The sequence below is a fragment of the Struthio camelus genome, chromosome Z, assembly GCF_040807025.1.
Source record: "Struthio camelus isolate bStrCam1 chromosome Z, bStrCam1.hap1, whole genome shotgun sequence".
Taxonomy (NCBI): Eukaryota; Metazoa; Chordata; class Aves; order Struthioniformes; family Struthionidae; genus Struthio; species Struthio camelus.
In genome coordinates, this window is record NC_090982.1 from 46,886,137 (window position 1) to 46,953,699 (window position 67,563).

Below are 67,563 nucleotides of genomic sequence, written 5' to 3' on the forward strand. Positions count from 1 at the left end.
GGAGTAAGTGCCCCCGGGTGGTCGAGACGAGAAAGTGGTGCGAGGGCAGGTGTGTTGGCAGGGCCGCCCTTGCCTTGGCAGCCCCTTTGCAGAGCCCCTGCAATGGCGCCTCCAGGCTGTCCCTATTTCTCCAGCCTAACCCTAAGCCTAACCCTAACCCTAGAGGATTTTCCGGGGCCCGATGGTGGGAGTAAGTGCCCCCGGGTGGTCGAGACGAGAAAGTGGTGCGAGGGCAGGTGTGTTGGCAGGGCCGCCCTTGCCTTGGCAGCCCCTTTGCAGAGCCCCTGCAATGGCGCCTCCAGGCTGTCCCTATTTCTCCAGCCTAACCCTAAGCCTAACCCTAACCCTAGAGGATTTTTCGGGACCCGATGGTGGGAGTAAGCGCCCCCGGGTGGTCGAGACGAGAAAGTGGTGCGAGGGCAGGTGTGTTGGCAGGGCCGCCCTTGCCTTGGCAGCCCCTTTGCAGAGCCCCTGCAATGGCGCCTCCAGGCTGTCCCTATTTCTCAAGCCTAACCCTAACCCTAACCCTAACCCTAGAGGTTTTCCGGGACCCGATGGTGGGAGTAAGTGCCCCCGGGTGGTCGAGATGAGAAAGTGGTGCGAGGGCAGGTGTGTTGGCAGGGCCGCCCTTGCCTTGGCAGCCGCTTTGCAGAGCCCCTGCAATGGCGCCTCCAGGCTGTCCCGATTTCTCAAGCCTAACCCTAACCCTAACCCTAGAGGTTTTCCGGGACCCGATGGTGGGAGTAAGCGCCCCCGGGTGGTCGAGACGAAAAAGTGGTGCGAGGGCAGGTGTGTTGGCAGGGCCGCCCTTGCCTTGGCAGCCCCTTTGCAGAGCCCCTGCAATGGCGCCTCCAGGCTGTCCCTATTTCTCCAGCCTAACCCTAAGCCTAACCCTAACCCTAGAGGATTTTCCGGGGCCCGTTGGTGGGAGTAAGTGCCCCCGGGTGGTCGAGACGAGAAAGTGGTGCGAGGGCAGGTGTGTTGGCAGGGCCGCCCTTGCCTTGGCATCCCCTTTGCAGAGCCCCTGCAATGGCGCCTCCAGGCAGTCCCTATTTCTCCAGCCTAACCCTAACCCTAACCCTAACCCTAGAGGATTTCTGGGGCCCATTGATGGGAGTAAGTGCCCCCGGGTGGTCGAGACGAGAAAGTGGTGCGAGGGCAGGTGTGTTGGCAGGGCCGCCCTTGCCTTGGCAGCCCCTTTGCAGAGCCCCTGCAATGGCGCCTCCAGGCTGTCCCGATTTCTCCAGCCTAACCCTAACCCTAACCCTAACCCTAGAGGTTTTCCGGGACCCGATGGTGGGAGTAAGTGCCCCCGGGTGGTCGAGACGAGAAAGTGGTGCGAGGGCAGGTGTGTTGGCAGGGCCGCCCTTGCCTTGGCAGCCCCTTTGCAGAGCCCCTGCAATGGCGCCTCCAGGCTGTCCCTATTTCTCCAGCCTAACCCTAAGCCTAACCCTAACCCTAGAGGATTTTTCGGGACCCGATGGTGGGAGTAAGCGCCCCCGGGTGGTCGAGACGAGAAAGTGGTGCGAGGGCAGGTGTGTTGGCAGGGCCGCCCTTGCCTTGGCAGCCCCTTTGCAGAGCCCCTGCAATGGCGCCTCCAGGCTGTCCCTATTTCTCAAGCCTAACCCTAACCCTAACCCTAACCCTAGAGGTTTTCCGGGACCCGATGGTGGGAGTAAGTGCCCCCGGGTGGTCGAGATGAGAAAGTGGTGCGAGGGCAGGTGTGTTGGCAGGGCCGCCCTTGCCTTGGCAGCCGCTTTGCAGAGCCCCTGCAATGGCGCCTCCAGGCTGTCCCGATTTCTCAAGCCTAACCCTAACCCTAACCCTAGAGGTTTTCCGGGACCCGATGGTGGGAGTAAGCGCCCCCGGGTGGTCGAGACGAGAAAGTGGTGCGAGGGCAGGTGTGTTGGCAGGGCCGCCCTTGCCTTGGCAGCCCCTTTGCAGAGCCCCTGCAATGGCGCCTCCAGGCAGTCCCTATTTCTCCAGCCTAACCCTAAGCCTAACCCTAACCCTAGAGGATTTTCCGGGGCCCGTTGGTGGGAGTAAGTGCCCCCGGGTGGTCGAGATGAGAAAGTGGTGCGAGGGCAGGTGTGTTGGCAGGGCCGCCCTTGCCTTGGCAGCCCCTTTGCAGAGCCCCTGCAATGGCGCCTCCAGGCTGTCCCTATTTCTCCAGCCTAACCCTAACCCTAACCCTAACCCTAGAGGATTTTCCGGGGCCTGATGGTGGGAGTAAGTGCCCCCGGGTGGTCGAGACGAGAAAGTGGTGCGAGGGCAGGTGTGTTGGCAGGGCCGCCCTTGCCTTGGCAGCCCCTTTGCAGAGCCCCTGCAATGGCGCCTCCAGGCTGTCCCGATTTCTCCAGCCTAACCCTAAGCCTAACCCTAACCCTAGAGGATTTTCCGGGACCCCATGGTGGGAGTAAGTGGCCCCGGGTGGTCGAGACGAGAAAGTGGTGCGAGGGCAGGTGTGTTGGCAGGGCCACCCTTGCCTTGGCAGCCCCTTTGCAGAGCCCCTGCAATGGCGCCTCCAGGCTGTCCCTATTTCTCCAGCCTAACCCTAAGCCTAACCCTAACCTTAGAGGATTTTCCGGGACCCGATGGTGGGAGTAAGTGCCCCCGGGTGGTCGAGATGAGAAAGTGGTGCGAGGGCAGGTGTGTTGGCAGGGCCGCCCTTGCCTTGGCAGCCCCTTTGCAGAGCCCCTGCAATGGCGCCTCCAGGCTGTCCCGATTTCTCCAGCCTAACCCTAACCCTAACCCTAACCCTAGAGGATTTTCCGGGACCCGATGGTGGGAGTAAGTGCCCCCAGGTGGTCGAGACGAGAAAGTGGTGCGAGGGCAGGTGTGTTGGCAGGGCCGCCCTTGCCTTGGCAGCCCCTTTGCAGAGCCCCTGCAATGGCGCCTCCAGGCTGTCCCGATTTCTCAAGCCTAACCCTAACCCGAACCCTAACCCTAGAGGATTTTCCGGGACGCCATGGTGGGAGTAAGCGCCCCCGGGTGGTCGAGACGAGAAAGTGGTGCGAGGGCAGGTGTGTTGGCAGGGCCGCCCTTGCCTTGGCAGCCCCTTTGCAGAGCCCCTGCAATGGTGCCTCCAGGCTGTCCCTATTTCTCAAGCCTAACCCTAAGCCTAACCCTAACCCTAGAGGATTTTCCGGGACCCGATGGTGGGAGTAAGTGCCCCCGGGTGGTCGAGACGAGAAAGTGGTGCGAGGGCAGGTGTGTTTGCAGGGCCGCCCTTGCCTTGGCAGCCCCTTTGCAGAGCCCCTGCAATGGTGCCTCCAGGCTGTCCCGATTTCTCCAGCCTAACCCTAACCCTAACCCTAACCCTAGAGGATTTTCTGGGGCCCGATGGTGGGAGTAAGCGCCCCTGGGTGTTCGAGACGAGAAAGTGGTGCGAGGGCAGGTGTGTTGGCAGGGCCGCCCTTGCCTTGGCAGCCCCTTTGCAGAGCCCCTGCAATGGTGCCTCCAGGCTGTCCCGATTTCTCAAGCCTAACCCTAACCCTAACCCTAACCCTAACCCTAGAGGATTTTCCGGGGCCCGATGGTGGGAGTAAGCGCCCCCGGGTGGTCGAGACGAGAAAGTGGTGCGAGGGCAGGTGTGTTGGCAGGGCCGCCCTTGCCTTGGCAGCCCCTTTGCAGAGCCCCTGCAATGGCGCCTCCAGGCTGTCCCTATTTCTCCAGCCTAACCCTAAGCCTAACCCTAACCCTAGAGGATTTTCTGGGGCCCGATGGTGGGAGTAAGCGCCCCCGGGTGGTCGAGACGAGAAAGTGGTGCGAGGGCAGGTGTGTTGGCAGGGCCGCCCTTGCCTTGGCAGCCCCTTTGCAGAGCCCCTGCAATGGTGCCTCCAGGCTGTCCCGATTTCTCCAGCCTAACCCTAACCCTAACCCTAACCCTAGAGGATTTCCGGGACCCGATGGTGGGAGTAAGTGCCCCCGGGTGTTCGAGACGAGAAAGTGGTGCGAGGGCAGGTGTGTTGGCAGGGCCGCCCTTGCCTTGGCAGCCCCTTTGCAGAGCCCCTGCAATGGCGCCTCCAGGCTGTCCCTATTTCTCCAGCCTAACCCTAAGCCTAACCCTAACCCTAGAGGATTTTCCGGGACCCGATGGTGGGAGTAAGTGCCCCCGGGTGGTCGAGACGAGAAAGTGGTGCGAGGGCAGGTGTGTTGGCAGGGCCGCCCTTGCCTTGGCAGCCCCTTTGCAGAGCCCCTGCAATGGCGCCTCCAGGCAGTCCCTATTTCTCCAGCCTAACCCTAAGCCTAACCCTAACCCTAGAGGATTTTCCGGGGCGCGATGGTGGGAGTAAGCGCCCCCGGGTGGTCGAGACAAGAAAGTGGTGCGAGGGCAGGTGTGTTGGCAGGGCCGCCCTTGCCTTGGCAGCCCCTTTGCAGAGCCCCTGCAATGGCGCCTCCAGGCTGTCCCGATTTCTCCAGCCTAACCCTAAGCCTAACCCTAACCCTAGAGGATTTTTCGGGACCCGATGGTGGGAGTAAGTGGCCCCGGGTGGTCGAGACGAGAAAGTGGTGCGAGGGCAGGTGTGTTGGCAGGGCCGCCCTTGCCTTGGCAGCCCCTTTGCAGAGCCCTTGCAATGGCGCCTCCAGGCTGTCCCTATTTCTCCAGCCTAACCCTAAGCCTAACCCTAACCCTAGAGGTTTTCCGGGACCCGATGGTGGGAGTAAGTGCCCCCGGGTGGTCGAGACGAGAAAGTGGTGCGAGGGCAGGTGTGTTGGCAGGGCCGCCCTTGCCTTGGCAGCCCCTTTGCAGAGCCCCTGCAATGGCGCCTCCAGGCTGTCCCTATTTCTCCAGCCTAACCCTAACCCTAACCCTAACCCTAGAGGATTTTCCGGGACCTGATGGTGGGAGTAAGTGCCCCCGGGTGGTCGAGACGAGAAAGTGGTGCGAGGGCAGGTGTGTTGGCAGGGCCGCCCTTGCCTTGGCAGCCCCTTTGCAGAGCCCCTGCAATGGTGCCTCCAGGCTGTCCCTATTTCTCCAGCCTAACCCTAAGCCTAACCCTAACCCTAGAGGATTTTTCGGGACCCGATGGTGGGAGTAAGCGCCCCCGGGTGGTCGAGACGAGAAAGTGGTGCGAGGGCAGGTGTGTTGGCAGGGCCGCCCTTGCCTTGGCAGCCCCTTTGCAGAGCCCCTGCAATGGCGCCTCCAGGCTGTCCCTATTTCTCAAGCCTAACCCTAACCCTAACCCTAACCCTAGAGGTTTTCCGGGACCCGATGGTGGGAGTAAGTGCCCCCGGGTGGTCGAGATGAGAAAGTGGTGCGAGGGCAGGTGTGTTGGCAGGGCCGCCCTTGCCTTGGCAGCCGCTTTGCAGAGCCCCTGCAATGGCGCCTCCAGGCTGTCCCGATTTCTCAAGCCTAACCCTAACCCTAACCCTAGAGGTTTTCCGGGACCCGATGGTGGGAGTAAGCGCCCCCGGGTGGTCGAGACGAGAAAGTGGTGCGAGGGCAGGTGTGTTGGCAGGGCCGCCCTTGCCTTGGCAGCCCCTTTGCAGAGCCCCTGCAATGGCGCCTCCAGGCAGTCCCTATTTCTCCAGCCTAACCCTAAGCCTAACCCTAACCCTAGAGGATTTTCCGGGGCCCGTTGGTGGGAGTAAGTGCCCCCGGGTGGTCGAGATGAGAAAGTGGTGCGAGGGCAGGTGTGTTGGCAGGGCCGCCCTTGCCTTGGCAGCCCCTTTGCAGAGCCCCTGCAATGGCGCCTCCAGGCTGTCCCTATTTCTCCAGCCTAACCCTAAGCCTAACCCTAACCCTAGAGGATTTTCCGGGGCCTGATGGTGGGAGTAAGTGCCCCCGGGTGGTCGAGACGAGAAAGTGGTGCGAGGGCAGGTGTGTTGGCAGGGCCGCCCTTGCCTTGGCAGCCCCTTTGCAGAGCCCCTGCAATGGCGCCTCCAGGCTGTCCCGATTTCTCCAGCCTAACCCTAAGCCTAACCCTAACCCTAGAGGATTTTCCGGGACCCCATGGTGGGAGTAAGTGGCCCCGGGTGGTCGAGACGAGAAAGTGGTGCGAGGGCAGGTGTGTTGGCAGGGCCACCCTTGCCTTGGCAGCCCCTTTGCAGAGCCCCTGCAATGGCGCCTCCAGGCTGTCCCTATTTCTCCAGCCTAACCCTAAGCCTAACCCTAACCTTAGAGGATTTTCCGGGACCCGATGGTGGGAGTAAGTGCCCCCGGGTGGTCGAGATGAGAAAGTGGTGCGAGGGCAGGTGTGTTGGCAGGGCCGCCCTTGCCTTGGCAGCCCCTTTGCAGAGCCCCTGCAATGGCGCCTCCAGGCTGTCCCGATTTCTCCAGCCTAACCCTAACCCTAACCCTAACCCTAGAGGATTTTCCGGGACCCGATGGTGGGAGTAAGTGCCCCCAGGTGGTCGAGACGAGAAAGTGGTGCGAGGGCAGGTGTGTTGGCAGGGCCGCCCTTGCCTTGGCAGCCCCTTTGCAGAGCCCCTGCAATGGCGCCTCCAGGCTGTCCCGATTTCTCAAGCCTAACCCTAACCCGAACCCTAACCCTAGAGGATTTTCCGGGACGCCATGGTGGGAGTAAGCGCCCCCGGGTGGTCGAGACGAGAAAGTGGTGCGAGGGCAGGTGTGTTGGCAGGGCCGCCCTTGCCTTGGCAGCCCCTTTGCAGAGCCCCTGCAATGGTGCCTCCAGGCTGTCCCTATTTCTCAAGCCTAACCCTAAGCCTAACCCTAACCCTAGAGGATTTTCCGGGACCCGATGGTGGGAGTAAGTGCCCCCGGGTGGTCGAGACGAGAAAGTGGTGCGAGGGCAGGTGTGTTTGCAGGGCCGCCCTTGCCTTGGCAGCCCCTTTGCAGAGCCCCTGCAATGGTGCCTCCAGGCTGTCCCGATTTCTCCAGCCTAACCCTAACCCTAACCCTAACCCTAGAGGATTTTCTGGGGCCCGATGGTGGGAGTAAGCGCCCCTGGGTGTTCGAGACGAGAAAGTGGTGCGAGGGCAGGTGTGTTGGCAGGGCCGCCCTTGCCTTGGCAGCCCCTTTGCAGAGCCCCTGCAATGGTGCCTCCAGGCTGTCCCGATTTCTCAAGCCTAACCCTAACCCTAACCCTAACCCTAACCCTAGAGGATTTTCCGGGGCCCGATGGTGGGAGTAAGCGCCCCCGGGTGGTCGAGACGAGAAAGTGGTGCGAGGGCAGGTGTGTTGGCAGGGCCGCCCTTGCCTTGGCAGCCCCTTTGCAGAGCCCCTGCAATGGCGCCTCCAGGCTGTCCCTATTTCTCCAGCCTAACCCTAAGCCTAACCCTAACCCTAGAGGATTTTCTGGGGCCCGATGGTGGGAGTAAGCGCCCCCGGGTGGTCGAGACGAGAAAGTGGTGCGAGGGCAGGTGTGTTGGCAGGGCCGCCCTTGCCTTGGCAGCCCCTTTGCAGAGCCCCTGCAATGGTGCCTCCAGGCTGTCCCGATTTCTCCAGCCTAACCCTAACCCTAACCCTAACCCTAGAGGATTTCCGGGACCCGATGGTGGGAGTAAGTGCCCCCGGGTGTTCGAGACGAGAAAGTGGTGCGAGGGCAGGTGTGTTTGCAGGGCCGCCCTTGCCTTGGCAGCCCCTTTGCAGAGCCCCTGCAATGGCGCCTCCAGGCTGTCCCTATTTCTCCAGCCTAACCCTAAGCCTAACCCTAACCCTAGAGGATTTTCCGGGACCCGATGGTGGGAGTAAGTGCCCCCGGGTGGTCGAGACGAGAAAGTGGTGCGAGGGCAGGTGTGTTGGCAGGGCCGCCCTTGCCTTGGCAGCCCCTTTGCAGAGCCCCTGCAATGGCGCCTCCAGGCAGTCCCTATTTCTCCAGCCTAACCCTAACCCTAACCCTAACCCTAGAGGATTTTCCGGGGCGCGATGGTGGGAGTAAGCGCCCCCGGGTGGTCGAGACAAGAAAGTGGTGCGAGGGCAGGTGTGTTGGCAGGGCCGCCCTTGCCTTGGCAGCCCCTTTGCAGAGCCCCTGCAATGGCGCCTCCAGGCTGTCCCGATTTCTCCAGCCTAACCCTAAGCCTAACCCTAACCCTAGAGGATTTTTCGGGACCCGATGGTGGGAGTAAGTGGCCCCGGGTGGTCGAGACGAGAAAGTGGTGCGAGGGCAGGTGTGTTGGCAGGGCCGCCCTTGCCTTGGCAGCCCCTTTGCAGAGCCCCTGCAATGGCGCCTCCAGGCTGTCCCTATTTCTCCAGCCTAACCCTAAGCCTAACCCTAACCCTAGAGGTTTTCCGGGACCCGATGGTGGGAGTAAGTGCCCCCGGGTGGTCGAGACGAGAAAGTGGTGCGAGGGCAGGTGTGTTGGCAGGGCCGCCCTTGCCTTGGCAGCCCCTTTGCAGAGCCCCTGCAATGGCGCCTCCAGGCTGTCCCTATTTCTCCAGCCTAACCCTAACCCTAACCCTAACCCTAGAGGATTTTCCGGGACCTGATGGTGGGAGTAAGTGCCCCCGGGTGGTCGAGACGAGAAAGTGGTGCGAGGGCAGGTGTGTTGGCAGGGCCGCCCTTGCCTTGGCAGCCCCTTTGCAGAGCCCCTGCAATGGTGCCTCCAGGCTGTCCCTATTTCTCCAGCCTAACCCTAACCCTAACCGTAACCCTAGAGGATTTTCCGGGGCCCAATGGTGGGAGTAAGTGCCCCCGGGTGGTCGAGACGAGAAAGTGGTGCGAGGGCAGGTGTGTTGGCAGGGCCGCCCTTGCCTTGGCAGCCCCTTTGCAGAGCCCCTGCAATGGCGCCTCCAGGCTGTCCCAATTTCTCCAGCTTAACCCTAACCCTAACCCTAACCCTAGAGGATTTTCCGGGGCCCGATGGTGGGAGTAAGTGCCCCCGGGTGGTCGAGACGAGAAAGTGGTGCGAGGGCAGGTGTGTTGGCAGGGCCGCCCTTGCCTTGGCAGCCCCTTTGCAGAGCCCCTGCAATGGCGCCTCCAGGCTGTCCCTATTTCTCCAGCCTAACCCTAACCCTAACCCTAACCCTAGAGGATTTTCCAGGGCCCGATGGTGGGAGTAAGCGCCCCCGGGTGGTCGAGACGAGAAAGTGGTGCGAGGGCAGGTGTGTTGGCAGGGCCGCCCTTGCCTTGGCAGCCCCTTTGCAGAGCCCCTGCAATGGCGCCTCCAGGCTGTCCCGATTTCTCAAGCCTAACCCTAACCCTAAGCCTAACCCTAACCCTAGGGGTTTTCCGGGGCCCAATGATGGGAGTAAGTGCCCCCGGGTGGTCGAGACGAGAAAGTGGTGCGAGGGCAGGTGTGTTGGCAGGGCCGCCCTTGCCTTGGCAGCCCCTTTGCAGAACCCCTGCAATGGCGCCTCCAGGCTGTCCCTATTTCTCCAGCCTAACCCTAAGCCTAACCCTAACCCTAGAGGATTTTCCGGGGCCCGATGGTGGGAGTAAGTGCCCCCGGGTGGTCGAGACGAGAAAGTGGTGCGAGGGCAGGTGTGTTGGCAGGGCCGCCCTTGCCTTGGCAGCCCCTTTGCAGAGCCCCTGCAATGGCGCCTCCAGGCTGTCCCGATTTCTCCAGCCTAACCCTAAGCCTAACCCTAACCCTAGAGGTTTTCCGGGGCCCGATGGTGGGAGTAAGTGCCCCCGGGTGGTCGAGACGAGAAAGTGGTGCGAGGGCAGGTGTGTTGGCAGGGCCGCCCTTGCCTTGGCAGCCCCTTTGCAGAGCCCCTGCAATGGCGCCTCCAGGCAGTCCCTATTTCTCCAGCCTAACCCTAAGCCTAACCCTAACCCTAGAGGATTTTCCGGGACCCGATGGTGGGAGTAAGTGCCCCCGGGTGGTCGAGACGAGAAAGTGGTGCGAGGGCAGGTGTGTTGGCAGGGCCGCCCTTGCCTTGGCAGCCCCTTTGCAGAGCCCCTGCAATGGCGCCTCCAGGCTGTCCCTATTTCTCAAGCCTAACCCTAAGCCTAACCCTAACCCTAGAGGTTTTCCGGGACACGATGGTGGGAGTAAGTGCCCCCGGGTGGTCGAGACGAGAAAGTGGTGCGAGGGCAGGTGTGTTGGCAGGGCCGCCCTTGCCTTGGCAGCCCCTTTGCAGAGCCCCTGCAATGGCGCCTCCAGGCTGTCCCTATTTCTCCAGCCTAACCCTAACCCTAACCCTAACCCTAGAGGATTTTTCGGGACCCGATGGTGGGAGTAAGTGCCCCCGGGTGGTCGAGACGAGAAAGTGGTGCGAGGGCAGGTGTGTTGGCAGGGCCGCCCTTGCCTTGGCAGCCCCTTTGCAGAGCCCCTGCAATGGCGCCTCCAGGCTGTCCCTATTTCTCAAGCCTAACCCTAACCCTAACCCTAACCCTAGAGGTTTTCCGGGACCCGATGGTGGGAGTAAGTGCCCCCGGGTGGTCGAGACGAGAAAGTGGTGCGAGGGCAGGTGTGTTGGCAGGGCCGCCCTTGCCTTGGCAGCCCCTTTGCAGAGCCCCTGCAATGGCGCCTCCAGGCTGTCCCTATTTCTCCAGCCTAACCCTAAGCCTAACCCTAGAGGATTTCCGGGACCCGATGGTGGGAGTAAGCGCCCCCGGGTGGTCGAGACGAGAAAGTGGTGCGAGGGCAGGTGTGTTGGCAGGGCCGCCCTTGCCTTGGCAGCCCCTTTGCAGAGCCCCTGCAATGGCGCCTCCAGGCTGTCCCTATTTCTCCAGCCTAACCCTAACCCTAACCCTAACCCTAGAGGATTTTCCGGGGCCCGTTGGTGGGAGTAAGTGCCCCCGGGTGGTCGAGACGAGAAAGTGGTGCGAGGGCAGGTGTGTTGGCAGGGCCGCCCTTGCCTTGGCAGCCCCTTTGCAGAGCCCCTGCAATGGCGCCTCCAGGCTGTCCCTATTTCTCCAGCCTAACCCTAACCCTAACCCTAACCCTAGAGGATTTTCCGGGACCTGATGGTGGGAGTAAGTGCCCCCGGGTGGTCGAGACGAGAAAGTGGTGCGAGGGCAGGTGTGTTGGCAGGGCCGCCCTTGCCTTGGCATCCCCTTTGCAGAGCCCCTGCAATGGCGCCTCCAGGCAGTCCCGATTTCTCCAGCCTAACCCTAAGCCTAACCCTAACCCTAGAGGATTTTCCGGGACCCCATGGTGGGAGTAAGTGCCCCCGGGTGGTCGAGACGAGAAAGTGGTGCGAGGGCAGGTGTGTTGGCAGGGCCGCCCTTGCCTTGGCAGCCCCTTTGCAGAGCCCCTGCAATGGCGCCTCCAGGCTGTCCCTATTTCTCCAGCCTAACCCTAAGCCTAACCCTAACCCTAGAGGATTTTCCGGGACCCGATGGTGGGAGTAAGCGCCCCCGGGTGGTCGAGACGAGAAAGTGGTGCGAGGGCAGGTGTGTTGGCAGGGCCGCCCTTGCCTTGGCAGCCCCTTTGCAGAGCCCCTGCAATGGCGCCTCCAGGCTGTCCCGATTTCTCCAGCCTAACCCTAACCCTAACCTTAACCCTAGAGGATTTTCTGGGGCCCAATGGTGGGAGTAAGTGCCCCCGGGTGGTCGAGACGAGAAAGTGGTGCGAGGGCAGGTGTGTTGGCAGGGCCGCCCTTGCCTTGGCAGCCCCTTTGCAGAGCCCCTGCAATGGCGCCTCCAGGCTGTCCCTATTTCTCAAGCCTAACCCTAACCCTAACCCTAACCCTAGAGGATTTTCCGGGACGCCATGGTGGGAGTAAGCGCCCCCGGGTGGTCGAGACGAGAAAGTGGTGCGAGGGCAGGTGTGTTGGCAGGGCCGCCCTTGCCTTGGCAGCCCCTTTGCAGAGCCCCTGCAATGGTGCCTCCAGGCTGTCCCTATTTCTCAAGCCTAACCCTAAGCCTAACCCTAACCCTAGAGGATTTTCTGGGGCCCGATGGTGGGAGTAAGCGCCCCCGGGTGGTCGAGACGAGAAAGTGGTGCGAGGGCAGGTGTGTTGGCAGGGCCGCCCTTGCCTTGGCAGCCCCTTTGCAGAGCCCCTGCAATGGCGCCTCCAGGCTGTCCCGATTTCTCCAGCCTAACCCTAAGCCTAACCCTAACCCTAGAGGATTTCCGGGACCCGATGGTGGGAGTAAGTGCCCCCGGGTGGTCGAGACGAGAAAGTGGTGCGAGGGCAGGTGTGTTTGCAGGGCCGCCCTTGCCTTGGCAGCCGCTTTGCAGAGCCCCTGCAATGGTGCCTCCAGGCTGTCCCGATTTCTCCAGCCTAACCCTAACCCTAACCCTAACCCTAGAGGATTTTCCGGGACCTGATGGTGGGAGTAAGTGCCCCCGGGTGGTCGAGACGAGAAAGTGGTGCGAGGGCAGGTGTGTTGGCAGGGCCGCCCTTGCCTTGGCAGCCCCTTTGCAGAGCCCCTGCAATGGTGCCTCCAGGCTGTCCCGATTTCTCAAGCCTAACCCTAACCCTAACCCTAACCCTAACCCTAGAGGATTTTCCGGGACCCGATGGTGGGAGTAAGTGCCCCCGGGTGGTCGAGACGAGAAAGTGGTGCGAGGGCAGGTGTGTTGGCAGGGCCGCCCTTGCCTTGGCAGCCCCTTTGCAGAGCCCCTGCAATGGCGCCTCCAGGCAGTCCCGATTTCTCAAGCCTAACCCTAACCCTAACCCTAACCCTAGAGGATTTCTGGGGCCCATTGATGGGAGTAAGTGCCCCCGGGTGGTCGAGACGAGAAAGTGGTGCGAGGGCAGGTGTGTTGGCAGGGCCGCCCTTGCCTTGGCAGCCCCTTTGCAGAGCCCCTGCAATGGCGCCTCCAGGCTGTCCCTATTTCTCAAGCCTAACCCTAAGCCTAACCCTAACCCTAGGGGTTTTCCGGGGCCCAATGATGGGAGTAAGTGCCCCCAGGTGGTCGAGACGAGAAAGTGGTGCGAGGGCAGGTGTGTTGGCAGGGCCGCCCTTGCCTTGGCAGCCCCTTTGCAGAGCCCCTGCAATGGCGCCTCCAGGCTGTCCCTATTTCTCCAGCCTAACCCTAACCCTAACCCTAACCCTAGAGGATTTTCCGGGACCCGATGGTGGGAGTAAGTGCCCCCGGGTGGTCGAGACGAGAAAGTGGTGCGAGGGCAGGTGTGTTGGCAGGGCCGCCCTTGCCTTGGCAGCCCCTTTGCAGAGCCCCTGCAATGGCGCCTCCAGGCTGTCCCTATTTCTCAAGCCTAACCCTAAGCCTAACCCTAACCCTAGAGGTTTTCCGGGACCCGATGGTGGGAGTAAGTGCCCCCGGGTGGTCGAGATGAGAAAGTGGTGCGAGGGCAGGTGTGTTGGCAGGGCCGCCCTTGCCTTGGCAGCCCCTTTGCAGAGCCCCTGCAATGGCGCCTCCAGGCTGTCCCGATTTCTCAAGCCTAACCCTAACCCTAACCCTAGAGGTTTTCCGGGACCCGATGGTGGGAGTAAGTGCCCCCGGGTGGTCGAGACGAGAAAGTGGTGCGAGGGCAGGTGTGTTGGCAGGGCCGCCCTTGCCTTGGCAGCCCCTTTGCAGAGCCCCTGCAATGGCGCCTCCAGGCAGTCCCGATTTCTCCAGCCTAACCCTAAGCCTAACCCTAACCCTAGAGGATTTCCGGGACCCGATGGTGGGAGTAAGTGCCCCCGGGTGTTCGAGACGAGAAAGTGGTGCGAGGGCAGGTGTGTTTGCAGGGCCGCCCTTGCCTTGGCAGCCCCTTTGCAGAGCCCCTGCAATGGCGCCTCCAGGCTGTCCCTATTTCTCCAGCCTAACCCTAAGCCTAACCCTAACCCTAGAGGATTTTCCGGGACCCGATGGTGGGAGTAAGTGCCCCCGGGTGGTCGAGACGAGAAAGTGGTGCGAGGGCAGGTGTGTTGGCAGGGCCGCCCTTGCCTTGGCAGCCCCTTTGCAGAGCCCCTGCAATGGCGCCTCCAGGCAGTCCCTATTTCTCCAGCCTAACCCTAAGCCTAACCCTAACCCTAGAGGATTTTCCGGGGCGCGATGGTGGGAGTAAGCGCCCCCGGGTGGTCGAGACAAGAAAGTGGTGCGAGGGCAGGTGTGTTGGCAGGGCCGCCCTTGCCTTGGCAGCCCCTTTGCAGAGCCCCTGCAATGGCGCCTCCAGGCTGTCCCGATTTCTCCAGCCTAACCCTAAGCCTAACCCTAACCCTAGAGGATTTTTCGGGACCCGATGGTGGGAGTAAGTGGCCCCGGGTGGTCGAGACGAGAAAGTGGTGCGAGGGCAGGTGTGTTGGCAGGGCCGCCCTTGCCTTGGCAGCCCCTTTGCAGAGCCCCTGCAATGGCGCCTCCAGGCTGTCCCTATTTCTCCAGCCTAACCCTAAGCCTAACCCTAACCCTAGAGGTTTTCCGGGACCCGATGGTGGGAGTAAGTGCCCCCGGGTGGTCGAGACGAGAAAGTGGTGCGAGGGCAGGTGTGTTGGCAGGGCCGCCCTTGCCTTGGCAGCCCCTTTGCAGAGCCCCTGCAATGGCGCCTCCAGGCTGTCCCTATTTCTCCAGCCTAACCCTAACCCTAACCCTAACCCTAGAGGATTTTCCGGGACCTGATGGTGGGAGTAAGTGCCCCCGGGTGGTCGAGACGAGAAAGTGGTGCGAGGGCAGGTGTGTTGGCAGGGCCGCCCTTGCCTTGGCAGCCCCTTTGCAGAGCCCCTGCAATGGTGCCTCCAGGCTGTCCCTATTTCTCCAGCCTAACCCTAACCCTAACCGTAACCCTAGAGGATTTTCCGGGGCCCAATGGTGGGAGTAAGTGCCCCCGGGTGGTCGAGACGAGAAAGTGGTGCGAGGGCAGGTGTGTTGGCAGGGCCGCCCTTGCCTTGGCAGCCCCTTTGCAGAGCCCCTGCAATGGCGCCTCCAGGCTGTCCCAATTTCTCCAGCTTAACCCTAACCCTAACCCTAACCCTAGAGGATTTTCCGGGGCCCGATGGTGGGAGTAAGTGCCCCCGGGTGGTCGAGACGAGAAAGTGGTGCGAGGGCAGGTGTGTTGGCAGGGCCGCCCTTGCCTTGGCAGCCCCTTTGCAGAGCCCCTGCAATGGCGCCTCCAGGCTGTCCCTATTTCTCCAGCCTAACCCTAACCCTAACCCTAACCCTAGAGGATTTTCCAGGGCCCGATGGTGGGAGTAAGCACCCCCGGGTGGTCGAGACGAGAAAGTGGTGCGAGGGCAGGTGTGTTGGCAGGGCCGCCCTTGCCTTGGCAGCCCCTTTGCAGAGCCCCTGCAATGGCGCCTCCAGGCTGTCCCGATTTCTCCAGCCTAACCCTAACCCTAACCCTAACCCTAACCCTAGGGGTTTTCCGGGGCCCAATGATGGGAGTAAGTGCCCCCGGGTGGTCGAGACGAGAAAGTGGTGCGAGGGCAGGTGTGTTGGCAGGGCCGCCCTTGCCTTGGCAGCCCCTTTGCAGAACCCCTGCAATGGCGCCTCCAGGCTGTCCCTATTTCTCCAGCCTAACCCTAAGCCTAACCCTAACCCTAGAGGATTTTCCGGGGCCCAATGATGGCAGTAAGTGCCCCCGGGTGGTCGAGACGAGAAAGTGGTGCGAGGGCAGGTGTGTTGGCAGGGCCGCCCTTGCCTTGGCAGCCCCTTTGCAGAGCCCCTGCAATGGCGCCTCCAGGCTGTCCCTATTTCTCCAGCCTAACCCTAAGCCTAACCCTAACCCTGGAGGTTTTCCGGGGCCCGATGGTGGGAGTAAGTGCCCCCGGGTGGTCGAGACGAGAAAGTGGTGCGAGGGCAGGTGTGTTGGCAGGGCCGCCCTTGCCTTGGCAGCCCCTTTGCAGAGCCCCTGCAATGGCGCCTCCAGGCAGTCCCTATTTCTCCAGCCTAACCCTAAGCCTAACCCTAACCCTAGAGGATTTTCCGGGACCCGATGGTGGGAGTAAGTGCCCCCGGGTGGTCGAGACGAGAAAGTGGTGCGAGGGCAGGTGTGTTGGCAGGGCCGCCCTTGCCTTGGCAGCCCCTTTGCAGAGCCCCTGCAATGGCGCCTCCAGGCTGTCCCTATTTCTCAAGCCTAACCCTAACCCTAACCCTAACCCTAGAGGTTTTCCGGGACACGATGGTGGGAGTAAGTGCCCCCGGGTGGTCGAGACGAGAAAGTGGTGCGAGGGCAGGTGTGTTGGCAGGGCCGCCCTTGCCTTGGCAGCCCCTTTGCAGAGCCCCTGCAATGGCGCCTCCAGGCTGTCCCTATTTCTCCAGCCTAACCCTAACCCTAACCCTAACCCTAGAGGATTTTTCGGGACCCGATGGTGGGAGTAAGTGCCCCCGGGTGGTCGAGACGAGAAAGTGGTGCGAGGGCAGGTGTGTTGGCAGGGCCGCCCTTGCCTTGGCAGCCCCTTTGCAGAGCCCCTGCAATGGCGCCTCCAGGCTGTCCCTATTTCTCAAGCCTAACCCTAAGCCTAACCCTAACCCTAGAGGTTTTCCGGGACCCGATGGTGGGAGTAAGTGCCCCCGGGTGGTCGAGACGAGAAAGTGGTGCGAGGGCAGGTGTGTTGGCAGGGCCGCCCTTGCCTTGGCAGCCCCTTTGCAGAGCCCCTGCAATGGCGCCTCCAGGCTGTCCCTATTTCTCCAGCCTAACCCTAAGCCTAACCCTAGAGGATTTCCGGGACCCGATGGTGGGAGTAAGCGCCCCCGGGTGGTCGAGACGAGAAAGTGGTGCGAGGGCAGGTGTGTTGGCAGGGCCGCCCTTGCCTTGGCAGCCCCTTTGCAGAGCCCCTGCAATGGCGCCTCCAGGCTGTCCCTATTTCTCCAGCCTAACCCTAAGCCTAACCCTAACCCTAGAGGATTTTCCGGGGCCCGTTGGTGGGAGTAAGTGCCCCCGGGTGGTCGAGACGAGAAAGTGGTGCGAGGGCAGGTGTGTTGGCAGGGCCGCCCTTGCCTTGGCAGCCCCTTTGCAGAGCCCCTGCAATGGCGCCTCCAGGCTGTCCCTATTTCTCCAGCCTAACCCTAACCCTAACCCTAACCCTAGAGGATTTTCCGGGACCTGATGGTGGGAGTAAGTGCCCCCGGGTGGTCGAGACGAGAAAGTGGTGCGAGGGCAGGTGTGTTGGCAGGGCCGCCCTTGCCTTGGCATCCCCTTTGCAGAGCCCCTGCAATGGCGCCTCCAGGCAGTCCCGATTTCTCCAGCCTAACCCTAAGCCTAACCCTAACCCTAGAGGATTTTCCGGGACCCCATGGTGGGAGTAAGTGCCCCCGGGTGGTCGAGACGAGAAAGTGGTGCGAGGGCAGGTGTGTTGGCAGGGCCGCCCTTGCCTTGGCAGCCCCTTTGCAGAGCCCCTGCAATGGCGCCTCCAGGCTGTCCCTATTTCTCCAGCCTAACCCTAAGCCTAACCCTAACCCTAGAGGATTTTCCGGGACCCGATGGTGGGAGTAAGCGCCCCCGGGTGGTCGAGACGAGAAAGTGGTGCGAGGGCAGGTGTGTTGGCAGGGCCGCCCTTGCCTTGGCAGCCCCTTTGCAGAGCCCCTGCAATGGCGCCTCCAGGCTGTCCCGATTTCTCCAGCCTAACCCTAACCCTAACCTTAACCCTAGAGGATTTTCTGGGGCCCAATGGTGGGAGTAAGTGCCCCCGGGTGGTCGAGACGAGAAAGTGGTGCGAGGGCAGGTGTGTTGGCAGGGCCGCCCTTGCCTTGGCAGCCCCTTTGCAGAGCCCCTGCAATGGCGCCTCCAGGCTGTCCCTATTTCTCAAGCCTAACCCTAACCCTAACCCTAACCCTAGAGGATTTTCCGGGACGCCATGGTGGGAGTAAGCGCCCCCGGGTGGTCGAGACGAGAAAGTGGTGCGAGGGCAGGTGTGTTGGCAGGGCCGCCCTTGCCTTGGCAGCCCCTTTGCAGAGCCCCTGCAATGGTGCCTCCAGGCTGTCCCTATTTCTCAAGCCTAACCCTAAGCCTAACCCTAACCCTAGAGGATTTTCTGGGGCCCGATGGTGGGAGTAAGCGCCCCCGGGTGTTCGAGACGAGAAAGTGGTGCGAGGGCAGGTGTGTTGGCAGGGCCGCCCTTGCCTTGGCAGCCCCTTTGCAGAGCCCCTGCAATGGCGCCTCCAGGCTGTCCCGATTTCTCCAGCCTAACCCTAAGCCTAACCCTAACCCTAGAGGATTTCCGGGACCCGATGGTGGGAGTAAGTGCCCCCGGGTGGTCGAGACGAGAAAGTGGTGCGAGGGCAGGTGTGTTTGCAGGGCCGCCCTTGCCTTGGCAGCCCCTTTGCAGAGCCCCTGCAATGGTGCCTCCAGGCTGTCCCGATTTCTCCAGCCTAACCCTAACCCTAACCCTAACCCTAGAGGATTTTCCGGGACCTGATGGTGGGAGTAAGTGCCCCCGGGTGGTCGAGACGAGAAAGTGGTGCGAGGGCAGGTGTGTTGGCAGGGCCGCCCTTGCCTTGGCAGCCCCTTTGCAGAGCCCCTGCAATGGTGCCTCCAGGCTGTCCCGATTTCTCAAGCCTAACCCTAACCCTAACCCTAACCCTAACCCTAGAGGATTTTCCGGGACCCGATGGTGGGAGTAAGTGCCCCCGGGTGGTCGAGACGAGAAAGTGGTGCGAGGGCAGGTGTGTTGGCAGGGCCGCCCTTGCCTTGGCAGCCCCTTTGCAGAGCCCCTGCAATGGCGCCTCCAGGCAGTCCCGATTTCTCAAGCCTAACCCTAACCCTAACCCTAACCCTAGAGGATTTCTGGGGCCCATTGATGGGAGTAAGTGCCCCCGGGTGGTCGAGACGAGAAAGTGGTGCGAGGGCAGGTGTGTTGGCAGGGCCGCCCTTGCCTTGGCAGCCCCTTTGCAGAGCCCCTGCAATGGCGCCTCCAGGCTGTCCCTATTTCTCAAGCCTAACCCTAAGCCTAACCCTAACCCTAGGGGTTTTCCGGGGCCCAATGATGGGAGTAAGTGCCCCCGGGTGGTCGAGACGAGAAAGTGGTGCGAGGGCAGGTGTGTTGGCAGGGCCGCCCTTGCCTTGGCAGCCCCTTTGCAGAGCCCCTGCAATGGCGCCTCCAGGCTGTCCCTATTTCTCCAGCCTAACCCTAACCCTAACCCTAACCCTAGAGGATTTTCCGGGACCCGATGGTGGGAGTAAGTGCCCCCGGGTGGTCGAGACGAGAAAGTGGTGCGAGGGCAGGTGTGTTGGCAGGGCCGCCCTTGCCTTGGCAGCCCCTTTGCAGAGCCCCTGCAATGGCGCCTCCAGGCTGTCCCTATTTCTCAAGCCTAACCCTAACCCTAACCCTAACCCTAGAGGTTTTCCGGGACCCGATGGTGGGAGTAAGTGCCCCCGGGTGGTCGAGATGAGAAAGTGGTGCGAGGGCAGGTGTGTTGGCAGGGCCGCCCTTGCCTTGGCAGCCCCTTTGCAGAGCCCCTGCAATGGCGCCTCCAGGCTGTCCCGATTTCTCAAGCCTAACCCTAACCCTAACCCTAGAGGTTTTCCGGGACCCGATGGTGGGAGTAAGTGCCCCCGGGTGGTCGAGACGAGAAAGTGGTGCGAGGGCAGGTGTGTTGGCAGGGCCGCCCTTGCCTTGGCAGCCCCTTTGCAGAGCCCCTGCAATGGCGCCTCCAGGCAGTCCCGATTTCTCCAGCCTAACCCTAAGCCTAACCCTAACCCTAGAGGATTTTCCGGGACCCCATGGTGGGAGTAAGTGCCCCCGGGTGGTCGAGACGAGAAAGTGGTGCGAGGGCAGGTGTGTTGGCAGGGCCGCCCTTGCCTTGGCAGCCCCTTTGCAGAGCCCCTGCAATGGCGCCTCCAGGCAGTCCCTATTTCTCCAGCCTAACCCTAAGCCTAACCCTAACCCTAGAGGATTTTCCGGGACCCGATGGTGGGAGTAAGTGCCCCCGGGTGGTCGAGACGAGAAAGTGGTGCGAGGGCAGGTGTGTTGGCAGGGCCGCCCTTGCCTTGGCAGCCCCTTTGCAGAGCCCCTGCAATGGCGCCTCCAGGCTGTCCCGATTTCTCAAGCCTAACCCTAAGCCTAACCCTAACCCTAGGGGTTTTCCGGGGCCCAATGATGGGAGTAAGTGCCCCCGGGTGGTCGAGACGAGAAAGTGGTGCGAGGGCAGGTGTGTTGGCAGGGCCGCCCTTGCCTTGGCAGCCCCTTTGCAGAGCCCCTGCAATGGCGCCTCCAGGCTGTCCCTATGTCTCAAGCCTAACCCTAACCCTAACCCTAACCCTAGAGGTTTTCCGGGACCCGATGGTGGGAGTAAGTGCCCCCGGGTGGTCGAGATGAGAAAGTGGTGCGAGGGCAGGTGTGTTGGCAGGGCCGCCCTTGCCTTGGCAGCCCCTTTGCAGAGCCCCTGCAATGGCGCCTCCAGGCTGTCCCGATTTCTCAAGCCTAACCCTAACCCTAACCCTAGAGGTTTTCCGGGACCCGATGGTGGGAGTAAGCGCCCCCGGGTGGTCGAGACGAGAAAGTGGTGCGAGGGCAGGTGTGTTGGCAGGGCCGCCCTTGCCTTGGCAGCCCCTTTGCAGAGCCCCTGCAATGGCGCCTCCAGGCTGTCCCTATTTCTCCAGCCTAACCCTAAGCCTAACCCTAACCCTAGAGGATTTTCCGGGGCCCGTTGGTGGGAGTAAGTGCCCCCGGGTGGTCGAGACGAGAAAGTGGTGCGAGGGCAGGTGTGTTGGCAGGGCCGCCCTTGCCTTGGCAGCCCCTTTGCAGAGCCCCTGCAATGGCACCTCCAGGCTGTCCCTATTTCTCCAGCCTAACCCTAACCCTAACCCTAACCCTAGAGGATTTTCCGGGGCCTGATGGTGGGAGTAAGTGCCCCCGGGTGGTCGAGACGAGAAAGTGGTGCGAGGGCAGGTGTGTTGGCAGGGCCGCCCTTGCCTTGGCAGCCCCTTTGCAGAGCCCCTGCAATGGCGCCTCCAGGCAGTCCCGATTTCTCCAGCCTAACCCTAAGCCTAACCCTAACCCTAGAGGATTTTCCGGGACCCCATGGTGGGAGTAAGTGCCCCCGGGTGGTCGAGACGAGAAAGTGGTGCGAGGGCAGGTGTGTTGGCAGGGCCGCCCTTGCCTTGGCAGCCCCTTTGCAGAGCCCCTGCAATGGCACCTCCAGGCAGTCCCTATTTCTCCAGCCTAACCCTAAGCCTAACCCTAACCCTAGAGGATTTTCCGGGACCCGATGGTGGGAGTAAGTGCCCCCGGGTGGTCGAGACGAGAAAGTGGTGCGAGGGCAGGTGTGTTGGCAGGGCCGCCCTTGCCTTGGCAGCCCCTTTGCAGAGCCCCTGCAATGGCGCCTCCAGGCTGTCCCGATTTCTCCAGCCTAACCCTAACCCTAACCCTAACCCTAGAGGATTTTCTGGGGCCCGATGGTGGGAGTAAGTGCCCCCGGGTGGTCGAGACGAGAAAGTGGTGCGAGGGCAGGTGTGTTGGCAGGGCCGCCCTTGCCTTGGCAGCCCCTTTGCAGAGCCCCTGCAATGGCGCCTCCAGGCTGTCCCGATTTCTCAAGCCTAACCCTAACCCTAACCCTAACCCTAGAGGATTTTCCGGGACGCCATGGTGGGAGTAAGCGCCCCCGGGTGGTCGAGACGAGAAAGTGGTGCGAGGGCAGGTGTGTTGGCAGGGCCGCCCTTGCCTTGGCAGCCCCTTTGCAGAGCCCCTGCAATGGTGCCTCCAGGCTGTCCCTATTTCTCAAGCCTAACCCTAAGCCTAACCCTAACCCTAGAGGATTTTCTGGGGCCCGATGGTGGGAGTAAGCGCCCCCGGGTGGTCGAGACGAGAAAGTGGTGCGAGGGCAGGTGTGTTGGCAGGGCCGCCCTTGCCTTGGCAGCCCCTTTGCAGAGCCCCTGCAATGGCGCCTCCAGGCTGTCCCGATTTCTCAAGCCTAACCCTAAGCCTAACCCTAACCCTAGAGGTTTTCCGGGACCCAATGGTGGGAGTAAGCGCCCCCGGGTGGTCGAGACGAGAAAGTGGTGCGAGGGCAGGTGTGTTGGCAGGGCCGCCCTTGCCTTGGCAGCCCCTTTGCAGAGCCCCTGCAATGGCGCCTCCAGGCTGTCCCTATTTCTCAAGCCTAACCCTAAGCCTAACCCTAACCCTAGAGGATTTTCCGGGGCCCGTTGGTGGGAGTAAGTGCCCCCGGGTGGTCGAGACGAGAAAGTGGTGCGAGGGCAGGTGTGTTGGCAGGGCCGCCCTTGCCTTGGCAGCCCCTTTGCAGAGCCCCTGCAATGGCACCTCCAGGCTGTCCCTATTTCTCCAGCCTAACCCTAACCCTAACCCTAACCCTAGAGGATTTTCCGGGGCCTGATGGTGGGAGTAAGTGCCCCCGGGTGGTCGAGACGAGAAAGTGGTGCGAGGGCAGGTGTGTTGGCAGGGCCGCCCTTGCCTTGGCATCCCCTTTGCAGAGCCCCTGCAATGGCGCCTCCAGGCTGTCCCGATTTCTCCAGCCTAACCCTAAGCCTAACCCTAACCCTAGAGGATTTTCCGGGACCCCATGGTGGGAGTAAGTGCCCCCGGGTGGTCGAGACGAGAAAGTGGTGCGAGGGCAGGTGTGTTGGCAGGGCCGCCCTTGCCTTGGCAGCCCCTTTGCAGAGCCCCTGCAATGGCGCCTCCAGGCTGTCCCTATTTCTCCAGCCTAACCCTAAGCCTAACCCTAACCCTAGAGGATTTTCTGGGGCGCGATGGTGGGAGTAAGTGCCCCCGGGTGGTCGAGACGAGAAAGTGGTGCGAGGGCAGGTGTGTTGGCAGGGCCGCCCTTGCCTTGGCAGCCCCTTTGCAGAGCCCCTGCAATGGCGCCTCCAGGCTGTCCCGATTTCTCCAGCCTAACCCTAACCCTAACCCTAACCCTAGAGGATTTTCTGGGGCCCGATGGTGGGAGTAAGTGCCCCCGGGTGTTCGAGACGAGAAAGTGGTGCGAGGGCAGGTGTGTTGGCAGGGCCGCCCTTGCCTTGGCAGCCCCTTTGCAGAGCCCCTGCAATGGCGCCTCCAGGCTGTCCCGATTTCTCAAGCCTAACCCTAACCCTAACCCTAACCCTAGAGGATTTTCCGGGACGCCATGGTGGGAGTAAGCGCCCCCGGGTGGTCGAGACGAGAAAGTGGTGCGAGGGCAGGTGTGTTGGCAGGGCCGCCCTTGCCTTGGCAGCCCCTTTGCAGAGCCCCTGCAATGGCGCCTCCAGGCTGTCCCTATTTCTCCAGCCTAACCCTAAGCCTAACCCTAACCCTAGAGGATTTTCTGGGGCCCGATGGTGGGAGTAAGCGCCCCCGGGTGGTCGAGACGAGAAAGTGGTGCGAGGGCAGGTGTGTTGGCAGGGCCGCCCTTGCCTTGGCAGCCCCTTTGCAGAGCCCCTGCAATGGCGCCTCCAGGCTGTCCCGATTTCTCAAGCCTAACCCTAACCCTAACCCTAACCCTAGAGGATTTCCGGGACCCGATGGTGGGAGTAAGTGCCCCCGGGTGGTCGAGACGAGAAAGTGGTGCGAGGGCAGGTGTGTTTGCAGGGCCGCCCTTGCCTTGGCAGCCCCTTTGCAGAGCCCCTGCAATGGTGCCTCCAGGCTGTCCCGATTTCTCAAGCCTAACCCTAACCCTAACCCTAACCCTAACCCTAGAGGATTTTCCGGGACCCGATGGTGGGAGTAAGTGCCCCCGGGTGGTCGAGACGAGAAAGTGGTGCGAGGGCAGGTGTGTTGGCAGGGCCGCCCTTGCCTTGGCAGCCCCTTTGCAGAGCCCCTGCAATGGCGCCTCCAGGCTGTCCCGATTTCTCCAGCCTAACCCTAACCCTAACCCTAACCCTAGAGGATTTTCCAGGGCCCGATGGTGGGAGTAAGCGCCCCCGGGTGGTCGAGACGAGAAAGTGGTGCGAGGGCAGGTGTGTTGGCAGGGCCGCCCTTGCCTTGGCAGCCCCTTTGCAGAGCCCCTGCAATGGCGCCTCCAGGCTGTCCCGATTTCTCAAGCCTAACCCTAACCCTAACCCTAACCCTAGAGGATTTTCCGGGACCTGATGGTGGGAGTAAGTGCCCCCGGGTGGTCGAGACGAGAAAGTGGTGCGAGGGCAGGTGTGTTGGCAGGGCCGCCCTTGCCTTGGCAGCCCCTTTGCAGAGCCCCTGCAATGGCGCCTCCAGGCTGTCCCGATTTCTCCAGCCTAACCCTAACCCTAGCCCTAACCCTAGAGGATTTTCCGGGACCCCATGGTGGGAGTAAGTGCCCCCGGGTGGTCGAGACGAGAAAGTGGTGCGAGGGCAGGTGTGTTGGCAGGGCCGCCCTTGCCTTGGCAGCCCCTTTGCAGAGCCCCTGCAATGGCGCCTCCAGGCTGTCCCGATTTCTCCAGCTTAACCCTAACCCTAACCCTAACCCTAGAGGATTTTTCGGGACCCGATGGTGGGAGCAAGTGCCCCCGGGTGGTCGAGACGAGAAAGTGGTGCGAGGGCAGGTGTGTTGGCAGGGCCGCCCTTGCCTTGGCAGCCCCTTTGCAGAGCCCCTGCAATGGCGCCTCCAGGCTGTCCCTATTTCTCCAGCCTAACCCTAACCCTAACCCTAACCCTAGAGGATTTTCCAGGGCCCGATGGTGGGAGTAAGCGCCCCCGGGTGGTCGAGACGAGAAAGTGGTGCGAGGGCAGGTGTGTTGGCAGGGCCGCCCTTGCCTTGGCAGCCCCTTTGCAGAGCCCCTGCAATGGCGCCTCCAGGCTGTCCCGATTTCTCAAGCCTAACCCTAACCCTAAGCCTAACCCTAACCCTAGAGGATTTCCGGGGCCCAATGATGGGAGTAAGTGCCCCCGGGTGGTCGAGACGAGAAAGTGGTGCGAGGGCAGGTGTGTTGGCAGGGCCGCCCTTGCCTTGGCAGCCCCTTTGCAGAGCCCCTGCAATGGCGCCTCCAGGCTGTCCCTATTTCTCAAGCCTAACCCTAAGCCTAACCCTAACCCTAGAGGATTTCCGGGGCCCAATGATGGGAGTAAGTGCCCCCGGGTGGTCGAGACGAGAAAGTGGTGCGAGGGCAGGTGTGTTGGCAGGGCCGCCCTTGCCTTGGCAGCCCCTTTGCAGAGCCCCTGCAATGGCGCCTCCAGGCTGTCCCGATTTCTCAAGCCTAACCCTAACCCTAACCTTAACCCTAGAGGATTTTCCGGGGCCCGATGGTGGGAGTAAGTGCCCCCGGGTGGTCGAGACGAGAAAGTGGTGCGAGGGCAGGTGTGTTGGCAGGGCCGCCCTTGCCTTGGCAGCCCCTTTGCAGAGCCCCTGCAATGGCGCCTCCAGGCTGTCCCTATTTCTCAAGCCTAACCCTAACCCTAACCCTAACCCTAGAGGATTTCCGGGGCCCAATGATGGGAGTAAGTGCCCCCGGGTGGTCGAGACGAGAAAGTGGTGCGAGGGCAGGTGTGTTGGCAGGGCCGCCCTTGCCTTGGCAGCCCCTTTGCAGAGCCCCTGCAATGGCGCCTCCAGGCTGTCCCGATTTCTCAAGCCTAACCCTAACCCTAACCTTAACCCTAGAGGATTTTCCGGGGCCCGATGGTGGGAGTAAGTGCCCCCGGGTGGTCGAGACGAGAAAGTGGTGCGAGGGCAGGTGTGTTGGCAGGGCCGCCCTTGCCTTGGCAGCCCCTTTGCAGAGCCCCTGCAATGGCGCCTCCAGGCTGTCCCTATTTCTCAAGCCTAACCCTAACCCTAACCCTAACCCTAACCCTAGAGGATTTTCCGGGACCCGATGGTGGGAGTAAGTGCCCCCGGGTGGTCGAGACGAGAAAGTGGTGCGAGGGCAGGTGTGTTGGCAGGGCCGCCCTTGCCTTGGCAGCCGCTTTGCAGAGCCCCTGCAATGGCGCCTCCAGGCTGTCCCGATTTCTCCAGCCTAACCCTAAGCCTAACCCTAACCCTAGAGGATTTTGCGGGGCCCGATGGTGGGAGTAAGCGCCCCCGGGTGGTCGAGACGAGAAAGTGGTGCGAGGGCAGGTGTGTTGGCAGGGCCGCCCTTGCCTTGGCAGCCCCTTTGCAGAGCCCCTGCAATGGCGCCTCCAGGCTGTCCCTATTTCTCCAGCCTAACCCTAAGCCTAACCCTAACCCTAGAGGATTTTCCGGGACCCGATGGTGGGAGTAAGTGCCCCCGGGTGGTCGAGACGAGAAAGTGGTGCGAGGGCAGGTGTGTTGGCAGGGCCGCCCTTGCCTTGGCAGCCCCTTTGCAGAGCCCCTGCAATGGCGCCTCCAGGCTGTCCCGATTTCTCCAGCCTAACCCTAACCCTAACCCTAACCCTAGAGGATTTTCTGGGGCCCGATGGTGGGAGTAAGTGCCCCCGGGTGTTCGAGACGAGAAAGTGGTGCGAGGGCAGGTGTGTTGGCAGGGCCGCCCTTGCCTTGGCAGCCCCTTTGCAGAGCCCCTGCAATGGCGCCTCCAGGCTGTCCCGATTTCTCCAGCCTAACCCTAACCCTAACCCTAACCCTAGAGGATTTTCCGGGACGCCATGGTGGGAGTAAGCGCCCCCGGGTGGTCGAGACGAGAAAGTGGTGCGAGGGCAGGTGTGTTGGCAGGGCCGCCCTTGCCTTGGCAGCCCCTTTGCAGAGCCCCTGCAATGGCGCCTCCAGGCTGTCCCTATTTCTCCAGCCTAACCCTAAGCCTAACCCTAACCCTAGAGGATTTTCTGGGGCCCGATGGTGGGAGTAAGCGCCCCCGGGTGGTCGAGACGAGAAAGTGGTGCGAGGGCAGGTGTGTTGGCAGGGCCGCCCTTGCCTTGGCAGCCCCTTTGCAGAGCCCCTGCAATGGCGCCTCCAGGCTGTCCCGATTTCTCAAGCCTAACCCTAACCCTAACCCTAACCCTAGAGGATTTCCGGGGCCCAATGATGGGAGTAAGTGCCCCCGGGTGGTCGAGACGAGAAAGTGGTGCGAGGGCAGGTGTGTTGGCAGGGCCGCCCTTGCCTTGGCAGCCCCTTTGCAGAGCCCCTGCAATGGTGCCTCCAGGCTGTCCCGATTTCTCAAGCCTAACCCTAACCCTAACCCTAACCCTAACCCTAGAGGATTTTCCGGGACCCGATGGTGGGAGTAAGTGCCCCCGGGTGGTCGAGACGAGAAAGTGGTGCGAGGGCAGGTGTGTTGGCAGGGCCGCCCTTGCCTTGGCAGCCCCTTTGCAGAGCCCCTGCAATGGCGCCTCCAGGCTGTCCCGATTTCTCCAGCCTAACCCTAACCCTAACCCTAACCCTAGAGGATTTTCTGGGGCCCGATGGTGGGAGTAAGCGCCCCCGGGTGTTCGAGACGAGAAAGTGGTGCGAGGGCAGGTGTGTTGGCAGGGCCGCCCTTGCCTTGGCAGCCCCTTTGCAGAGCCCCTGCAATGGCGCCTCCAGGCTGTCCCTATTTCTCCAGCCTAACCCTAACCCTAACCCTAACCCTAGAGGATTTCCGGGACCCGATGGTGGGAGTAAGTGCCCCCGGGTGGTCGAGACGAGAAAGTGGTGCGAGAGCAGGTGTGTTGGCAGGGCCGCCCTTGCCTTGGCAGCCCCTTTGCAGAGCCCCTGCAATGGCGCCTCCAGGCTGTCCCGATTTCTCAAGCCTAACCCTAACCCTAACCCTAACCCTAGAGGATTTTCCGGGACCTGATGGTGGGAGTAAGTGCCCCCGGGTGGTCGAGACGAGAAAGTGGTGCGAGGGCAGGTGTGTTGGCAGGGCCGCCCTTGCCTTGGCAGCCCCTTTGCAGAGCCCCTGCAATGGCGCCTCCAGGCTGTCCCGATTTCTCCAGCCTAACCCTAACCCTAGCCCTAACCCTAGAGGATTTTCCGGGACCCCATGGTGGGAGTAAGTGCCCCCGGGTGGTCGAGACGAGAAAGTGGTGCGAGGGCAGGTGTGTTGGCAGGGCCGCCCTTGCCTTGGCAGCCCCTTTGCAGAGCCCCTGCAATGGCGCCTCCAGGCTGTCCCGATTTCTCCAGCTTAACCCTAACCCTAACCCTAACCCTAGAGGATTTTTCGGGACCCGATGGTGGGAGCAAGTGCCCCCGGGTGGTCGAGACGAGAAAGTGGTGCGAGGGCAGGTGTGTTGGCAGGGCCGCCCTTGCCTTGGCAGCCCCTTTGCAGAGCCCCTGCAATGGCGCCTCCAGGCTGTCCCTATTTCTCCAGCCTAACCCTAACCCTAACCCTAACCCTAGAGGATTTTCCAGGGCCCGATGGTGGGAGTAAGCGCCCCCGGGTGGTCGAGACGAGAAAGTGGTGCGAGGGCAGGTGTGTTGGCAGGGCCGCCCTTGCCTTGGCAGCCCCTTTGCAGAGCCCCTGCAATGGCGCCTCCAGGCTGTCCCGATTTCTCAAGCCTAACCCTAACCCTAAGCCTAACCCTAACCCTAGAGGATTTCCGGGGCCCAATGATGGGAGTAAGTGCCCCCGGGTGGTCGAGACGAGAAAGTGGTGCGAGGGCAGGTGTGTTGGCAGGGCCGCCCTTGCCTTGGCAGCCCCTTTGCAGAGCCCCTGCAATGGCGCCTCCAGGCTGTCCCTATTTCTCAAGCCTAACCCTAAGCCTAACCCTAACCCTAGAGGATTTCCGGGGCCCAATGATGGGAGTAAGTGCCCCCGGGTGGTCGAGACGAGAAAGTGGTGCGAGGGCAGGTGTGTTGGCAGGGCCGCCCTTGCCTTGGCAGCCCCTTTGCAGAGCCCCTGCAATGGCGCCTCCAGGCTGTCCCGATTTCTCAAGCCTAACCCTAACCCTAACCTTAACCCTAGAGGATTTTCCGGGGCCCGATGGTGGGAGTAAGTGCCCCCGGGTGGTCGAGACGAGAAAGTGGTGCGAGGGCAGGTGTGTTGGCAGGGCCGCCCTTGCCTTGGCAGCCCCTTTGCAGAGCCCCTGCAATGGCGCCTCCAGGCTGTCCCTATTTCTCAAGCCTAACCCTAAGCCTAACCCTAACCCTAGAGGATTTCCGGGGCCCAATGATGGGAGTAAGTGCCCCCGGGTGGTCGAGACGAGAAAGTGGTGCGAGGGCAGGTGTGTTGGCAGGGCCGCCCTTGCCTTGGCAGCCCCTTTGCAGAGCCCCTGCAATGGCGCCTCCAGGCTGTCCCGATTTCTCAAGCCTAACCCTAACCCTAACCTTAACCCTAGAGGATTTTCCGGGGCCCGATGGTGGGAGTAAGTGCCCCCGGGTGGTCGAGACGAGAAAGTGGTGCGAGGGCAGGTGTGTTGGCAGGGCCGCCCTTGCCTTGGCAGCCCCTTTGCAGAGCCCCTGCAATGGCGCCTCCAGGCTGTCCCTATTTCTCAAGCCTAACCCTAACCCTAACCCTAACCCTAACCCTAGAGGATTTTCCGGGACCCGATGGTGGGAGTAAGTGCCCCCGGGTGGTCGAGACGAGAAAGTGGTGCGAGGGCAGGTGTGTTGGCAGGGCCGCCCTTGCCTTGGCAGCCCCTTTGCAGAGCCCCTGCAATGGCGCCTCCAGGCTGTCCCTATTTCTCAAGCCTAACCCTAAGCCTAACCCTAACCCTAGAGGATTTTCTGGGGCCCGATGGTGGGAGTAAGCGCCCCCGGGTGTTCGAGACGAGAAAGTGGTGCGAGGGCAGGTGTGTTGGCAGGGCCGCCCTTGCCTTGGCAGCCCCTTTGCAGAGCCCCTGCAATGGTGCCTCCAGGCTGTCCCTATTTCTCCAGCCTAACTCTAACCCTAACCCTAACCCTAGAGGATTTCTGGGGCCCGATGGTGGGAGTAAGTGCCCCCGGGTGGTCGAGACGAGAAAGTGGTGCGAGGGCAGGTGTGTTGGCAGGGCCGCCCTTGCCTTGGCAGCCCCTTTGCAGAGCCCCTGCAATGGCGCCTCCAGGCTGTCCCTATTTCTCCAGCCTAACCCTAAGCCTAACCCTAACCCTAGAGGATTTCCGGGGCCCAATGATGGGAGTAAGCGCCCCCGGGTGTTCGAGACGAGAAAGTGGTGCGAGGGCAGGTGTGTTGGCAGGGCCGCCCTTGCCTTGGCAGCCCCTTTGCAGAGCCCCTGCAATGGCGCCTCCAGGCTGTCCCTATTTCTCCAGCCTAACCCTAACCCTAACCCTAACCCTAGAGGATTTCCGGGACCCGATGGTGGGAGTAAGTGCCCCCGGGTGGTCGAGACGAGAAAGTGGTGCGAGGGCAGGTGTGTTGGCAGGGCCGCCCTTGCCTTGGCAGCCCCTTTGCAGAGCCCCTGCAATGGCGCCTCCAGGCTGTCCCGATTTCTCCAGCCTAACCCTAACCCTAGCCCTAACCCTAGAGGATTTTCCGGGACCCCATGGTGGGAGTAAGTGCCCCCGGGTGGTCGAGACGAGAAAGTGGTGCGAGGGCAGGTGTGTTGGCAGGGCCGCCCTTGCCTTGGCAGCCCCTTTGCAGAGCCCCTGCAATGGCGCCTCCAGGCTGTCCCGATTTCTCCAGCTTAACCCTAACCCTAACCCTAACCCTAGAGGATTTTTCGGGACCCGATGGTGGGAGCAAGTGCCCCCGGGTGGTCGAGACGAGAAAGTGGTGCGAGGGCAGGTGTGTTGGCAGGGCCGCCCTTGCCTTGGCAGCCCCTTTGCAGAGCCCCTGCAATGGCGCCTCCAGGCTGTCCCTATTTCTCCAGCCTAACCCTAACCCTAACCCTAACCCTAGAGGATTTTCCAGGGCCCGATGGTGGGAGTAAGCGCCCCCGGGTGGTCGAGACGAGAAAGTGGTGCGAGGGCAGGTGTGTTGGCAGGGCCGCCCTTGCCTTGGCAGCCCCTTTGCAGAGCCCCTGCAATGGCGCCTCCAGGCTGTCCCGATTTCTCAAGCCTAACCCTAACCCTAAGCCTAACCCTAACCCTAGAGGATTTCCGGGGCCCAATGATGGGAGTAAGTGCCCCCGGGTGGTCGAGACGAGAAAGTGGTGCGAGGGCAGGTGTGTTGGCAGGGCCGCCCTTGCCTTGGCAGCCCCTTTGCAGAGCCCCTGCAATGGCGCCTCCAGGCTGTCCCTATTTCTCAAGCCTAACCCTAAGCCTAACCCTAACCCTAGAGGATTTCCGGGGCCCAATGATGGGAGTAAGTGCCCCCGGGTGGTCGAGACGAGAAAGTGGTGCGAGGGCAGGTGTGTTGGCAGGGCCGCCCTTGCCTTGGCAGCCCCTTTGCAGAGCCCCTGCAATGGCGCCTCCAGGCTGTCCCGATTTCTCAAGCCTAACCCTAACCCTAACCTTAACCCTAGAGGATTTTCCGGGGCCCGATGGTGGGAGTAAGTGCCCCCGGGTGGTCGAGACGAGAAAGTGGTGCGAGGGCAGGTGTGTTGGCAGGGCCGCCCTTGCCTTGGCAGCCCCTTTGCAGAGCCCCTGCAATGGCGCCTCCAGGCTGTCCCTATTTCTCAAGCCTAACCCTAAGCCTAACCCTAACCCTAGAGGATTTCCGGGGCCCAATGATGGGAGTAAGTGCCCCCGGGTGGTCGAGACGAGAAAGTGGTGCGAGGGCAGGTGTGTTGGCAGGGCCGCCCTTGCCTTGGCAGCCCCTTTGCAGAGCCCCTGCAATGGCGCCTCCAGGCTGTCCCGATTTCTCAAGCCTAACCCTAACCCTAACCTTAACCCTAGAGGATTTTCCGGGGCCCGATGGTGGGAGTAAGCGCCCCCGGGTGGTCGAGACGAGAAAGTGGTGCGAGGGCAGGTGTGTTGGCAGGGCCGCCCTTGCCTTGGCAGCCCCTTTGCAGAGCCCCTGCAATGGCGCCTCCAGGCTGTCCCTATTTCTCAAGCCTAACCCTAACCCTAACCCTAACCCTAACCCTAGAGGATTTTCCGGGACCCGATGGTGGGAGTAAGTGCCCCCGGGTGGTCGAGACGAGAAAGTGGTGCGAGGGCAGGTGTGTTGGCAGGGCCGCCCTTGCCTTGGCAGCCCCTTTGCAGAGCCCCTGCAATGGCGCCTCCAGGCTGTCCCTATTTCTCAAGCCTAACCCTAAGCCTAACCCTAACCCTAGAGGATTTTCTGGGGCCCGATGGTGGGAGTAAGCGCCCCCGGGTGTTCGAGACGAGAAAGTGGTGCGAGGGCAGGTGTGTTGGCAGGGCCGCCCTTGCCTTGGCAGCCCCTTTGCAGAGCCCCTGCAATGGTGCCTCCAGGCTGTCCCTATTTCTCCAGCCTAACTCTAACCCTAACCCTAACCCTAGAGGATTTCTGGGGCCCGATGGTGGGAGTAAGTGCCCCCGGGTGGTCGAGACGAGAAAGTGGTGCGAGGGCAGGTGTGTTGGCAGGGCCGCCCTTGCCTTGGCAGCCCCTTTGCAGAGCCCCTGCAATGGCGCCTCCAGGCTGTCCCTATTTCTCCAGCCTAACCCTAAGCCTAACCCTAACCCTAGAGGATTTCCGGGGCCCAATGATGGGAGTAAGCGCCCCCGGGTGTTCGAGACGAGAAAGTGGTGCGAGGGCAGGTGTGTTGGCAGGGCCGCCCTTGCCTTGGCAGCCCCTTTGCAGAGCCCCTGCAATGGCGCCTCCAGGCTGTCCCTATTTCTCCAGCCTAACCCTAACCCTAACCCTAACCCTAGAGGATTTCCGGGACCCGATGGTGGGAGTAAGTGCCCCCGGGTGGTCGAGACGAGAAAGTGGTGCGAGAGCAGGTGTGTTGGCAGGGCCGCCCTTGCCTTGGCAGCCCCTTTGCAGAGCCCCTGCAATGGCGCCTCCAGGCTGTCCCGATTTCTCCAGCCTAACCCTAACCCTAGCCCTAACCCTAGAGGATTTTCCGGGACCCCATGGTGGGAGTAAGTGCCCCCGGGTGGTCGAGACGAGAAAGTGGTGCGAGGGCAGGTGTGTTGGCAGGGCCGCCCTTGCCTTGGCAGCCCCTTTGCAGAGCCCCTGCAATGGCGCCTCCAGGCTGTCCCGATTTCTCCAGCTTAACCCTAACCCTAACCCTAACCCTAGAGGATTTTTCGGGACCCGATGGTGGGAGCAAGTGCCCCCGGGTGGTCGAGACGAGAAAGTGGTGCGAGGGCAGGTGTGTTGGCAGGGCCGCCCTTGCCTTGGCAGCCCCTTTGCAGAGCCCCTGCAATGGCGCCTCCAGGCTGTCCCTATTTCTCCAGCCTAACCCTAACCCTAACCCTAACCCTAGAGGATTTTCCAGGGCCCGATGGTGGGAGTAAGCGCCCCCGGGTGGTCGAGACGAGAAAGTGGTGCGAGGGCAGGTGTGTTGGCAGGGCCGCCCTTGCCTTGGCAGCCCCTTTGCAGAGCCCCTGCAATGGCGCCTCCAGGCTGTCCCGATTTCTCAAGCCTAACCCTAACCCTAAGCCTAACCCTAACCCTAGAGGATTTCCGGGGCCCAATGATGGGAGTAAGTGCCCCCGGGTGGTCGAGACGAGAAAGTGGTGCGAGGGCAGGTGTGTTGGCAGGGCCGCCCTTGCCTTGGCAGCCCCTTTGCAGAGCCCCTGCAATGGCGCCTCCAGGCTGTCCCTATTTCTCAAGCCTAACCCTAAGCCTAACCCTAACCCTAGAGGATTTCCGGGGCCCAATGATGGGAGTAAGTGCCCCCGGGTGGTCGAGACGAGAAAGTGGTGCGAGGGCAGGTGTGTTGGCAGGGCCGCCCTTGCCTTGGCAGCCCCTTTGCAGAGCCCCTGCAATGGCGCCTCCAGGCTGTCCCGATTTCTCAAGCCTAACCCTAACCCTAACCTTAACCCTAGAGGATTTTCCGGGGCCCGATGGTGGGAGTAAGTGCCCCCGGGTGGTCGAGACGAGAAAGTGGTGCGAGGGCAGGTGTGTTGGCAGGGCCGCCCTTGCCTTGGCAGCCCCTTTGCAGAGCCCCTGCAATGGCGCCTCCAGGCTGTCCCTATTTCTCAAGCCTAACCCTAAGCCTAACCCTAACCCTAGAGGATTTCCGGGGCCCAATGATGGGAGTAAGTGCCCCCGGGTGGTCGAGACGAGAAAGTGGTGCGAGGGCAGGTGTGTTGGCAGGGCCGCCCTTGCCTTGGCAGCCCCTTTGCAGAGCCCCTGCAATGGCGCCTCCAGGCTGTCCCGATTTCTCAAGCCTAACCCTAACCCTAACCTTAACCCTAGAGGATTTTCCGGGGCCCGATGGTGGGAGTAAGTGCCCCCGGGTGGTCGAGACGAGAAAGTGGTGCGAGGGCAGGTGTGTTGGCAGGGCCGCCCTTGCCTTGGCAGCCCCTTTGCAGAGCCCCTGCAATGGCGCCTCCAGGCTGTCCCTATTTCTCAAGCCTAACCCTAACCCTAACCCTAACCCTAACCCTAGAGGATTTTCCGGGACCCGATGGTGGGAGTAAGTGCCCCCGGGTGGTCGAGACGAGAAAGTGGTGCGAGGGCAGGTGTGTTGGCAGGGCCGCCCTTGCCTTGGCAGCCCCTTTGCAGAGCCCCTGCAATGGCGCCTCCAGGCTGTCCCTATTTCTCAAGCCTAACCCTAAGCCTAACCCTAACCCTAGAGGATTTTCTGGGACCCGATGGTGGGAGTAAGTGCCCCCGGGTGTTCGAGACGAGAAAGTGGTGCGAGGGCAGGTGTGTTGGCAGGGCCGCCCTTGCCTTGGCAGCCCCTTTGCAGAGCCCCTGCAATGGTGCCTCCAGGCTGTCCCTATTTCTCCAGCCTAACTCTAACCCTAACCCTAACCCTAGAGGATTTCTGGGGCCCGATGGTGGGAGTAAGTGCCCCCGGGTGGTCGAGACGAGAAAGTGGTGCGAGGGCAGGTGTGTTGGCAGGGCCGCCCTTGCCTTGGCAGCCCCTTTGCAGAGCCCCTGCAATGGCGCCTCCAGGCTGTCCCTATTTCTCAAGCCTAACCCTAAGCCTAACCCTAACCCTAGAGGATTTCCGGGGCCCAATGATGGGAGTAAGTGCCCCCGGGTGGTCGAGACGAGAAAGTGGTGCGAGGGCAGGTGTGTTGGCAGGGCCGCCCTTGCCTTGGCAGCCCCTTTGCAGAGCCCCTGCAATGGCGCCTCCAGGCTGTCCCGATTTCTCCAGCCTAACCCTAACCCTAACCCTAACCCTAGAGGATTTTCCGGGGCCCGATGGTGGGAGTAAGCGCTCCCGGGTGTTCGAGACGAGAAAGTGGTGCGAGGGCAGGTGTGTTGGCAGGGCCGCCCTTGCCTTGGCAGCCCCTTTGCAGAGCCCCTGCAATGGCGCCTCCAGGCTGTCCCTATTTCTCCAGCCTAACCCTAACCCTAACCCTAACCCTAGAGGATTTTCCGGGGCGCGATGGTGGGAGTAAGCGCCCCCGGGTGGTCGAGACGAGAAAGTGGTGCGAGGGCAGGTGTGTTGGCAGGGCCGCCCTTGCCTTGGCAGCCCCTTTGCAGAGCCCCTGCAATGGCGCCTCCAGGCAGTCCCTATTTCTCCAGCCTAACCCTAAGCCTAACCCTAACCCTAGAGGATTTTCTGGGGCCCGATGGTGGGAGTAAGCGCCCCCGGGTGGTCGAGACGAGAAAGTGGTGCGAGGGCAGGTGTGTTGGCAGGGCCGCCCTTGCCTTGGCAGCCCCTTTGCAGAGCCCCTGCAATGGCGCCTCCAGGCTGTCCCTATTTCTCCAGCCTAACCCTAACCCTAACCCTAACCCTAGAGGATTTCTGGGGCCCGATGGTGGGAGTAAGTGGCCCCGGGTGGTCGAGACGAGAAAGTGGTGCGAGGGCAGGTGTGTTGGCAGGGACGCCCTTGCCTTGGCAGCCCCTTTGCAGAGCCCCTGCAATGGCGCCTCCAGGCTGTCCCTATTTCTCCAGCCTAACCCTAACCCTAACCCTAACCCTAGAGGATTTTCCGGGACCTGATGGTGGGAGTAAGTGCCCCCGGGTGGTCGAGACGAGAAAGTGGTGCGAGGGCAGGTGTGTTGGCAGGGCCGCCCTTGCCTTGGCAGCCCCTTTGCAGAGCCCCTGCAATGGTGCCTCCAGGCTGTCCCTATTTCTCCAGCCTAACCCTAACCCTAACCTTAACCCTAGAGGATTTTCCGGGGCCCGATGGTGGGAGTAAGTGCCCCCGGGTGGTCGAGACGAGAAAGTGGTGCGAGGGCAGGTGTGTTGGCAGGGCCGCCCTTGCCTTGGCAGCCCCTTTGCAGAGCCCCTGCAATGGCGCCTCCAGGCAGTCCCTATTTCTCCAGCTTAACCCTAACCCTAACCCTAACCCTAGAGGATTTTTCGGGACCCGATGGTGGGAGCAAGTGCCCCCGGGTGGTCGAGACGAGAAAGTGGTGCGAGGGCAGGTGTGTTGGCAGGGCCGCCCTTGCCTTGGCAGCCCCTTTGCAGAGCCCCTGCAATGGCGCCTCCAGGCTGTCCCTATTTCTCCAGCCTAACCCTAACCCTAACCCTAACCCTAGAGGATTTTCCAGGGCCCGATGGTGGGAGTAAGCGCCCCCGGGTGTTCGAGACGAGAAAGTGGTGCGAGGGCAGGTGTGTTGGCAGGGCCGCCCTTGCCTTGGCAGCCCCTTTGCAGAGCCCCTGCAATGGCGCCTCCAGGCTGTCCCGATTTCTCAAGCCTAACCCTAACCCTAAGCCTAACCCTAACCCTAGGGGTTTTCCGGGGCCCAATGATGGGAGTAAGTGCCCCCGGGTGGTCGAGACGAGAAAGTGGTGCGAGGGCAGGTGTGTTGGCAGGGCCGCCCTTGCCTTGGCAGCCCCTTTGCAGAGCCCCTGCAATGGCGCCTCCAGGCTGTCCCTATTTCTCCAGCCTAACCCTAAGCCTAACCCTAACCCTAGAGGATTTCCGGGACGCCATGGTGGGAGTAAGTGCCCCCGGGTGGTCGAGACGAGAAAGTGGTGCGAGGGCAGGTGTGTTGGCAGGGCCGCCCTTGCCTTGGCAGCCCCTTTGCAGAGCCCCTGCAATGGCGCCTCCAGGCAGTCCCTATTTCTCCAGCCTAACCCTAAGCCTAACCCTAACCCTAGAGGATTTTCCGGGGCGCGATGGTGGGAGTAAGCGCCCCCGGGTGGTCGAGACGAGAAAGTGGTGCGAGGGCAGGTGTGTTGGCAGGGCCGCCCTTGCCTTGGCAGCCCCTTTGCAGAGCCCCTGCAATGGCGCCTCCAGGCTGTCCCTATTTCTCAAGCCTAACCCTAAGCCTAACCCTAACCCTAGAGGATTTCTGGGGCCCGATGGTGGGAGTAAGTGGCCCCGGGTGGTCGAGACGAGAAAGTGGTGCGAGGGCAGGTGTGTTGGCAGGGCCGCCCTTGCCTTGGCAGCCCCTTTGCAGAGCCCCTGCAATGGCGCCTCCAGGCTGTCCCTATTTCTCAAGCCTAACCCTAACCCTAACCCTAACCCTAGAGGTTTTCCGGGACCCGATGGTGGGAGTAAGTGCCCCCGGGTGGTCGAGACGAGAAAGTGGTGCGAGGGCAGGTGTGTTGGCAGGGCCGCCCTTGCCTTGGCAGCCCCTTTGCAGAGCCCCTGCAATGGCGCCTCCAGGCTGTCCCGATTTCTCCAGCCTAACCCTAACCCTAACCCTAACCCTAGAGGATTTTCCGGGACCTGATGGTGGGAGTAAGTGCCCCCGGGTGGTCGAGACGAGAAAGTGGTGCGAGGGCAGGTGTGTTGGCAGGGCCGCCCTTGCCTTGGCAGCCCCTTTGCAGAGCCCCTGCAATGGTGCCTCCAGGCTGTCCCTATTTCTCCAGCCTAACCCTAACCCTAACCGTAACCCTAGAGGATTTTCCGGGGCCCGATGGTGGGAGTAAGTGCCCCCGGGTGGTCGAGACGAGAAAGTGGTGCGAGGGCAGGTGTGTTGGCAGGGCCGCCCTTGCCTTGGCAGCCCCTTTGCAGAGCCCCTGCAATGGCGCCTCCAGGCTGTCCCTATTTCTCCAGCCTAACCCTAACCCTAACCCTAACCCTAGAGGATTTTCCAGGGCCCGATGGTGGGAGTAAGCGCCCCCGGGTGGTCGAGACGAGAAAGTGGTGCGAGGGCAGGTGTGTTGGCAGGGCCGCCCTTGCCTTGGCAGCCCCTTTGCAGAGCCCCTGCAATGGCGCCTCCAGGCTGTCCCTATTTCTCCAGCCTAACCCTAACCCTAACCCTAACCCTAGAGGATTTTCCAGGGCCCGATGGTGGGAGTAAGCGCCCCCGGGTGGTCGAGACGAGAAAGTGGTGCGAGGGCAGGTGTGTTGGCAGGGCCGCCCTTGCCTTGGCAGCCCCTTTGCAGAGCCCCTGCAATGGCGCCTCCAGGCTGTCCCGATTTCTCAAGCCTAACCCTAAGCCTAACCCTAACCCTAACCCTAGGGGTTTTCCGGGGCCCAATGATGGGAGTAAGTGCCCCCGGGTGGTCGAGACGAGAAAGTGGTGCGAGGGCAGGTGTGTTGGCAGGGCCGCCCTTGCCTTGGCAGCCCCTTTGCAGAGCCCCTGCAATGGCGCCTCCAGGCTGTCCCTATTTCTCCAGCCTAACCCTAAGCCTAACCCTAACCCTAGAGGATTTCCGGGACGCCATGGTGGGAGTAAGTGCCCCCGGGTGGTCGAGACGAGAAAGTGGTGCGAGGGCAGGTGTGTTGGCAGGGCCGCCCTTGCCTTGGCAGCCCCTTTGCAGAGCCCCTGCAATGGCGCCTCCAGGCAGTCCCTATTTCTCCAGCCTAACCCTAAGCCTAACCCTAACCCTAGAGGATTTTCCGGGGCGCGATGGTGGGAGTAAGCGCCCCCGGGTGGTCGAGACGAGAAAGTGGTGCGAGGGCAGGTGTGTTTGCAGGGCCGCCCTTGCCTTGGCAGCCCCTTTGCAGAGCCCCTGCAATGGTGCCTCCAGGCTGTCCCGATTTCTCAAGCCTAACCCTAACCCTAAGCCTAACCCTAACCCTAGAGGATTTTCCGGGACCCGATGGTGGGAGTAAGTGCCCCCGGGTGGTCGAGACGAGAAAGTGGTGCGAGGGCAGGTGTGTTGGCAGGGCCGCCCTTGCCTTGGCAGCCCCTTTGCAGAGCCCCTGCAATGGCGCCTCCAGGCTGTCCCGATTTCTCCAGCCTAACCCTAACCCTAACCCTAACCCTAGAGGATTTTCTGGGGCCCGATGGTGGGAGTAAGCGCCCCCGGGTGGTCGAGACGAGAAAGTGGTGCGAGGGCAGGTGTGTTGGCAGGGCCGCCCTTGCCTTGGCAGCCCCTTTGCAGAGCCCCTGCAATGGCGCCTCCAGGCTGTCCCTATTTCTCCAGCCTAACCCTAACCCTAACCCTAACCCTAGAGGATTTCCGGGACCCGATGGTGGGAGTAAGTGCCCCCGGGTGGTCGAGACGAGAAAGTGGTGCGAGAGCAGGTGTGTTGGCAGGGCCGCCCTTGCCTTGGCAGCCCCTTTGCAGAGCCCCTGCAATGGCGCCTCCAGGCTGTCCCGATTTCTCAAGCCTAACCCTAACCCTAACCCTAACCCTAGAGGATTTTCCGGGACCTGATGGTGGGAGTAAGTGGCCCCGGGTGGTCGAGACGAGAAAGTGGTGCGAGGGCAGGTGTGTTGGCAGGGCCGCCCTTGCCTTGGCAGCCCCTTTGCAGAGCCCCTGCAATGGCGCCTCCAGGCTGTCCCGATTTCTCCAGCCTAACCCTAACCCTAGCCCTAACCCTAGAGGATTTTCCGGGACCCCATGGTGGGAGTAAGTGCCCCCGGGTGGTCGAGACGAGAAAGTGGTGCGAGGGCAGGTGTGTTGGCAGGGCCGCCCTTGCCTTGGCAGCCCCTTTGCAGAGCCCCTGCAATGGCGCCTCCAGGCTGTCCCGATTTCTCCAGCTTAACCCTAACCCTAACCCTAACCCTAGAGGATTTTTCGGGACCCGATGGTGGGAGCAAGTGCCCCCGGGTGGTCGAGACGAGAAAGTGGTGCGAGGGCAGGTGTGTTGGCAGGGCCGCCCTTGCCTTGGCAGCCCCTTTGCAGAGCCCCTGCAATGGCGCCTCCAGGCTGTCCCTATTTCTCCAGCCTAACCCTAACCCTAACCCTAACCCTAGAGGATTTTCTGGGGCCCGATGGTGGGAGTAAGCGCCCCCGGGTGGTCGAGACGAGAAAGTGGTGCGAGGGCAGGTGTGTTGGCAGGGCCGCCCTTGCCTTGGCAGCCCCTTTGCAGAGCCCCTGCAATGGCGCCTCCAGGCTGTCCCGATTTCTCAAGCCTAACCCTAACCCTAAGCCTAACCCTAACCCTAGAGGATTTCCGGGGCCCAATGATGGGAGTAAGTGCCCCCGGGTGGTCGAGACGAGAAAGTGGTGCGAGGGCAGGTGTGTTGGCAGGGCCGCCCTTGCCTTGGCAGCCCCTTTGCAGAGCCCCTGCAATGGCGCCTCCAGGCTGTCCCTATTTCTCAAGCCTAACCCTAAGCCTAACCCTAACCCTAGAGGATTTCCGGGGCCCAATGATGGGAGTAAGTGCCCCCGGGTGGTCGAGACGAGAAAGTGGTGCGAGGGCAGGTGTGTTGGCAGGGCCGCCCTTGCCTTGGCAGCCCCTTTGCAGAGCCCCTGCAATGGCGCCTCCAGGCTGTCCCGATTTCTCAAGCCTAACCCTAACCCTAACCTTAACCCTAGAGGATTTTCCGGGGCCCGATGGTGGGAGTAAGTGCCCCCGGGTGGTCGAGACGAGAAAGTGGTGCGAGGGCAGGTGTGTTGGCAGGGCCGCCCTTGCCTTGGCAGCCCCTTTGCAGAGCCCCTGCAATGGCGCCTCCAGGCTGTCCCTATTTCTCAAGCCTAACCCTAAGCCTAACCCTAACCCTAGAGGATTTCCGGGGCCCAATGATGGGAGTAAGCGCCCCCGGGTGGTCGAGACGAGAAAGTGGTGCGAGGGCAGGTGTGTTGGCAGGGCCGCCCTTGCCTTGGCAGCCCCTTTGCAGAGCCCCTGCAATGGCGCCTCCAGGCTGTCCCGATTTCTCAAGCCTAACCCTAACCCTAACCTTAACCCTAGAGGATTTTCCGGGGCCCGATGGTGGGAGTAAGTGCCCCCGGGTGGTCGAGACGAGAAAGTGGTGCGAGGGCAGGTGTGTTGGCAGGGCCGCCCTTGCCTTGGCAGCCCCTTTGCAGAGCCCCTGCAATGGCGCCTCCAGGCTGTCCCTATTTCTCAAGCCTAACCCTAACCCTAACCCTAACCCTAACCCTAGAGGATTTTCCGGGACCCGATGGTGGGAGTAAGCGCCCCCGGGTGGTCGAGACGAGAAAGTGGTGCGAGGGCAGGTGTGTTGGCAGGGCCGCCCTTGCCTTGGCAGCCCCTTTGCAGAGCCCCTGCAATGGCGCCTCCAGGCTGTCCCGATTTCTCCAGCCTAACCCTAAGCCTAACCCTAACCCTAGAGGATTTTGCGGGGCCCGATGGTGGGAGTAAGCGCCCCCGGGTGTTCGAGACGAGAAAGTGGTGCGAGGGCAGGTGTGTTGGCAGGGCCGCCCTTGCCTTGGCAGCCCCTTTGCAGAGCCCCTGCAATGGTGCCTCCAGGCTGTCCCTATTTCTCCAGCCTAACTCTAACCCTAACCCTAACCCTAGAGGATTTCTGGGGCCCGATGGTGGGAGTAAGTGCCCCCGGGTGGTCGAGACGAGAAAGTGGTGCGAGGGCAGGTGTGTTGGCAGGGCCGCCCTTGCCTTGGCAGCCCCTTTGCAGAGCCCCTGCAATGGCGCCTCCAGGCTGTCCCTATTTCTCCAGCCTAACCCTAAGCCTAACCCTAACCCTAGAGGATTTCCGGGGCCCAATGATGGGAGTAAGTGCCCCCGGGTGGTCGAGACGAGAAAGTGGTGCGAGGGCAGGTGTGTTGGCAGGGCCGCCCTTGCCTTGGCAGCCCCTTTGCAGAGCCCCTGCAATGGCGCCTCCAGGCTGTCCCGATTTCTCCAGCCTAACCCTAACCCTAACCCTAACCCTAGAGGATTTTCCGGGGCCCGATGGTGGGAGTAAGCGCTCCCGGGTGTTCGAGACGAGAAAGTGGTGCGAGGGCAGGTGTGTTGGCAGGGCCGCCCTTGCCTTGGCAGCCCCTTTGCAGAGCCCCTGCAATGGCGCCTCCAGGCTGTCCCTATTTCTCCAGCCTAACCCTAACCCTAACCCTAACCCTAGAGGATTTTCCGGGGCGCGATGGTGGGAGTAAGCGCCCCCGGGTGGTCGAGACGAGAAAGTGGTGCGAGGGCAGGTGTGTTGGCAGGGCCGCCCTTGCCTTGGCAGCCCCTTTGCAGAGCCCCTGCAATGGCGCCTCCAGGCAGTCCCTATTTCTCCAGCCTAACCCTAAGCCTAACCCTAACCCTAGAGGATTTTCTGGGGCCCGATGGTGGGAGTAAGCGCCCCCGGGTGGTCGAGACGAGAAAGTGGTGCGAGGGCAGGTGTGTTGGCAGGGCCGCCCTTGCCTTGGCAGCCCCTTTGCAGAGCCCCTGCAATGGCGCCTCCAGGCTGTCCCTATTTCTCCAGCCTAACCCTAACCCTAACCCTAACCCTAGAGGATTTCTGGGGCCCGATGGTGGGAGTAAGTGGCCCCGGGTGGTCGAGACGAGAAAGTGGTGCGAGGGCAGGTGTGTTGGCAGGGACGCCCTTGCCTTGGCAGCCCCTTTGCAGAGCCCCTGCAATGGCGCCTCCAGGCTGTCCCGATTTCTCCAGCCTAACCCTAACCCTAACCCTAACCCTAGAGGATTTTCCGGGACCTGATGGTGGGAGTAAGTGCCCCCGGGTGGTCGAGACGAGAAAGTGGTGCGAGGGCAGGTGTGTTGGCAGGGCCGCCCTTGCCTTGGCAGCCCCTTTGCAGAGCCCCTGCAATGGTGCCTCCAGGCTGTCCCTATTTCTCCAGCCTAACCCTAACCCTAACCTTAACCCTAGAGGATTTTCCGGGGCCCGATGGTGGGAGTAAGTGCCCCCGGGTGGTCGAGACGAGAAAGTGGTGCGAGGGCAGGTGTGTTGGCAGGGCCGCCCTTGCCTTGGCAGCCCCTTTGCAGAGCCCCTGCAATGGCGCCTCCAGGCAGTCCCTATTTCTCCAGCTTAACCCTAACCCTAACCCTAACCCTAGAGGATTTCTGGGGCCCATTGATGGGAGCAAGTGCCCCCGGGTGGTCGAGACGAGAAAGTGGTGCGAGGGCAGGTGTGTTGGCAGGGCCGCCCTTGCCTTGGCAGCCCCTTTGCAGAGCCCCTGCAATGGCGCCTCCAGGCTGTCCCTATTTCTCCAGCCTAACCCTAACCCTAACCCTAACCCTAGAGGATTTTCCAGGGCCCGATGGTGGGAGTAAGCGCCCCCGGGTGGTCGAGACGAGAAAGTGGTGCGAGGGCAGGTGTGTTGGCAGGGCCGCCCTTGCCTTGGCAGCCCCTTTGCAGAGCCCCTGCAATGGCGCCTCCAGGCTGTCCCGATTTCTCCAGCCTAACCCTAACCCTAAGCCTAACCCTAACCCTAGGGGTTTTCCGGGGCCCAATGATGGGAGTAAGTGCCCCCGGGTGGTCGAGACGAGAAAGTGGTGCGAGGGCAGGTGTGTTGGCAGGGCCGCCCTTGCCTTGGCAGCCCCTTTGCAGAGCCCCTGCAATGGCGCCTCCAGGCTGTCCCTATTTCTCCAGCCTAACCCTAAGCCTAACCCTAACCCTAGAGGATTTCCGGGACGCCATGGTGGGAGTAAGTGCCCCCGGGTGGTCGAGACGAGAAAGTGGTGCGAGGGCAGGTGTGTTGGCAGGGCCGCCCTTGCCTTGGCAGCCCCTTTGCAGAGCCCCTGCAATGGCGCCTCCAGGCTGTCCCTATTTCTCCAGCCTAACCCTAAGCCTAACCCTAACCCTAGAGGATTTTCCGGGGCGCGATGGTGGGAGTAAGCGCCCCCGGGTGGTCGAGACGAGAAAGTGGTGCGAGGGCAGGTGTGTTGGCAGGGCCGCCCTTGCCTTGGCAGCCCCTTTGCAGAGCCCCTGCAATGGCGCCTCCAGGCTGTCCCTATTTCTCAAGCCTAACCCTAAGCCTAACCCTAACCCTAGAGGATTTCTGGGGCCCGATGGTGGGAGTAAGTGGCCCCGGGTGGTCGAGACGAGAAAGTGGTGCGAGGGCAGGTGTGTTGGCAGGGCCGCCCTTGCCTTGGCAGCCCCTTTGCAGAGCCCCTGCAATGGCGCCTCCAGGCTGTCCCTATTTCTCAAGCCTAACCCTAACCCTAACCCTAACCCTAGAGGTTTTCCGGGACCCGATGGTGGGAGTAAGTGCCCCCGGGTGGTCGAGACGAGAAAGTGGTGCGAGGGCAGGTGTGTTGGCAGGGCCGCCCTTGCCTTGGCAGCCCCTTTGCAGAGCCCCTGCAATGGCGCCTCCAGGCTGTCCCGATTTCTCCAGCCTAACCCTAACCCTAACCCTAACCCTAGAGGATTTTCCGGGACCTGATGGTGGGAGTAAGTGCCCCCGGGTGGTCGAGACGAGAAAGTGGTGCGAGGGCAGGTGTGTTGGCAGGGCCGCCCTTGCCTTGGCAGCCCCTTTGCAGAGCCCCTGCAATGGTGCCTCCAGGCTGTCCCTATTTCTCCAGCCTAACCCTAACCCTAACCGTAACCCTAGAGGATTTTCCGGGGCCCGATGGTGGGAGTAAGTGCCCCCGGGTGGTCGAGACGAGAAAGTGGTGCGAGGGCAGGTGTGTTGGCAGGGCCGCCCTTGCCTTGGCAGCCCCTTTGCAGAGCCCCTGCAATGGCGCCTCCAGGCTGTCCCTATTTCTCCAGCCTAACCCTAACCCTAACCCTAACCCTAGAGGATTTTCCAGGGCCCGATGGTGGGAGTAAGCGCCCCCGGGTGGTCGAGACGAGAAAGTGGTGCGAGGGCAGGTGTGTTGGCAGGGCCGCCCTTGCCTTGGCAGCCCCTTTGCAGAGCCCCTGCAATGGCGCCTCCAGGCTGTCCCTATTTCTCCAGCCTAACCCTAACCCTAACCCTAACCCTAGAGGATTTTCCAGGGCCCGATGGTGGGAGTAAGCGCCCCCGGGTGGTCGAGACGAGAAAGTGGTGCGAGGGCAGGTGTGTTGGCAGGGCCGCCCTTGCCTTGGCAGCCCCTTTGCAGAGCCCCTGCAATGGCGCCTCCAGGCTGTCCCGATTTCTCAAGCCTAACCCTAAGCCTAACCCTAACCCTAACCCTAGGGGTTTTCCGGGGCCCAATGATGGGAGTAAGTGCCCCCGGGTGGTCGAGACGAGAAAGTGGTGCGAGGGCAGGTGTGTTGGCAGGGCCGCCCTTGCCTTGGCAGCCCCTTTGCAGAGCCCCTGCAATGGCGCCTCCAGGCTGTCCCTATTTCTCCAGCCTAACCCTAAGCCTAACCCTAACCCTAGAGGATTTCCGGGACGCCATGGTGGGAGTAAGTGCCCCCGGGTGGTCGAGACGAGAAAGTGGTGCGAGGGCAGGTGTGTTGGCAGGGCCGCCCTTGCCTTGGCAGCCCCTTTGCAGAGCCCCTGCAATGGCGCCTCCAGGCAGTCCCTATTTCTCCAGCCTAACCCTAAGCCTAACCCTAACCCTAGAGGATTTTCCGGGGCGCGATGGTGGGAGTAAGCGCCCCCGGGTGGTCGAGACGAGAAAGTGGTGCGAGGGCAGGTGTGTTGGCAGGGCCGCCCTTGCCTTGGCAGCCCCTTTGCAGAGCCCCTGCAATGGCGCCTCCAGGCTGTCCCTATTTCTCAAGCCTAACCCTAACCCTAACCCTAACCCTAGAGGTTTTCCGGGACCCGATGGTGGGAGTAAGTGCCCCCGGGTGGTCGAGACGAGAAAGTGGTGCGAGGGCAGGTGTGTTGGCAGGGCCGCCCTTGCCTTGGCAGCCCCTTTGCAGAGCCCCTGCAATGGCGCCTCCAGGCTGTCCCGATTTCTCCAGCCTAACCCTAACCCTAACCCTAACCCTAGAGGATTTTCCGGGACCTGATGGTGGGAGTAAGTGCCCCCGGGTGGTCGAGACGAGAAAGTGGTGCGAGGGCAGGTGTGTTGGCAGGGCCGCCCTTGCCTTGGCAGCCCCTTTGCAGAGCCCCTGCAATGGTGCCTCCAGGCTGTCCCTATTTCTCCAGCCTAACCCTAACCCTAACCTTAACCCTAGAGGATTTTCCGGGGCCCGATGGTGGGAGTAAGTGCCCCCGGGTGGTCGAGACGAGAAAGTGGTGCGAGGGCAGGTGTGTTGGCAGGGCCGCCCTTGCCTTGGCAGCCCCTTTGCAGAGCCCCTGCAATGGCGCCTCCAGGCTGTCCCTATTTCTCCAGCCTAACCCTAACCCTAACCCTAACCCTAGAGGATTTTCCAGGGCCCGATGGTGGGAGTAAGCGCCCCCGGGTGGTCGAGACGAGAAAGTGGTGCGAGGGCAGGTGTGTTGGCAGGGCCGCCCTTGCCTTGGCAGCCCCTTTGCAGAGCCCCTGCAATGGCGCCTCCAGGCTGTCCCGATTTCTCAAGCCTAACCCTAACCCTAAGCCTAACCCTAACCCTAGGGGTTTTCCGGGGCCCAATGATGGGAGTAAGTGCCCCCGGGTGGTCGAGACGAGAAAGTGGTGCGAGGGCAGGTGTGTTGGCAGGGCCGCCCTTGCCTTGGCAGCCCCTTTGCAGAGCCCCTGCAATGGCGCCTCCAGGCTGTCCCTATTTCTCAAGCCTAACCCTAAGCCTAACCCTAACCCTAGAGGATTTTCCGGGACCCGATGGTGGGAGTAAGCGCCCCCGGGTGGTCGAGACGAGAAAGTGGTGCGAGGGCAGGTGTGTTGGCAGGGCCGCCCTTGCCTTGGCAGCCCCTTTGCAGAGCCCCTGCAATGGCGCCTCCAGGCTGTCCCGATTTCTCCAGCCTAACCCTAAGCCTAACCCTAACCCTAGAGGATTTTGCGGGGCCCGATGGTGGGAGTAAGCGCCCCCGGGTGTTCGAGACGAGAAAGTGGTGCGAGGGCAGGTGTGTTGGCAGGGCCGCCCTTGCCTTGGCAGCCCCTTTGCAGAGCCCCTGCAATGGTGCCTCCAGGCTGTCCCTATTTCTCCAGCCTAACTCTAACCCTAACCCTAACCCTAGAGGATTTCTGGGGCCCGATGGTGGGAGTAAGTGCCCCCGGGTGGTCGAGACGAGAAAGTGGTGCGAGGGCAGGTGTGTTGGCAGGGCCGCCCTTGCCTTGGCAGCCCCTTTGCAGAGCCCCTGCAATGGCGCCTCCAGGCTGTCCCTATTTCTCCAGCCTAACCCTAAGCCTAACCCTAACCCTAGAGGATTTCCGAGGCCCAATGATGGGAGTAAGTGCCCCCGGGTGGTCGAGACGAGAAAGTGGTGCGAGGGCAGGTGTGTTGGCAGGGCCGCCCTTGCCTTGGCAGCCCCTTTGCAGAGCCCCTGCAATGGCGCCTCCAGGCTGTCCCGATTTCTCCAGCCTAACCCTAACCCTAACCCTAACCCTAGAGGATTTTCCGGGGCCCGATGGTGGGAGTAAGCGCTCCCGGGTGTTCGAGACGAGAAAGTGGTGCGAGGGCAGGTGTGTTGGCAGGGCCGCCCTTGCCTTGGCAGCCCCTTTGCAGAGCCCCTGCAATGGCGCCTCCAGGCTGTCCCTATTTCTCCAGCCTAACCCTAACCCTAACCCTAACCCTAGAGGATTTTCCGGGGCGCGATGGTGGGAGTAAGCGCCCCCGGGTGGTCGAGACGAGAAAGTGGTGCGAGGGCAGGTGTGTTGGCAGGGCCGCCCTTGCCTTGGCAGCCCCTTTGCAGAGCCCCTGCAATGGCGCCTCCAGGCAGTCCCTATTTCTCCAGCCTAACCCTAAGCCTAACCCTAACCCTAGAGGATTTTCTGGGGCCCGATGGTGGGAGTAAGCGCCCCCGGGTGGTCGAGACGAGAAAGTGGTGCGAGGGCAGGTGTGTTGGCAGGGCCGCCCTTGCCTTGGCAGCCCCTTTGCAGAGCCCCTGCAATGGCGCCTCCAGGCTGTCCCTATTTCTCCAGCCTAACCCTAACCCTAACCCTAACCCTAGAGGATTTCTGGGGCCCGATGGTGGGAGTAAGTGGCCCCGGGTGGTCGAGACGAGAAAGTGGTGCGAGGGCAGGTGTGTTGGCAGGGACGCCCTTGCCTTGGCAGCCCCTTTGCAGAGCCCCTGCAATGGCGCCTCCAGGCTGTCCCGATTTCTCCAGCCTAACCCTAACCCTAACCCTAACCCTAGAGGATTTTCCGGGACCTGATGGTGGGAGTAAGTGCCCCCGGGTGGTCGAGACGAGAAAGTGGTGCGAGGGCAGGTGTGTTGGCAGGGCCGCCCTTGCCTTGGCAGCCCCTTTGCAGAGCCCCTGCAATGGTGCCTCCAGGCTGTCCCTATTTCTCCAGCCTAACCCTAACCCTAACCTTAACCCTAGAGGATTTTCCGGGGCCCGATGGTGGGAGTAAGTGCCCCCGGGTGGTCGAGACGAGAAAGTGGTGCGAGGGCAGGTGTGTTGGCAGGGCCGCCCTTGCCTTGGCAGCCCCTTTGCAGAGCCCCTGCAATGGCGCCTCCAGGCAGTCCCTATTTCTCCAGCTTAACCCTAACCCTAACCCTAACCCTAGAGGATTTTTCGGGACCCGATGGTGGGAGCAAGTGCCCCCGGGTGGTCGAGACGAGAAAGTGGTGCGAGGGCAGGTGTGTTGGCAGGGCCGCCCTTGCCTTGGCAGCCCCTTTGCAGAGCCCCTGCAATGGCGCCTCCAGGCTGTCCCTATTTCTCCAGCCTAACCCTAACCCTAACCCTAACCCTAGAGGATTTTCCAGGGCCCGATGGTGGGAGTAAGCGCCCCCGGGTGTTCGAGACGAGAAAGTGGTGCGAGGGCAGGTGTGTTGGCAGGGCCGCCCTTGCCTTGGCAGCCCCTTTGCAGAGCCCCTGCAATGGCGCCTCCAGGCTGTCCCGATTTCTCAAGCCTAACCCTAACCCTAAGCCTAACCCTAACCCTAGGGGTTTTCCGGGGCCCAATGATGGGAGTAAGTGCCCCCGGGTGGTCGAGACGAGAAAGTGGTGCGAGGGCAGGTGTGTTGGCAGGGCCGCCCTTGCCTTGGCAGCCCCTTTGCAGAGCCCCTGCAATGGTGCCTCCAGGCTGTCCCTATTTCTCCAGCCTAACCCTAACCCTAACCTTAACCCTAGAGGATTTTCCGGGGCCCGATGGTGGGAGTAAGTGCCCCCGGGTGGTCGAGACGAGAAAGTGGTGCGAGGGCAGGTGTGTTGGCAGGGCCGCCCTTGCCTTGGCAGCCCCTTTGCAGAGCCCCTGCAATGGCGCCTCCAGGCTGTCCCTATTTCTCCAGCCTAACCCTAACCCTAACCCTAACCCTAGAGGATTTTCCAGGGCCCGATGGTGGGAGTAAGCGCCCCCGGGTGGTCGAGACGAGAAAGTGGTGCGAGGGCAGGTGTGTTGGCAGGGCCGCCCTTGCCTTGGCAGCCCCTTTGCAGAGCCCCTGCAATGGCGCCTCCAGGCTGTCCCGATTTCTCAAGCCTAACCCTAACCCTAAGCCTAACCCTAACCCTAGGGGTTTTCCGGGGCCCAATGATGGGAGTAAGTGCCCCCGGGTGGTCGAGACGAGAAAGTGGTGCGAGGGCAGGTGTGTTGGCAGGGCCGCCCTTGCCTTGGCAGCCCCTTTGCAGAGCCCCTGCAATGGCGCCTCCAGGCTGTCCCTATTTCTCAAGCCTAACCCTAAGCCTAACCCTAACCCTAGAGGATTTTCCGGGGCCCGATGGTGGGAGTAAGCGCTCCCGGGTGTTCGAGACGAGAAAGTGGTGCGAGGGCAGGTGTGTTGGCAGGGCCGCCCTTGCCTTGGCAGCCCCTTTGCAGAGCCCCTGCAATGGCGCCTCCAGGCTGTCCCTATTTCTCCAGCCTAACCCTAACCCTAACCCTAACCCTAGAGGATTTTCCGGGGCGCGATGGTGGGAGTAAGCGCCCCCGGGTGGTCGAGACGAGAAAGTGGTGCGAGGGCAGGTGTGTTGGCAGGGCCGCCCTTGCCTTGGCAGCCCCTTTGCAGAGCCCCTGCAATGGCGCCTCCAGGCAGTCCCTATTTCTCCAGCCTAACCCTAAGCCTAACCCTAACCCTAGAGGATTTTCTGGGGCCCGATGGTGGGAGTAAGCGCCCCCGGGTGGTCGAGACGAGAAAGTGGTGCGAGGGCAGGTGTGTTGGCAGGGCCGCCCTTGCCTTGGCAGCCCCTTTGCAGAGCCCCTGCAATGGCGCCTCCAGGCTGTCCCTATTTCTCCAGCCTAACCCTAACCCTAACCCTAACCCTAGAGGATTTCTGGGGCCCGATGGTGGGAGCAAGTGGCCCCGGGTGGTCGAGACGAGAAAGTGGTGCGAGGGCAGGTGTGTTGGCAGGGACGCCCTTGCCTTGGCAGCCCCTTTGCAGAGCCCCTGCAATGGCGCCTCCAGGCTGTCCCGATTTCTCCAGCCTAACCCTAACCCTAACCCTAACCCTAGAGGATTTTCCGGGACCTGATGGTGGGAGTAAGTGCCCCCGGGTGGTCGAGACGAGAAAGTGGTGCGAGGGCAGGTGTGTTGGCAGGGCCGCCCTTGCCTTGGCAGCCCCTTTGCAGAGCCCCTGCAATGGTGCCTCCAGGCTGTCCCTATTTCTCCAGCCTAACCCTAACCCTAACCTTAACCCTAGAGGATTTTCCGGGGCCCGATGGTGGGAGTAAGTGCCCCCGGGTGGTCGAGACGAGAAAGTGGTGCGAGGGCAGGTGTGTTGGCAGGGCCGCCCTTGCCTTGGCAGCCCCTTTGCAGAGCCCCTGCAATGGCGCCTCCAGGCTGTCCCGATTTCTCCAGCTTAACCCTAACCCTAACCCTAACCCTAGAGGATTTTTCGGGACCCGATGGTGGGAGCAAGTGCCCCCGGGTGGTCGAGACGAGAAAGTGGTGCGAGGGCAGGTGTGTTGGCAGGGCCGCCCTTGCCTTGGCAGCCCCTTTGCAGAGCCCCTGCAATGGCGCCTCCAGGCTGTCCCGATTTCTCAAGCCTAACCCTAACCCTAAGCCTAACCCTAACCCTAGGGGTTTTCCGGGGCCCAATGATGGGAGTAAGTGCCCCCGGGTGGTCGAGACGAGAAAGTGGTGCGAGGGCAGGTGTGTTGGCAGGGCCGCCCTTGCCTTGGCAGCCCCTTTGCAGAGCCCCTGCAATGGCGCCTCCAGGCTGTCCCTATTTCTCCAGCCTAACCCTAAGCCTAACCCTAACCCTAGAGGATTTCCGGGACGCCATGGTGGGAGTAAGTGCCCCCGGGTGTTCGAGACGAGAAAGTGGTGCGAGGGCAGGTGTGTTGGCAGGGCCGCCCTTGCCTTGGCAGCCCCTTTGCAGAGCCCCTGCAATGGCGCCTCCAGGCAGTCCCTATTTCTCCAGCCTAACCCTAAGCCTAACCCTAACCCTAGAGGATTTTCTGGGGCGCGATGGTGGGAGTAAGCGCCCCCGGGTGGTCGAGACGAGAAAGTGGTGCGAGGGCAGGTGTGTTGGCAGGGCCGCCCTTGCCTTGGCAGCCCCTTTGCAGAGCCCCTGCAATGGCGCCTCCAGGCTGTCCCGATTTCTCCAGCCTAACCCTAACCCTAACCCTAACCCTAGAGGATTTTCCGGGACCTGATGGTGGGAGTAAGTGCCCCCGGGTGGTCGAGACGAGAAAGTGGTGCGAGGGCAGGTGTGTTGGCAGGGCCGCCCTTGCCTTGGCAGCCCCTTTGCAGAGCCCCTGCAATGGCGCCTCCAGGCTGTCCCGATTTCTCCAGCCTAACCCTAACCCTAACCCTAACCCTAGAGGATTTTCCGGGACCTGATGGTGGGAGTAAGTGCCCCCGGGTGGTCGAGACGAGAAAGTGGTGCGAGGGCAGGTGTGTTGGCAGGGCCGCCCTTGCCTTGGCAGCCCCTTTGCAGAGCCCCTGCAATGGTGCCTCCAGGCTGTCCCTATTTCTCCAGCCTAACCCTAACCCTAACCTTAACCCTAGAGGATTTTCCGGGGCCCGATGGTGGGAGTAAGTGCCCCCGGGTGGTCGAGACGAGAAAGTGGTGCGAGGGCAGGTGTGTTGGCAGGGCCGCCCTTGCCTTGGCAGCCCCTTTGCAGAGCCCCTGCAATGGCGCCTCCAGGCTGTCCCTATTTCTCCAGCCTAACCCTAACCCTAACCCTAACCCTAGAGGATTTTCCAGGGCCCGATGGTGGGAGTAAGCGCCCCCGGGTGGTCGAGACGAGAAAGTGGTGCGAGGGCAGGTGTGTTGGCAGGGCCGCCCTTGCCTTGGCAGCCCCTTTGCAGAGCCCCTGCAATGGCGCCTCCAGGCTGTCCCGATTTCTCAAGCCTAACCCTAACCCTAAGCCTAACCCTAACCCTAGGGGTTTTCCGGGGCCCAATGATGGGAGTAAGTGCCCCCGGGTGGTCGAGACGAGAAAGTGGTGCGAGGGCAGGTGTGTTGGCAGGGCCGCCCTTGCCTTGGCAGCCCCTTTGCAGAGCCCCTGCAATGGCGCCTCCAGGCTGTCCCTATTTCTCAAGCCTAACCCTAAGCCTAACCCTAACCCTAGAGGATTTTCCGGGACCCGATGGTGGGAGTAAGCGCCCCCGGGTGGTCGAGACGAGAAAGTGGTGCGAGGGCAGGTGTGTTGGCAGGGCCGCCCTTGCCTTGGCAGCCCCTTTGCAGAGCCCCTGCAATGGCGCCTCCAGGCTGTCCCGATTTCTCCAGCCTAACCCTAAGCCTAACCCTAACCCTAGAGGATTTTGCGGGGCCCGATGGTGGGAGTAAGCGCCCCCGGGTGTTCGAGACGAGAAAGTGGTGCGAGGGCAGGTGTGTTGGCAGGGCCGCCCTTGCCTTGGCAGCCCCTTTGCAGAGCCCCTGCAATGGTGCCTCCAGGCTGTCCCTATTTCTCCAGCCTAACTCTAACCCTAACCCTAACCCTAGAGGATTTCTGGGGCCCGATGGTGGGAGTAAGTGCCCCCGGGTGGTCGAGACGAGAAAGTGGTGCGAGGGCAGGTGTGTTGGCAGGGCCGCCCTTGCCTTGGCAGCCCCTTTGCAGAGCCCCTGCAATGGCGCCTCCAGGCTGTCCCTATTTCTCCAGCCTAACCCTAAGCCTAACCCTAACCCTAGAGGATTTCCGAGGCCCAATGATGGGAGTAAGTGCCCCCGGGTGGTCGAGACGAGAAAGTGGTGCGAGGGCAGGTGTGTTGGCAGGGCCGCCCTTGCCTTGGCAGCCCCTTTGCAGAGCCCCTGCAATGGCGCCTCCAGGCTGTCCCTATTTCTCCAGCCTAACCCTAAGCCTAACCCTAACCCTAGAGGATTTTCCGGGGCCCGATGGTGGGAGTAAGTGCCCCTGGGTGGTCGAGACGAGAAAGTGGTGCGAGGGCAGGTGTGTTGGCAGGGCCGCCCTTGCCTTGGCAGCCCCTTTGCAGAGCCCCTGCAATGGCGCCTCCAGGCTGTCCCTATTTCTCCAGCCTAACCCTAACCCTAACCCTAACCCTAGAGGATTTTCCGGGGCGCGATGGTGGGAGTAAGCGCCCCCGGGTGGTCGAGACGAGAAAGTGGTGCGAGGGCAGGTGTGTTGGCAGGGCCGCCCTTGCCTTGGCAGCCCCTTTGCAGAGCCCCTGCAATGGCGCCTCCAGGCAGTCCCTATTTCTCCAGCCTAACCCTAAGCCTAACCCTAACCCTAGAGGATTTTCTGGGGCCCGATGGTGGGAGTAAGCGCCCCCGGGTGGTCGAGACGAGAAAGTGGTGCGAGGGCAGGTGTGTTGGCAGGGCCGCCCTTGCCTTGGCAGCCCCTTTGCAGAGCCCCTGCAATGGCGCCTCCAGGCTGTCCCTATTTCTCCAGCCTAACCCTAACCCTAACCCTAACCCTAGAGGATTTCTGGGGCCCGATGGTGGGAGTAAGTGGCCCCGGGTGGTCGAGACGAGAAAGTGGTGCGAGGGCAGGTGTGTTGGCAGGGACGCCCTTGCCTTGGCAGCCCCTTTGCAGAGCCCCTGCAATGGCGCCTCCAGGCTGTCCCGATTTCTCCAGCCTAACCCTAACCCTAACCCTAACCCTAGAGGATTTTCCGGGACCTGATGGTGGGAGTAAGTGCCCCCGGGTGGTCGAGACGAGAAAGTGGTGCGAGGGCAGGTGTGTTGGCAGGGCCGCCCTTGCCTTGGCAGCCCCTTTGCAGAGCCCCTGCAATGGTGCCTCCAGGCTGTCCCTATTTCTCAAGCCTAACCCTAACCCTAACCTTAACCCTAGAGGATTTTCCGGGGCCCGATGGTGGGAGTAAGTGCCCCCGGGTGGTCGAGACGAGAAAGTGGTGCGAGGGCAGGTGTGTTGGCAGGGCCGCCCTTGCCTTGGCAGCCCCTTTGCAGAGCCCCTGCAATGGCGCCTCCAGGCAGTCCCTATTTCTCCAGCTTAACCCTAACCCTAACCCTAACCCTAGAGGATTTTTCGGGACCCGATGGTGGGAGCAAGTGCCCCCGGGTGGTCGAGACGAGAAAGTGGTGCGAGGGCAGGTGTGTTGGCAGGGCCGCCCTTGCCTTGGCAGCCCCTTTGCAGAGCCCCTGCAATGGCGCCTCCAGGCTGTCCCTATTTCTCCAGCCTAACCCTAACCCTAACCCTAACCCTAGAGGATTTTCCAGGGCCCGATGGTGGGAGTAAGCGCCCCCGGGTGTTCGAGACGAGAAAGTGGTGCGAGGGCAGGTGTGTTGGCAGGGCCGCCCTTGCCTTGGCAGCCCCTTTGCAGAGCCCCTGCAATGGCGCCTCCAGGCTGTCCCGATTTCTCAAGCCTAACCCTAACCCTAAGCCTAACCCTAACCCTAGGGGTTTTCCGGGGCCCAATGATGGGAGTAAGTGCCCCCGGGTGGTCGAGACGAGAAAGTGGTGCGAGGGCAGGTGTGTTGGCAGGGCCGCCCTTGCCTTGGCAGCCCCTTTGCAGAGCCCCTGCAATGGTGCCTCCAGGCTGTCCCTATTTCTCCAGCCTAACCCTAACCCTAACCTTAACCCTAGAGGATTTTCCGGGGCCCGATGGTGGGAGTAAGTGCCCCCGGGTGGTCGAGACGAGAAAGTGGTGCGAGGGCAGGTGTGTTGGCAGGGCCGCCCTTGCCTTGGCAGCCCCTTTGCAGAGCCCCTGCAATGGCGCCTCCAGGCTGTCCCTATTTCTCCAGCCTAACCCTAACCCTAACCCTAACCCTAGAGGATTTTCCAGGGCCCGATGGTGGGAGTAAGCGCCCCCGGGTGGTCGAGACGAGAAAGTGGTGCGAGGGCAGGTGTGTTGGCAGGGCCGCCCTTGCCTTGGCAGCCCCTTTGCAGAGCCCCTGCAATGGCGCCTCCAGGCTGTCCCGATTTCTCAAGCCTAACCCTAACCCTAAGCCTAACCCTAACCCTAGGGGTTTTCCGGGGCCCAATGATGGGAGTAAGTGCCCCCGGGTGGTCGAGACGAGAAAGTGGTGCGAGGGCAGGTGTGTTGGCAGGGCCGCCCTTGCCTTGGCAGCCCCTTTGCAGAGCCCCTGCAATGGCGCCTCCAGGCTGTCCCTATTTCTCAAGCCTAACCCTAAGCCTAACCCTAACCCTAGAGGATTTTCCGGGACCCGATGGTGGGAGTAAGCGCCCCCGGGTGGTCGAGACGAGAAAGTGGTGCGAGGGCAGGTGTGTTGGCAGGGCCGCCCTTGCCTTGGCAGCCCCTTTGCAGAGCCCCTGCAATGGCGCCTCCAGGCTGTCCCGATTTCTCCAGCCTAACCCTAAGCCTAACCCTAACCCTAGAGGATTTTGCGGGGCCCGATGGTGGGAGTAAGCGCCCCCGGGTGTTCGAGACGAGAAAGTGGTGCGAGGGCAGGTGTGTTGGCAGGGCCGCCCTTGCCTTGGCAGCCCCTTTGCAGAGCCCCTGCAATGGTGCCTCCAGGCTGTCCCTATTTCTCCAGCCTAACTCTAACCCTAACCCTAACCCTAGAGGATTTCTGGGGCCCGATGGTGGGAGTAAGTGCCCCCGGGTGGTCGAGACGAGAAAGTGGTGCGAGGGCAGGTGTGTTGGCAGGGCCGCCCTTGCCTTGGCAGCCCCTTTGCAGAGCCCCTGCAATGGCGCCTCCAGGCTGTCCCTATTTCTCCAGCCTAACCCTAAGCCTAACCCTAACCCTAGAGGATTTCCGAGGCCCAATGATGGGAGTAAGTGCCCCCGGGTGGTCGAGACGAGAAAGTGGTGCGAGGGCAGGTGTGTTGGCAGGGCCGCCCTTGCCTTGGCAGCCCCTTTGCAGAGCCCCTGCAATGGCGCCTCCAGGCTGTCCCGATTTCTCCAGCCTAACCCTAACCCTAACCCTAACCCTAGAGGATTTTCCGGGGCCCGATGGTGGGAGTAAGCGCTCCCGGGTGTTCGAGACGAGAAAGTGGTGCGAGGGCAGGTGTGTTGGCAGGGCCGCCCTTGCCTTGGCAGCCCCTTTGCAGAGCCCCTGCAATGGCGCCTCCAGGCTGTCCCTATTTCTCCAGCCTAACCCTAACCCTAACCCTAACCCTAGAGGATTTTCCGGGGCGCGATGGTGGGAGTAAGCGCCCCCGGGTGGTCGAGACGAGAAAGTGGTGCGAGGGCAGGTGTGTTGGCAGGGCCGCCCTTGCCTTGGCAGCCCCTTTGCAGAGCCCCTGCAATGGCGCCTCCAGGCAGTCCCTATTTCTCCAGCCTAACCCTAAGCCTAACCCTAACCCTAGAGGATTTTCTGGGGCCCGATGGTGGGAGTAAGCGCCCCCGGGTGGTCGAGACGAGAAAGTGGTGCGAGGGCAGGTGTGTTGGCAGGGCCGCCCTTGCCTTGGCAGCCCCTTTGCAGAGCCCCTGCAATGGCGCCTCCAGGCTGTCCCTATTTCTCCAGCCTAACCCTAACCCTAACCCTAACCCTAGAGGATTTCTGGGGCCCGATGGTGGGAGTAAGTGGCCCCGGGTGGTCGAGACGAGAAAGTGGTGCGAGGGCAGGTGTGTTGGCAGGGACGCCCTTGCCTTGGCAGCCCCTTTGCAGAGCCCCTGCAATGGCGCCTCCAGGCTGTCCCGATTTCTCCAGCCTAACCCTAACCCTAACCCTAACCCTAGAGGATTTTCCGGGACCTGATGGTGGGAGTAAGTGCCCCCGGGTGGTCGAGACGAGAAAGTGGTGCGAGGGCAGGTGTGTTGGCAGGGCCGCCCTTGCCTTGGCAGCCCCTTTGCAGAGCCCCTGCAATGGTGCCTCCAGGCTGTCCCTATTTCTCCAGCCTAACCCTAACCCTAACCTTAACCCTAGAGGATTTTCCGGGGCCCGATGGTGGGAGTAAGTGCCCCCGGGTGGTCGAGACGAGAAAGTGGTGCGAGGGCAGGTGTGTTGGCAGGGCCGCCCTTGCCTTGGCAGCCCCTTTGCAGAGCCCCTGCAATGGCGCCTCCAGGCAGTCCCTATTTCTCCAGCTTAACCCTAACCCTAACCCTAACCCTAGAGGATTTTTCGGGACCCGATGGTGGGAGCAAGTGCCCCCGGGTGGTCGAGACGAGAAAGTGGTGCGAGGGCAGGTGTGTTGGCAGGGCCGCCCTTGCCTTGGCAGCCCCTTTGCAGAGCCCCTGCAATGGCGCCTCCAGGCTGTCCCTATTTCTCCAGCCTAACCCTAACCCTAACCCTAACCCTAGAGGATTTTCCAGGGCCCGATGGTGGGAGTAAGCGCCCCCGGGTGTTCGAGACGAGAAAGTGGTGCGAGGGCAGGTGTGTTGGCAGGGCCGCCCTTGCCTTGGCAGCCCCTTTGCAGAGCCCCTGCAATGGCGCCTCCAGGCTGTCCCGATTTCTCAAGCCTAACCCTAACCCTAAGCCTAACCCTAACCCTAGGGGTTTTCCGGGGCCCAATGATGGGAGTAAGTGCCCCCGGGTGGTCGAGACGAGAAAGTGGTGCGAGGGCAGGTGTGTTGGCAGGGCCGCCCTTGCCTTGGCAGCCCCTTTGCAGAGCCCCTGCAATGGCGCCTCCAGGCTGTCCCTATTTCTCCAGCCTAACCCTAAGCCTAACCCTAACCCTAGAGGATTTCCGGGACGCCATGGTGGGAGTAAGTGCCCCCGGGTGGTCGAGACGAGAAAGTGGTGCGAGGGCAGGTGTGTTGGCAGGGCCGCCCTTGCCTTGGCAGCCCCTTTGCAGAGCCCCTGCAATGGCGCCTCCAGGCAGTCCCTATTTCTCCAGCCTAACCCTAAGCCTAACCCTAACCCTAGAGGATTTTCTGGGGCGCGATGGTGGGAGTAAGCGCCCCCGGGTGGTCGAGACGAGAAAGTGGTGCGAGGGCAGGTGTGTTGGCAGGGCCGCCCTTGCCTTGGCAGCCCCTTTGCAGAGCCCCTGCAATGGCGCCTCCAGGCTGTCCCGATTTCTCCAGCCTAACCCTAACCCTAACCCTAACCCTAGAGGATTTTCCGGGACCTGATGGTGGGAGTAAGTGCCCCCGGGTGGTCGAGACGAGAAAGTGGTGCGAGGGCAGGTGTGTTGGCAGGGCCGCCCTTGCCTTGGCAGCCCCTTTGCAGAGCCCCTGCAATGGTGCCTCCAGGCTGTCCCTATTTCTCCAGCCTAACCCTAACCCTAACCGTAACCCTAGAGGATTTTCCGGGGCCCGATGGTGGGAGTAAGTGCCCCCGGGTGGTCGAGACGAGAAAGTGGTGCGAGGGCAGGTGTGTTGGCAGGGCCGCCCTTGCCTTGGCAGCCCCTTTGCAGAGCCCCTGCAATGGCGCCTCCAGGCTGTCCCTATTTCTCCAGCCTAACCCTAACCCTAACCCTAACCCTAGAGGATTTTCCAGGGCCCGATGGTGGGAGTAAGCGCCCCCGGGTGGTCGAGACGAGAAAGTGGTGCGAGGGCAGGTGTGTTGGCAGGGCCGCCCTTGCCTTGGCAGCCCCTTTGCAGAGCCCCTGCAATGGCGCCTCCAGGCTGTCCCTATTTCTCCAGCCTAACCCTAACCCTAACCCTAACCCTAGAGGATTTTCCAGGGCCCGATGGTGGGAGTAAGCGCCCCCGGGTGGTCGAGACGAGAAAGTGGTGCGAGGGCAGGTGTGTTGGCAGGGCCGCCCTTGCCTTGGCAGCCCCTTTGCAGAGCCCCTGCAATGGCGCCTCCAGGCTGTCCCGATTTCTCAAGCCTAACCCTAAGCCTAACCCTAACCCTAACCCTAGGGGTTTTCCGGGGCCCAATGATGGGAGTAAGTGCCCCCGGGTGGTCGAGACGAGAAAGTGGTGCGAGGGCAGGTGTGTTGGCAGGGCCGCCCTTGCCTTGGCAGCCCCTTTGCAGAGCCCCTGCAATGGCGCCTCCAGGCTGTCCCTATTTCTCCAGCCTAACCCTAAGCCTAACCCTAACCCTAGAGGATTTCCGGGACGCCATGGTGGGAGTAAGTGCCCCCGGGTGGTCGAGACGAGAAAGTGGTGCGAGGGCAGGTGTGTTGGCAGGGCCGCCCTTGCCTTGGCAGCCCCTTTGCAGAGCCCCTGCAATGGCGCCTCCAGGCAGTCCCTATTTCTCCAGCCTAACCCTAAGCCTAACCCTAACCCTAGAGGATTTTCCGGGGCGCGATGGTGGGAGTAAGCGCCCCCGGGTGGTCGAGACGAGAAAGTGGTGCGAGGGCAGGTGTGTTGGCAGGGCCGCCCTTGCCTTGGCAGCCCCTTTGCAGAGCCCCTGCAATGGCGCCTCCAGGCTGTCCCTATTTCTCAAGCCTAACCCTAACCCTAACCCTAACCCTAGAGGTTTTCCGGGACCCGATGGTGGGAGTAAGTGCCCCCGGGTGGTCGAGACGAGAAAGTAGTGCGAGGGCAGGTGTGTTGGCAGGGCCGCCCTTGCCTTGGCAGCCCCTTTGCAGAGCCCCTGCAATGGCGCCTCCAGGCTGTCCCGATTTCTCCAGCCTAACCCTAACCCTAACCCTAACCCTAGAGGATTTTCCGGGACCTGATGGTGGGAGTAAGTGCCCCCGGGTGGTCGAGACGAGAAAGTGGTGCGAGGGCAGGTGTGTTGGCAGGGCCGCCCTTGCCTTGGCAGCCCCTTTGCAGAGCCCCTGCAATGGTGCCTCCAGGCTGTCCCTATTTCTCCAGCCTAACCCTAACCCTAACCTTAACCCTAGAGGATTTTCCGGGGCCCGATGGTGGGAGTAAGTGCCCCCGGGTGGTCGAGACGAGAAAGTGGTGCGAGGGCAGGTGTGTTGGCAGGGCCGCCCTTGCCTTGGCAGCCCCTTTGCAGAGCCCCTGCAATGGCGCCTCCAGGCTGTCCCTATTTCTCCAGCCTAACCCTAACCCTAACCCTAACCCTAGAGGATTTTCCAGGGCCCGATGGTGGGAGTAAGCGCCCCCGGGTGGTCGAGACGAGAAAGTGGTGCGAGGGCAGGTGTGTTGGCAGGGCCGCCCTTGCCTTGGCAGCCCCTTTGCAGAGCCCCTGCAATGGCGCCTCCAGGCTGTCCCGATTTCTCAAGCCTAACCCTAACCCTAAGCCTAACCCTAACCCTAGGGGTTTTCCGGGGCCCAATGATGGGAGTAAGTGCCCCCGGGTGGTCGAGACGAGAAAGTGGTGCGAGGGCAGGTGTGTTGGCAGGGCCGCCCTTGCCTTGGCAGCCCCTTTGCAGAGCCCCTGCAATGGCGCCTCCAGGCTGTCCCTATTTCTCAAGCCTAACCCTAAGCCTAACCCTAACCCTAGAGGTTTTCCGGGACCCGATGGTGGGAGTAAGTGCCCCCGGGTGGTCGAGACGAGAAAGTGGTGCGAGGGCAGGTGTGTTGGCAGGGCCGCCCTTGCCTTGGCAGCCCCTTTGCAGAGCCCCTGCAATGGCGCCTCCAGGCTGTCCCGATTTCTCCAGCCTAACCCTAACCCTAACCCTAACCCTAGAGGATTTCCTGGGCCCAATGGTGGGAGTAAGTGCCCCCGGGTGGTCGAGACGAGAAAGTGGTGCGAGGGCAGGTGTGTTGGCAGGGCCGCCCTTGCCTTGGCAGCCCCTTTGCAGAGCCCCTGCAATGGCGCCTCCAGGCTGTCCCGATTTCTCAAGCCTAACCCTAACCCTAACCCTAACCCTAGAGGATTTCTGGGGCCCGATGGTGGGAGTAAGCGCCCCCGGGTGTTCGAGACGAGAAAGTGGTGCGAGGGCAGGTGTGTTGGCAGGGCCGCCCTTGCCTTGGCAGCCCCTTTGCAGAGCCCCTGCAATGGCGCCTCCAGGCTGTCCCTATTTCTCCAGCCTAACCCTAAGCCTAACCCTAACCCTAGAGGATTTCCGGGGCCCAATGGTGGGAGTAAGCGCCCCCGGGTGGTCGAGACGAGAAAGTGGTGCGAGGGCAGGTGTGTTGGCAGGGCCGCCCTTGCCTTGGCAGCCCCTTTGCAGAGCCCCTGCAATGGCGCCTCCAGGCTGTCCCGATTTCTCCAGCCTAACCCTAACCCTAACCCTAACCCTAGAGGATTTTCTGGGGCCCGATGGTGGGAGTAAGTGCCCCCGGGTGGTCGAGACGAGAAAGTGGTGCGAGGGCAGGTGTGTTGGCAGGGCCGCCCTTGCCTTGGCAGCCCCTTTGCAGAGCCCCTGCAATGGCGCCTCCAGGCTGTCCCAATTTCTCCAGCCTAACCCTAACCCTAACCCTAACCCTAGAGGATTTCTGGGGCCCGATGGTGGGAGTAAGTGCCCCCGGGTGGTCGAGACGAGAAAGTGGTGTGAGGGCAGGTGTGTTGGCAGGGCCGCCCTTGCCTTGGCAGCCCCTTTGCAGAGCCCCTGCAATGGCGCCTCCAGGCTGTCCCTATTTCTCCAGCCTAACCCTAACCCTAACCCTAACCCTAGAGGTTTTCCAGAACACGATGGTGGGAGTAAGTGCCCCCGGGTGGTCGAGACGAGAAAGTGGTGCGAGGGCAGGTGTGTTGGCAGGGCCGCCCTTGCCTTGGCAGCCCCTTTGCAGAGCCCCTGCAATGGTGCCTCCAGGCTGTCCCGATTTCTCAAGCCTAACCCTAACCCTAACCCTAACCCTAGAGGATTTTCCGGGGCCCGATGGTGGGAGTAATCGCTCCCGGGTGTTCGAGACGAGAAAGTGGTGCGAGGGCAGGTGTGTTGGCAGGGCCGCCCTTGCCTTGGCAGCCCCTTTGCAGAGCCCCTGCAATGGTGCCTCCAGGCTGTCCCGATTTCTCAAGCCTAACCCTAACCCTAACCCTAACCCTAGAGGATTTTCCGGGACCCGATGGTGGGAGTAAGCGCCCCCGGGTGGTCGAGACGAGAAAGTGGTGCGAGGGCAGGTGTGTTGGCAGGACCGCCCTTGCCTTGGCAGCCCCTTTGCAGAGCCCCTGCAATGGCGCCTCCAGGCTGTCCCTATTTCTCCAGCCTAACCCTAAGCCTAACCCTAACCCTAGAGGATTTTCCGGGACCCGATGGTGGGAGTAAGTGCCCCCGGGTGGTCGAGACGAGAAAGTGGTGCGAGGGCAGGTGTGTTGGCAGGGCCGCCCTTGCCTTGGCAGCCCCTTTGCAGAGCCCCTGCAATGGCGCCTCCAGGCAGTCCCGATTTCTCCAGCCTAACCCTAAGCCTAACCCTAACCCTAGAGGATTTTCCGGGACCCCATGGTGGGAGTAAGTGCCCCCGGGTGGTCGAGACGAGAAAGTGGTGCGAGGGCAGGTGTGTTGGCAGGGCCGCCCTTGCCTTGGCAGCCCCTTTGCAGAGCCCCTGCAATGGCGCCTCCAGGCTGTCCCTATTTCTCAAGCCTAACCCTAAGCCTAACCCTAACCCTAGAGGATTTCCGGGACGCCATGGTGGGAGTAAGTGCCCCCGGGTGGTCGAGACGAGAAAGTGGTGCGAGGGCAGGTGTGTTGGCAGGGCCGCCCTTGCCTTGGCAGCCCCTTTGCAGAGCCCCTGCAATGGCGCCTCCAGGCAGTCCCTATTTCTCCAGCCTACCCTAAGCCTAACCCTAACCCTAGAGGATTTTCCGGGGCGCGATGGTGGGAGTAAGCGCCCCCGGGTGGTCGAGACGAGAAAGTGGTGCGAGGGCAGGTGTGTTGGCAGGGCCGCCCTTGCCTTGGCAGCCCCTTTGCAGAGCCCCTGCAATGGCGCCTCCAGGCTGTCCCGATTTCTCAAGCCTAACCCTAAGCCTAACCCTAACCCTAGAGGTTTTCCGGGACCCGATGGTGGGAGTAAGTGCCCCCGGGTGGTCGAGACGAGAAAGTGGTGCGAGGGCAGGTGTGTTGGCAGGGCCGCCCTTGCCTTGGCAGCCCCTTTGCAGAGCCCCTGCAATGGCGCCTCCAGGCTGTCCCGATTTCTCCAGCCTAACCCTAACCCTAACCCTAACCCTAGAGGATTTTCCGGGACCTGATGGTGGGAGTAAGTGCCCCCGGGTGGTCGAGACGAGAAAGTGGTGCGAGGGCAGGTGTGTTGGCAGGGCCGCCCTTGCCTTGGCAGCCCCTTTGCAGAGCCCCTGCAATGGTGCCTCCAGGCTGTCCCTATTTCTCCAGCCTAACCCTAACCCTAACCTTAACCCTAGAGGATTTTCCGGGGCCCGATGGTGGGAGTAAGTGCCCCCGGGTGGTCGAGACGAGAAAGTGGTGCGAGGGCAGGTGTGTTGGCAGGGCCGCCCTTGCCTTGGCAGCCCCTTTGCAGAGCCCCTGCAATGGCGCCTCCAGGCTGTCCCTATTTCTCCAGCCTAACCCTAACCCTAACCCTAACCCTAGAGGATTTTCCAGGGCCCGATGGTGGGAGTAAGCGCCCCCGGGTGGTCGAGACGAGAAAGTGGTGCGAGGGCAGGTGTGTTGGCAGGGCCGCCCTTGCCTTGGCAGCCCCTTTGCAGAGCCCCTGCAATGGCGCCTCCAGGCTGTCCCGATTTCTCAAGCCTAACCCTAACCCTAAGCCTAACCCTAACCCTAGGGGTTTTCCGGGGCCCAATGATGGGAGTAAGTGCCCCCGGGTGGTCGAGACGAGAAAGTGGTGCGAGGGCAGGTGTGTTGGCAGGGCCGCCCTTGCCTTGGCAGCCCCTTTGCAGAGCCCCTGCAATGGCACCTCCAGGCTGTCCCTATTTCTCAAGCCTAACCCTAAGCCTAACCCTAACCCTAGAGGTTTTCCGGGACCCGATGGTGGGAGTAAGTGCCCCCGGGTGGTCGAGACGAGAAAGTGGTGCGAGGGCAGGTGTGTTGGCAGGGCCGCCCTTGCCTTGGCAGCCCCTTTGCAGAGCCCCTGCAATGGCGCCTCCAGGCTGTCCCGATTTCTCCAGCCTAACCCTAACCCTAACCCTAACCCTAGAGGATTTCCTGGGCCCAATGGTGGGAGTAAGTGCCCCCGGGTGGTCGAGACGAGAAAGTGGTGCGAGGGCAGGTGTGTTGGCAGGGCCGCCCTTGCCTTGGCAGCCCCTTTGCAGAGCCCCTGCAATGGCGCCTCCAGGCTGTCCCGATTTCTCAAGCCTAACCCTAACCCTAACCCTAACCCTAGAGGATTTCTGGGGCCCGATGGTGGGAGTAAGCGCCCCCGGGTGTTCGAGACGAGAAAGTGGTGCGAGGGCAGGTGTGTTGGCAGGGCCGCCCTTGCCTTGGCAGCCCCTTTGCAGAGCCCCTGCAATGGCGCCTCCAGGCTGTCCCTATTTCTCCAGCCTAACCCTAAGCCTAACCCTAACCCTAGAGGATTTCCGGGGCCCAATGGTGGGAGTAAGCGCCCCCGGGTGGTCGAGACGAGAAAGTGGTGCGAGGGCAGGTGTGTTGGCAGGGCCGCCCTTGCCTTGGCAGCCCCTTTGCAGAGCCCCTGCAATGGCGCCTCCAGGCTGTCCCGATTTCTCCAGCCTAACCCTAACCCTAACCCTAACCCTAGAGGATTTTCTGGGGCCCGATGGTGGGAGTAAGTGCCCCCGGGTGGTCGAGACGAGAAAGTGGTGCGAGGGCAGGTGTGTTGGCAGGGCCGCCCTTGCCTTGGCAGCCCCTTTGCAGAGCCCCTGCAATGGCGCCTCCAGGCTGTCCCAATTTCTCCAGCCTAACCCTAACCCTAACCCTAACCCTAGAGGATTTCTGGGGCCCGATGGTGGGAGTAAGTGCCCCCGGGTGGTCGAGACGAGAAAGTGGTGTGAGGGCAGGTGTGTTGGCAGGGCCGCCCTTGCCTTGGCAGCCCCTTTGCAGAGCCCCTGCAATGGCGCCTCCAGGCTGTCCCGATTTCTCCAGCCTAACCCTAACCCTAACCCTAACCCTAGAGGTTTTCCGGAACACGATGGTGGGAGTAAGTGCCCCCGGGTGGTCGAGACGAGAAAGTGGTGCGAGGGCAGGTGTGTTGGCAGGGCCGCCCTTGCCTTGGCAGCCCCTTTGCAGAGCCCCTGCAATGGTGCCTCCAGGCTGTCCCGATTTCTCAAGCCTAACCCTAACCCTAACCCTAACCCTAGAGGATTTTCCGGGGCCCGATGGTGGGAGTAAGCGCTCCCGGGTGTTCGAGACGAGAAAGTGGTGCGAGGGCAGGTGTGTTGGCAGGGCCGCCCTTGCCTTGGCAGCCCCTTTGCAGAGCCCCTGCAATGGTGCCTCCAGGCTGTCCCGATTTCTCAAGCCTAACCCTAACCCTAACCCTAACCCTAGAGGATTTTCCGGGACCCGATGGTGGGAGTAAGCGCCCCCGGGTGGTCGAGACGAGAAAGTGGTGCGAGGGCAGGTGTGTTGGCAGGACCGCCCTTGCCTTGGCAGCCCCTTTGCAGAGCCCCTGCAATGGCGCCTCCAGGCTGTCCCTATTTCTCCAGCCTAACCCTAAGCCTAACCCTAACCCTAGAGGATTTTCCGGGACCCGATGGTGGGAGTAAGTGCCCCCGGGTGGTCGAGACGAGAAAGTGGTGCGAGGGCAGGTGTGTTGGCAGGGCCGCCCTTGCCTTGGCAGCCCCTTTGCAGAGCCCCTGCAATGGCGCCTCCAGGCTGTCCCGATTTCTCCAGCCTAACCCTAAGCCTAACCCTAACCCTAGAGGATTTTCCGGGACCCGATGGTGGGAGTAAGTGCCCCCGGGTGGTCGAGACGAGAAAGTGGTGCGAGGGCAGGTGTGTTGGCAGGGCCGCCCTTGCCTTGGCAGCCCCTTTGCAGAGCCCCTGCAATGGCGCCTCCAGGCTGTCCCTATTTCTCAAGCCTAACCCTAAGCCTAACCCTAACCCTAGAGGTTTTCCGGGACCCGATGGTGGGAGTAAGTGCCCCCGGGTGGTCGAGACGAGAAAGTGGTGCGAGGGCAGGTGTGTTGGCAGGGCCGCCCTTGCCTTGGCAGCCCCTTTGCAGAGCCCCTGCAATGGCGCCTCCAGGCTGTCCCGATTTCTCCAGCCTAACCCTAACCCTAACCCTAACCCTAGAGGATTTCCTGGGCCCAATGGTGGGAGTAAGTGCCCCCGGGTGGTCGAGACGAGAAAGTGGTGCGAGGGCAGGTGTGTTGGCAGGGCCGCCCTTGCCTTGGCAGCCCCTTTGCAGAGCCCCTGCAATGGCGCCTCCAGGCTGTCCCTATTTCTCCAGCCTAACCCTAACCCTAACCCTAACCCTAGAGGATTTCTGGGGCCCGATGGTGGGAGTAAGCGCCCCCGGGTGTTCGAGACGAGAAAGTGGTGCGAGGGCAGGTGTGTTGGCAGGGCCGCCCTTGCCTTGGCAGCCCCTTTGCAGAGCCCCTGCAATGGCGCCTCCAGGCTGTCCCTATTTCTCCAGCCTAACCCTAAGCCTAACCCTAACCCTAGAGGATTTCCGGGGCCCAATGGTGGGAGTAAGCGCCCCCGGGTGGTCGAGACGAGAAAGTGGTGCGAGGGCAGGTGTGTTGGCAGGGCCGCCCTTGCCTTGGCAGCCCCTTTGCAGAGCCCCTGCAATGGCGCCTCCAGGCTGTCCCGATTTCTCCAGCCTAACCCTAACCCTAACCCTAACCCTAGAGGATTTTCTGGGGCCCGATGGTGGGAGTAAGTGCCCCCGGGTGGTCGAGACGAGAAAGTGGTGCGAGGGCAGGTGTGTTGGCAGGGCCGCCCTTGCCTTGGCAGCCCCTTTGCAGAGCCCCTGCAATGGCGCCTCCAGGCTGTCCCTATTTCTCCAGCCTAACCCTAACCCTAACCCTAACCCTAGAGGATTTCTGGGGCCCGATGGTGGGAGTAAGCGCCCCCGGGTGGTCGAGACGAGAAAGTGGTGTGAGGGCAGGTGTGTTGGCAGGGCCGCCCTTGCCTTGGCAGCCCCTTTGCAGAGCCCCTGCAATGGCGCCTCCAGGCTGTCCCTATTTCTCCAGCCTAACCCTAACCCTAACCCTAACCCTAGAGGTTTTCCGGAACACGATGGTGGGAGTAAGTGCCCCCGGGTGGTCGAGACGAGAAAGTGGTGCGAGGGCAGGTGTGTTGGCAGGGCCGCCCTTGCCTTGGCAGCCCCTTTGCAGAGCCCCTGCAATGGTGCCTCCAGGCTGTCCCGATTTCTCAAGCCTAACCCTAACCCTAACCCTAACCCTAGAGGATTTTCCGGGGCCCGATGGTGGGAGTAAGCGCTCCCGGGTGTTCGAGACGAGAAAGTGGTGCGAGGGCAGGTGTGTTGGCAGGGCCGCCCTTGCCTTGGCAGCCCCTTTGCAGAGCCCCTGCAATGGTGCCTCCAGGCTGTCCCGATTTCTCAAGCCTAACCCTAACCCTAACCCTAACCCTAGAGGATTTTCCGGGACCCGATGGTGGGAGTAAGCGCCCCCGGGTGGTCGAGACGAGAAAGTGGTGCGAGGGCAGGTGTGTTGGCAGGACCGCCCTTGCCTTGGCAGCCCCTTTGCAGAGCCCCTGCAATGGCGCCTCCAGGCTGTCCCTATTTCTCCAGCCTAACCCTAAGCCTAACCCTAACCCTAGAGGATTTTCCGGGACCCGATGGTGGGAGTAAGTGCCCCCGGGTGGTCGAGACGAGAAAGTGGTGCGAGGGCAGGTGTGTTGGCAGGGCCGCCCTTGCCTTGGCAGCCCCTTTGCAGAGCCCCTGCAATGGCGCCTCCAGGCAGTCCCGATTTCTCCAGCCTAACCCTAAGCCTAACCCTAACCCTAGAGGATTTTCCGGGACCCCATGGTGGGAGTAAGTGCCCCCGGGTGGTCGAGACGAGAAAGTGGTGCGAGGGCAGGTGTGTTGGCAGGGCCGCCCTTGCCTTGGCAGCCCCTTTGCAGAGCCCCTGCAATGGCACCTCCAGGCAGTCCCTATTTCTCCAGCCTAACCCTAAGCCTAACCCTAACCCTAGAGGATTTTCCGGGACCCGATGGTGGGAGTAAGTGCCCCCGGGTGGTCGAGACGAGAAAGTGGTGCGAGGGCAGGTGTGTTGGCAGGGCCGCCCTTGCCTTGGCAGCCCCTTTGCAGAGCCCCTGCAATGGCGCCTCCAGGCTGTCCCGATTTCTCCAGCCTAACCCTAACCCTAACCCTAACCCTAGAGGATTTTCTGGGGCCCGATGGTGGGAGTAAGTGCCCCCGGGTGGTCGAGACG